Source organism: Anopheles coustani, chromosome X, assembly GCF_943734705.1.
Source record: "Anopheles coustani chromosome X, idAnoCousDA_361_x.2, whole genome shotgun sequence".
Taxonomy (NCBI): Eukaryota; Metazoa; Arthropoda; class Insecta; order Diptera; family Culicidae; genus Anopheles; species Anopheles coustani.
The window spans coordinates 14,044,720-14,115,810 of NC_071290.1; the positions used below are offsets into that span (position 1 = coordinate 14,044,720).

General features: G+C 42.7%; 5 protein-coding genes across 7 annotated transcripts; 3 read left to right on the forward strand and 2 right to left on the reverse strand.

Moving 5' to 3' along the window:
- Positions 1-7,937: 7,937 nt before the first annotated feature.
- On the forward strand, positions 7,938-8,729 carry LOC131268652 (succinate dehydrogenase [ubiquinone] cytochrome b small subunit, mitochondrial-like). Its single transcript, XM_058270889.1, has 3 exons — positions 7,938-8,105; positions 8,178-8,466; positions 8,531-8,729. Exons 1-3 carry the CDS (start codon positions 8,066-8,068, stop codon positions 8,718-8,720), a joined length of 519 nt encoding a protein of 172 aa, XP_058126872.1. The 5' UTR covers positions 7,938-8,065; the 3' UTR covers positions 8,721-8,729.
- Positions 8,730-9,082: 353 nt separating this feature from the next.
- On the reverse strand, positions 9,083-10,314 carry LOC131268650 (phosphatidylglycerophosphatase and protein-tyrosine phosphatase 1). Of its 2 annotated transcripts, XM_058270886.1 has the most exons (4): positions 10,083-10,314; positions 9,838-9,849; positions 9,292-9,753; positions 9,083-9,218 (listed from the first exon to the last, which is right to left on the reverse strand). In XM_058270886.1, the coding sequence occupies exons 1-4, from the start codon at positions 10,086-10,088 to the stop codon at positions 9,093-9,095; spliced, it is 606 nt and encodes a 201-aa protein (XP_058126869.1). In that variant the 5' UTR covers positions 10,089-10,314; the 3' UTR covers positions 9,083-9,092. The 2 variants fall into 2 exon arrangements, with proteins under 2 accessions (XP_058126869.1, XP_058126870.1); XM_058270887.1 differs by lacking the exon at positions 9,838-9,849.
- Positions 10,315-10,641: 327 nt separating this feature from the next.
- Positions 10,642-12,164, forward strand: LOC131268643 (26S proteasome regulatory subunit 6A-B). Its single transcript, XM_058270879.1, has one exon. The coding sequence runs from the start codon at positions 10,802-10,804 to the stop codon at positions 12,086-12,088; it is 1,287 nt and encodes a 428-aa protein (XP_058126862.1). The 5' UTR covers positions 10,642-10,801; the 3' UTR covers positions 12,089-12,164.
- On the reverse strand, positions 12,151-15,805 carry LOC131268639 (protein sel-1 homolog 1). Its single transcript, XM_058270873.1, has 4 exons — positions 13,939-15,805; positions 13,244-13,727; positions 12,969-13,173; positions 12,151-12,900 (listed from the first exon to the last, which is right to left on the reverse strand). The coding sequence occupies exons 1-4, from the start codon at positions 15,341-15,343 to the stop codon at positions 12,601-12,603; spliced, it is 2,394 nt and encodes a 797-aa protein (XP_058126856.1). The 5' UTR covers positions 15,344-15,805; the 3' UTR covers positions 12,151-12,600.
- A 1,927-nt stretch (positions 15,806-17,732) lies between these two features.
- Positions 17,733-23,501, forward strand: LOC131268640 (ras-GEF domain-containing family member 1B-like). Of its 2 annotated transcripts, none has more exons than XM_058270875.1 (4): positions 17,733-18,863; positions 19,018-19,908; positions 21,475-21,878; positions 21,967-23,501. In XM_058270875.1, the coding sequence occupies exons 1-4, from the start codon at positions 18,210-18,212 to the stop codon at positions 22,343-22,345; spliced, it is 2,328 nt and encodes a 775-aa protein (XP_058126858.1). In that variant the 5' UTR covers positions 17,733-18,209; the 3' UTR covers positions 22,346-23,501. The 2 variants fall into 2 exon arrangements, with proteins under 2 accessions (XP_058126858.1, XP_058126859.1); XM_058270876.1 differs by having other exon boundaries at positions 17,733-18,860.
- Positions 23,502-71,091: the final 47,590 nt, after the last annotated feature.

Consider the following 71,091-nt stretch of genomic DNA (forward strand, 5'->3'; position numbering starts at 1 on the left):
TGGAACGTTGTTTTCTTGCCGTTTTCCTGAATAGATCGGATCCAAAAAGGGTTCGTTGGTTATTGTTAAGCTATTATCCATGAGGTTACTCCCAGGTGTCTCTACTTTGGCACCCGGGCTAAGGCTAATTTGAAGTAAATTTATATAAAGTTTAAGTTTTCAAACGAATGAAATCGCCGATTGAATGAAAACACGTTTGCTACATTCTTAAATCAAACTGCTTGAAATTAAAAGCCCAAGCTGAAAAAGAAAAGCTTGACACTTGAAACAATCCGTGATCGACTTCCAATCGTTCCAAGATACTCCATGTAGAGTAAGCAAACTATGCAGCTACTTGTACTTTGTGTAAAAATTTTCTTAAAGTTTAACGTTTAATAAATTATTTTTATATTCTGCCAAAAAAGTATCCTGTTTTATCAAATGCTTATTGATTTTACTAGCGAATAAAAGTAAATTATGAGTGTTAAAATGTGAGAATCATGCAACTAAACTATATGAAATGAGTTTTCACGAAGAAATTATTACCAAAAGTCCTCTTATCGATTTCTGTTTTGTTAAAATAAAAAAAAATGCACTATTGTATATAAAAGAGATTAGTTCGATTTTTTTTTATAAAGAAGAACAAATTCTCGGAATAGTTTGAGGATAATGGACGTAATACAAATATAATATAGAAGTAATGTTTAAAATTTCATAAGCGTTTCCCTTTTCCAACATTGTGCAGAAAAGGCCTACAGTTAACAGATACATTTTTTGTCAATTTTAACTCTCGAAAGTTATAGCTTGAAGAAACTTTTATGAAATAAGGCAAATAACAAAATTTTCAATGGAATTTATGGTTTAATTAAAATTGTAATGTTAAAAATTTAATTAAAATTTATTGGTGGTTCCTTGGGACCCCTAAAAGACTTTATCTGCCTCTGTTTACTACAACTTTCCTTTATTTTGTTAGATGAAATCAATCACACAAAACAATTCCGCACAATCGCTACAAAGGTGTTGATGTTCGACTGTAGAAAAACAAATTCATCTAAGGCCGGCGCACAAAACGCACAATGGTAAGTAGTGAAGCATGTACGGGAGGCTCGCGCAAATACGTTTAAAATCAAAGTGTTGTTAATCGTTTTTTTACAGGCTGCGGTTAGTGGCCCGGGCTACCTCTCACAAATATGTCCTCGTAGCGCACGGGACCTTTTAACGGGCCCTTCCTGGGATCGAACCATTTTGTTTGCGAGTGGAGGAAAGAATAAAACAACGAAACACAGGGAAGAAGGACGCAAACCCCATCCACACATGAATCGTCATTAAAATAAATAACAAACAGTTTATTCGATTTCCACTTGAATGAAGAAAAAAAAACCCAGGGTGGAAAATCCAAGGGGAAAAAAGGGAAGGGGGAAGGGACGGTGCACACAAGATGAAACGCAACCAAAGGCGCTTCAATTACTGCTATTATTACCTGTCCCATTGTGCCCATTGTGTCGGTAACATATTTCACTTCCATTCTCCTCGAGAAAAACTTATGCCACGCAGGATGTGTCCCTCCAGTGTGTGTGTGTGTTTGTTCTCGAATAAATGTTTTATAGTTTCCGAATTCCGGGGCCATTGGCATTATACGTGTGTGTGTGTCTGGTGTATTTTTTTTTTCACTCCACTTATCCAGCGAAAGTGGACAATTAAAACAACATTTAGCCGGAGCATTGAAAAGGGCTGTCAGCGAAGGCCGACCCCCGTTGGCGTTGCGGTCGATTGGCGTGTATTTGGAACGAGCAAGGGAAGAAAAAGGATAACGAGCAAAGGGACCAGCAAATGCGAAAAGAAACGGCGCTGCTGCTGCTGCTGTGCGCTTCTATTTCCACCACCGGCTTGGCCTCGCTCAAATTCCGGGCAATTCTTATTCCATTACTTTTCCTTCGCGCCGAGCCGGGCAGGAAAAACTGTAGCTACCGCCCTTCGCCCGCGGCCGTGGCAAGGAAACAATGGCCAAACGAAACGTTTTATTGCAGCGTCGGGGCAGCATAATGTATGTATCTCGCGCATAAGCGCATATGTTTTGAGGCTGCGGAAGAAGAAGCGGAAGGACCTTCTCGGTAGGTGGAGTTAAGAGCGCGCGCTCGGCGGGAGGCCGGCGTTGCTATGTGCGCCAGAGGTATATGTACGTCCGCTGTATGTAAGGATATAGCTACAGTATACGCTGCTACTCTGTGGAGCTTCGGTGGAGCCACTTGGCAGAGTAAGAAAATGTATTTAAAACACAATCCAATGATCCGTCCGATATTATTTTCTATTCCACCATGTTTGTATCGATGCACAAAACTCGGCTTTACACACAAAATGTTTTTAAGTAAACAAGTTATATTCTCACTAGTCAGTTAGTAGTTAAAAAAAAATATTTAAAAACATCATGTGATCCACAACGTCTTAAGCTCTTCGAATGGCTAAAAAGAAATAAAGATTATCAAAAATCTAGTAAAAATGGTGGCAAATTCATAGAAAGATCTCTCCAAGAGACCATCAAACGAGAGATCAGTTAGTAGAGCGAGTATTTGTCCAGTTTTAATGTACAGTTCATAAAAAGTGGGCAGCAAAGACAAAGGCTCCAAATCTAGCTTATAGTCAACGAACCGGGTCCCTGTAAAATACTGTTAACAAAGTTAAATTTTCGTTTGATTTACATACGTTTATCAAATTCAATGTTATTTAATGCTTTTTACAATACAATCAATGACTTTTGATTGATCGATCGGATGATCGATGTTTGATGATTTAACCATCTTGTCCAACATGAAATGTTAAAAATACTTATTTACTGTACTTTCCACATTAAGTCCCTTACAAAGTGCTCGCTTAAACACGTTACACGTCTTAAAACGTATTTTCTATCTAAAACGTTTCAATTTTGAATGGAAAACTTTTTTTTAATGTACGGCAAATCCTGTTTGATATGCGAATGAAGATCGTTATTTCTTTTCGATTTTCTTTCGAAGTGTTGATGAGAAGCAACTGTTTAGGTTTTTCATCCTTAAACGCATTCTTTTACTCCTAGGCTTGATATATTACAGTTATAAAATACGCGCCTGTTTCCAATCGATTCACTAAACAATTTTGTTTACCGTTTTTATGCTTTGGATTTGCTTTTCGTTTCCAATAAAAACATGTCTTTTGACTCTTATAAAAATTATTCCTAATTTGAAAGAAATTGTCACACGGATTATATACGACACGATCCTACATTATTTCATTATCGATGGATGATAACGACAGGTATTTAGAACGCAAAAATATTTATAAAAAAATCAACTAGTACTCATGACTGATATACTGGTTGTGCAAACCTGGAAAAAATTGTTGCATTATTGTACGACTGACCCAATTTATGTCAGATTTCAAGACAAGGCAGAGAATCGGTAAGAGTTTGAACATGTTGATTAAACTTGTGTGAATAGATTCGATGTGAGTTTAACATTCATTCATAATACTGGCATATTTTTTGTTTTTATTCAATGCTCGTTGGTCGCAAAAGAATGTTGATAAATTAAAAAAAAGAATAGCATGAAGGAAGAATTTAGTAGAATGATCAAAGCCTTCGTGGAAAAAATAAAACATTTCAACAAGATAATGGTACGATTCATACCAGCAAAGAAGAAAGCTGATATCCAGCTTCTTCGCCGAATCGAAATCAAATAGAAAACCTTTTTAGGATTGTAATATAATGCATTTACAAAGAAGAATAGCAAAACTTCAACGTAAGTGGACTCAAAAGTGTTATTTCTGTTTTGCTATTTCCTGGAACAACATTCAAAACTAGCTCAAATACTTACTAGTAGTGCTCCAAATCGAATAATTCAAACTGTAAACAGTGTAACTGATCAATATGTTTTTCGCAAACAATCTCTGCAAAGCTAATCAAATGGTAAGTGGTTGTGTAGAAAGTAGAGCGCATTTTGATTAAATTAATATCACAGATACAACTGTAAACAGTTGAGTTTCATTAAACACAGATTACATTACAGAGCACAGTTGGTTTAGTTTCGATAAAAACTGCAATTCACCGCAGCAAATAGTTTTCTAGCTTCCAATTCGTTGCAAACCCTCCTGCTACGAAACAGGGACTCTTGGGGGGCAAACGGATAATCAGACCTTATGCAATTACTTTCCAGGCATTGCATTAAAACAAGCAACCAAATGAGTTGTTAGGATGCATTCTTACTGCCAAAATGGGCATTTAAATTTTCTTAAACTGCCGTGCGTGTTGCGTGGCTCATGGACTGTTTTTTGGACAAGTTTTTCCTATGCAATAAGATTCCTGTTGTTGCTCCAAGAAGGGGAGAGTTGCAAACGATTCGTTTGATGGCGAAAGAATGTTGGATTCATCGTTGATGATAGCTTCTTTTACAGAGTGCTGGAAAATACAGACAAAATGGTGCAAGAAAAGGAAAGATTTTGACCTACAAAACGCATATCACTAATTTGTACATGAAACATTTGAAAGTGTATTGGGTATATAGTTGCTAACGTCACATTATACTCTTCATGTACGTAAAACGTTGGTCGATTTCGAAACTAAATATTATAAAATTCTTGTAAATAATCCCTTGATCGGACTACATTATTGTTTAAATTACATATTTATCATATGTATGCATAATTATGAAGTGTTAAGAAATGAAATGAATGGCTTGTGAGATTTTCACATAGAGAAAGAAATTACCTAGCTTGAAATATAATTACATTAAACCTCAAAGGACACAAATAAGAACGTGAATTACAATTGCAGATGTTGCCTAGAAATACTGCAACGCTTAACAACGGTTCGCTACGATTGCACGCATGTTACATATCTATTTTCCCCGTAGTGGAAAACAGAAACGGACAAAAGCTACAGAAACCCCGGTGGTTACACGATCGAATCCTTGTGGAGTGACGGTACATAGAGCGACTGAAGTTTGTATAACATTCCATTCTGTGCCGCGTGGTTTTTTGGTTTTGTTTTCCCATTGCTTCTTCCATGATTTGTAAAACATTGCTTCCTTCCACGGCCCCAAAGAGGCGGAATTCTGCGTCAAAGTAGAATAACCGCCACGTTTTTCCGCTTCCCTGCTGCCTGATACATAGGCGCCGGGCCGGAAAATGTTTGCCCGGCCGCTGGAAAGCATGGACACGCCTACCATTCGTGCGCACTCCAGGGGCACAACGGTTTAAATTGTTATTTTTTAACTTTACTCCACCGAGCGACATTTTACTACGCTGCGGCAGACATGGATATACTGTTATTTTTATTTCATAATACGCGTATGTATGCTTTTAAGCTGTTACGTACCGATAAATAATACTTACGCCCGAGTGTCGGAAACCGATCCCGATGCCGTGTAGGTACATATAATTAAGTAATCCTTCTGAAGTAAAATGGGTTTTGTTTGCACAGTGAAAATAGGAAAAAAATAAATTAGAAGCATATCATATATTTTATAAAGCAAACGAATATTTCAACAGTTCCAAGCAGTCAAATTCGAACGTTTGACAATCTACTTCAATAAAAACTTTATGTTTTGTTATCTGTTTCACCGAAGCAGATAATGTTTTTTTAACTATAAAGAAGACTATTATTGTAATTTATTTCTTTCTGAAAACCAATGTTACTTCGAATCGTTTTATCCATGGAAATAATGAGAAAAATTTAATAATATAGCAATATAGTATGTTTTTCAATTGAAACTTTTGTTTGAAACAAGTTCAGAATATACAAAAAAGATACAAACAAATGAATGATAACTTAAATAATACCAATTATTAAAACAGTGATATAGGAAAGAGTAATAAGTTACCTTTTTAAATGAATTAAGTAATTTAACGAAAAATTAACTCAATGCTGTACGTATTCTGCATCCACAATTCACACATGATTAATTATCGATGTTTCATATCGAAATATATATAGGCAAAATTTATTCCAACAAAACTAATTTTAATTTGGCGTTTTAAAGCATATTTCACAAAATTTGTTGACATAGTCTACCTTGTGTTGTAATTGTATATACTAAAGGAAATAGTCTCGATAAACATCTCTAATTAAATCTGTATTGACGGAATGCATGCTACTCCACTATTTGGACTATTTTGCCTCACCATTTGAACGCGTGGTGAAAACAATCTGGGTTTTAATATTAATCTGAGAGTATTGATCTCGCTTTATTTTTTCGGTAATAGAAGAAAGGGAAAAGAATCGATCTGTCGAGGTTTGGATTATTTTTCTTCTATTGCCAGAAATAAAAGTTCTCCGCTTGAGGATGGCACATTGCCTCACTTTAGCTTACTTTAAATGCTTTGCAACCAAAACTTGTTTGGTATCTGTTACGCGTATTCGTTCGGAGGACAGGTAAGAGAAAGCAATTGAGCCGATAACTTAACGTAAAGTAACAAAATTATTCTATTTTTAAGCTTATGATATTGATTGCCTATCCTTTTCTATAAGCTTTAGTGACCTATGATTAAATTAACGAACCGAAGATTAGTAATATGATTAGATTCCTACTTATGAATGTATTTTCAGTTGTGCTATTTTGTTCATTGAGTATAATCTCCTGAATTTTTAAAAATGTCCTTTTTTATTGGAAAAAAATGGAAGTTTGGTATAGTTTGTGTTTGTTTATGTTTCAACAATAAAAGGGCATTCTTCCGCGAGCAAAACAAAAATAAATGAATATTAATATGGTTTAGATAGATATAGGCTATTTCGATGTTCCCTTTTGCATATTTCCTGCTCTTGAAAGATTCTGTCATGAGGCAAGGCAGAACTATTTCATTTTGTGTTGCGAAAAACAATGTGAAGATGATGATTGCAAGCATTTTTTGTTTTGTTCCAAGTCATGTGCTAAAACTTGACCTTACAATGTCGGAGAACCATAGACAAATATATTATGAAACAAAACTTTGCGAGTACAAACACCGTATGTAACAATTAAACGAAGTAATTAGGAATTTCAAATATGTTTTTATAATCCCCGATAAAAGCTACCGACGCCGTTTCATCGGAGTTCTAATTTCCAAAAGAAATGAATGACACTCCAAATGAAATAATGTTGATCTGTCGAAGAAAATTAACGAATTTTTCTGCGAGTAAGTAGGCGACGCTTTTTGACGGTTGACAGTTCAACAATTCGATACATTCAGTAGCATTCGAGTAGGCGAGCAAGATGGAAGGACAACCACCGATAATTCGATATACGATCGAGGAGCTAAAACAATATCAAATCGACATGTACAATTGGATGGCGCGGCAACCTCAGCCAATGCCACCGCCGGTCAGTAGCGCTCGTAATCCACGTGAAACTCAGCCGCCGCCGGCCAACAGCTCACCGGACCCCACTGAAACTATGCCGATGCCACTGGCCAGCAGCAATCCGACTCCAACTGAAACTCTGCAAGACAACGCAGAGTGGCAAGTTGTGGAGAAGAAGAAGAAAAAAAAGAAGAAGAAGAAGGGAAAAACTCCAAAAAATTAAAACTATTCTACTCTCTGGGTAAGTTGACCAAACCATACCGTGGAGAACCCCTTATCCTGCAACCCTATAGCGAAAGAGAGGTTATGGCGTAGCCGGCTTTAATGGAGCCGACAGCGCATTTCAAAAGTTGATTTATATAGGCAGCTTCTCGCTGCCGTAAAACGCGTGTTTTATTTGTTTCAGTGTCCAAATAGATTATTTTTTCTGCGAGAAGTGTACAATTTCCGTAACCTATTAACTTTCATTTCTCTTTCGTTTCAGTTGTACTCCGCTAATATTTAAAAAAAAACGATGACGTCTCGAAATACAATCTAGACGAAAATGTATGAGTATATAAAAATGGAACAGCACCAGAATGAATGAACTACAAAAACACTGTACCCAGTTTCCCAGCAGCGCGCAAGGCAAGAAACGTCAAACCTTTCGTCTGGTAAAAAAACAGTGATAGGTCGCGCCAGGTTTTAGCAAACGAAAGTGTCGTATCGACTAACGAGCATTTGTTTTTCTTTAGATCGCAGCATTGTTTTTTACCTAAGACCGTCGAACACCTGCCGAACAGCGCCATGGCCAACTGCATCCTTCGTCGTGCGTGTAACAAACCAGGTAGGCCGTGAAATAGGTTGTGATAAATCATATTTCCAACTAATCACATGCATTATGTAATTATATTTTTAGCCTTGGTTTTCGCGAGATCGCTCGTCGTAGGAAACGCAACTACAAAGTCTGCACTATTCTCCGGCTCACTGCTAGCTCCGTCGCACAAACAGCAAATATTAACATCCGCAGTGCGTCAGTTCGCCGTGTCACCGGTGCGAAATTCGAGCGGCGGAAGTCATGTTACCCTCTGGAACGTGGAGCGAGCCCTTTCGCTAGCTTTGCTCGGTGTCGTTCCAGTGGGCCTCATGTTCCCCTCGCAAGTCGGTGATACACTGATGGCCGTGAGCATTGTTATGCATCAGCACTGGTAAGCAACAGCAAGCACTGCCGAAGAGAAACCCAGCATTCATGTTCGTTTTCTGCCTTCCTAGGGGCCTCGAAGCGATCGTGACGGACTACGTTAGGCCAATTCTGTTCGGCACCACGGTTCCCAAGCTGGCACACGGTCTACTGCTCGTCGTTTCCGCTGCCACCCTCGGTGGCCTTTTCTACTTTAACTACAACGATATCGGAATCGCCGGCTGCGTGCGGAAAATCTGGACAACCAAGGCGAAAGAGTAAGAAATCGAACGGGTGAGAGGTGCTGGAAAAATATGAATTTGGTTAGCCGACAACCGCTATTCCATCAGCGTGAGCCTCTTTTTGTAGGCATTCTAGACGTCACGATGTTGTCCATATGAGTACAACCAGAGGTAGAGTTATTATTGAATCAATATTTATTTAAAACAATTTCATTAAACTGCGGATGTATCAAAAATACCCGGCGAATTCGAGGCACACACCTTGTAATAAATTAAATTTTGATGCCATCAAGCGCAATGCTAGCACCTTACAATTTACTATCGAAAAGATGACAATGTAAATACCGTTACACCACAACCGTAAAGATTCCAGACTTCGTCAAAGTAAATAATGTATCATGAAACACGCGGTCTAGGAGGAAGAACATTTCGTTGTATGGAATATCCTAAGTGCTTCCCATTGTTTGCTTCGCAATAGCACGTGTGGACGGCATTGGCGCATATGTTCCACTGCTTGCTCTGGACTCCAACCGTTTTTCTACCGGAAAAGAGAATGTAACAATAATTTATTTAAGGTAAAGTTTGCCCTACTGATTTCAGCTTAACGTTACCATTATCAAGTAGCATCCCACGAGAGTAGCACTTCTCGTTCTGCCAGCCTTGCAGTGAACATACACCGTGCCATGCTGACCAGAAGGACCGCTCGTTGCTGAGAGCTGCGCTATTTTGTCGGTTGGAGGTAGAAATCTATTCATAAAATTAACCCCTTGCCATAGCTTTTCCTGGCAGGGTGATTCGAAGATATCGGTCGTGGCCAGCTGCAGGAATTCGACCCCTAAGGTCGCCCATCGGGCCTTATTGTTGGAAAATGCCCATAGTTCGTAGTCTTCGTTCATCGATACCACCGCCTTGATGTTTTCCTTTTGCACCATTTCCTGCGCCATCGAACGGAACGGCAAAGCGCCAAGGATCACGTTTTCATCTATACGGTCGTACCAGTTTCTTGCCGTTATTTTTTCCATCACCACATTGTAGAACAACGAGGGATAGAAGGTGATTCGCGCGAACATTGCCTGTAGGAAAGAAATAATATGGAAATATTTATTATACATTCATACATAGCTAACCGTTCGAACATATTAACAACGACAGCCTACCTGGCCTTGCTGCTGCTTTTTGTTAACATGCAACGTAAACAATATCTCGTTAATATTCTATTGGGACAAAACTGACTAACCGATCTACAAGCAAAACATTCACACACGCAGGCACAAAAGCTAATGGAAAATATTATATTGGACGGTATTGCAAACACATTAAACATAAAACTAGCACACAAAAATACATAACACGCGGCACCATGCAGCTTAGAAAATTAGAGAAAGTATCATCTTTACGGTACCGTCATCCTTAAGCGAGAGAGATGGCTTGTGATATGTTATAACTGCACCCTTAGTTTTTTCTTGCAACTTTACCGCTGATTTCCCGTTCGTAGGTCGTTTAAATAATGCCAAATGATAAACTAAAGATTGCAGTTCTTATTTTCTCCTGCACAACTACCGCTTCATTTTATGGGCAGGGAATTAAATGAAGAAAATGAGTAACGTGAACACCAAACGCACGACGAACCAAAAATTATGCGGCACGAAGTAATCAACGTCACTTGGTTTACACGTTTACACTTGGAGGTTGAGATGAATTATGGATGATTTTAAACTAACGTTCCTAAGCCATGGAGGTAGTTTTAAGATGTTTTTTTTTTTAAAAGTATGAGTGAAAACATGATGAATGCATGTTTAAAGTTTTGCTTTGAATGGTCCAGGGTATTTAAGCTGAACAAGTAACGAAGCACCACGTAAAAACTGCGCCCCACTGTTTTTAACTATTGGTTTATCGATAGCATATCTTCGCCTATGCTGGGCAGCCGCGTCCATGTAAACAGTCTCGGTTTAACGTTTATGCTCTGTCAAACGGCAGAACCTGCATTTATGCTGGTTGGCAGCGTCCAAAAATCATAATAACATTCCTCATTTGGTGCCGGAATAAACAAGAATCCGGGAGCGGTTCTTATTAAAATTGATTCGCTGATTGTTTGTGTCGTTTGTGTATTGTCCAGCAACGATGGCAGGGACGCTGGAGGACCGTGAAATTTGGGACGAATCGGAGGCTCCACTCGGTGAAGAAGTGCTACGAATGCCTACGGACGAGCTCGTCTCGCGGACCCGGCTGATGGACAACGAGATAAAAATCATGAAGAGCGAGGTCGTACGCATCAACCACGAGCTGCAGACGCAGAACGAGAAAATTAAGGACAACACGGAGAAGATCAAGGTCAACAAAACGCTGCCCTACCTGGTGTCGAACGTGATCGAGTTGCTGGATGTGGACCCGCAGGAGGAAGAAGAGGATGGGGCCGTACTGGTACTCGATGCGCAGCACAAGGGTAAATGCGCCGTCATCAAAACCTCCACCCGGCAGACGTACTTTCTACCCGTGATCGGGCTGGTCGATTCGGACACGCTCAAGCCGGGAGACCTCGTCGGGGTGAACAAGGACTCGTACCTGATCCTCGAGACACTGCCGGCAGAGTACGATGCACGCGTCAAAGCGATGGAGGTGGACGAACGACCAACGGAGCAGTACTCGGACATTGGCGGGCTGGACAAACAAATCCAGGAGCTGATCGAAGCAGTCGTCCTACCGATGACGCACAAGGAAAAATTCAAAAATCTTGGTATTCATCCTCCCAAAGGCGTGCTATTGTATGGGCCACCCGGAACGGGGAAAACGCTGCTAGCTCGCGCCTGTGCGGCACAAACGAAATCCACGTTCCTGAAGCTTGCCGGTCCGCAGCTGGTGCAGATGTTCATCGGCGACGGTGCAAAGCTAGTGCGGGATGCGTTCGCGCTCGCCAAGGAAAAGTCTCCCGCCATCATATTCATCGACGAGCTCGATGCCATCGGCACGAAGCGGTTCGATTCGGAAAAGGCGGGCGATCGTGAGGTGCAGCGGACGATGCTGGAGCTGCTGAATCAGCTTGATGGCTTCAGCTCGACCGCCGACATCAAGGTGATTGCTGCGACGAACCGCGTGGACATTCTCGACCCGGCGTTGCTGCGCTCAGGCCGCCTGGATAGGAAGATTGAGTTTCCCCACCCGAACGAGGAGGCTCGGGCACGAATTATGCAAATCCATTCCCGCAAAATGAACGTCAGCCCGGACGTAAACTTCGAGGAGCTTGCACGATCCACGGACGATTTTAATGGCGCACAGTGCAAGGCAGTGTGCGTGGAGGCGGGCATGATTGCTCTGCGCCGTTCCGCCGTTGCCGTCACCCATGAAGACTTTATGGACGCAATCATGGAGGTGCAGTCGAAAAAGAAAGCCAACTTGAACTATTTCGCATAAACGGTGCGCTCTTCTCATCTCAATACACGGTGTTCGATTATTGTACAACAAACGGGTTGAACTACTAGCTACGAAAGTACTCTTACTTTATTTGTAACGCTTATTTAGAGAAGATAACTCATTTTCAATCCCTACTAATAAATAACATAGAACATTTGATCGCCCCCCTTGTCGCAAAACCAGTATCGTATGCCGATTCGTAATGTCTCCATGCTATTATTTAACGCCAAGCCAATCTTCTTTCGTTCCGCGCACACACACACGGTTGATACAATTTTTCACTTATGATAAACGCGCAACGTGGATATATTTTACACGACGTTGTGATAGCATTTTTCCAAACGAAAGATAATATCACATTTATTTACAATTATTTCGGGCCTTCGCGTACTTTTTACTTTAACGACCGTCACCGGCCGTGTCTGCCCATGAATTTTGACTTACTAGGCTATTTCGCCTTTTGCAATGGATAGTCAGTCGTCTTCCGTACAGGGAAGGTCCTCTTAGCGTACCTAGTCTCCGTTTCCGTTTAACGCCGGCTCCGCATTCTGCTCATCGTTTGCGTTGGCACGTGCATGAGGATTCTCGGCCGCATTCACCTCCGGCGCATCTTCGTGGTAGTCGGCTGCAATCACCGGATCGTTATTCATCTCAGGCTGTCGGGGATGGCCACCTGGAGGTGGGGGGGCGGGTGCGACCGGTCTTCTAAAGTACAGCGCAGCGCCGAAAAGGATCGTGATGACGGTGATGAGATACAGATCCCAATTGGATGCGATGTTCTCATCTAGGTTGAAAATTATTTTCAATGGTGTCTGAAAAACCGTAAAGTAAAAAACATTGTAGCTCAAATCCGTTACAACGACTTGCGTCTGGCTGGTACCTCTTTTAAGGATTCTAGCTTGAATAATAGCTGCAGCTTGATGAGTGCTAGCGTAACCGGCACCTTAGCGTCGACGCTCGAGTCCGCCGCCAGGTCGTAGCACCGCTTGGCAAGATGGATGTCTTTCTTCATGCCCAAACCTTGCTCGTGCATGTAGCCGAGATTAAACATGGCCTGCGCGTTGTTTTGCTGCTCCGATGCCATTCTGTGGTATCACATAAACATATAATTAAAAAATCTGCAAGTCTTTTCTTGTTAGGACATTGTTTACGTGCCTGTAGTGCGACGCCGCCATCTCATAGTCGATCAACGTGCCCATGCCGTAGTAGTGATAATCGCCCAGCTTGACTTGCGCCGCCGAATAACCCTGTGCAGCCGCCCGGCCCCAGTACTGCAATGCGCGCACCAACTCTTCGCCGCGGTTCTTAAACAGATTCACCTCTTCCCGATCGAGCAGGAATCCGGCATTGCTTTGCGCTACCTCGTAACCCATTTCCGAAAGCAGCGCATACTGCATGAACGATTCCTCGAAGCGGTACGACCGATAGTCCTGGTATCCCGACATCAACCGATCGGCCCACTTGCCCCGCTCGGCCACGTTTTTGAACAGCTCCACCGCTGTCGGGCAGGACCGGATCATGCCGAGCCCGATTGCGTGCATCTGTCCGAGGTTGTAGAACGCGAGCACGTGGCCGGACTGGGAGGCGAGACTAAAGTATTTAATCGCAAGTTTAAAATCACGTTGCACACCGATACCGCCTGCAAAAAGAAAGGAGGATCCATTTAATTTGAGCTCAATGTACACAAGGAAACAAGCAACATGCGGATAGTAAGCTTAGAATTTAAAAAAACAACCATGTCCTATTTTGCAAATGTTTTTAGATTCGTGTCAATATTCTAATTGTTTTACAATCATAAGGCCCACGATTATATACCTGCATAATATATAGTGTGATGTTAAGCTACTTACTGTAGTACATATTGCCAAGCTGGAGCTGCCCATCGACCCAGCCCTGATCGGCCGCCTTGGCGAAATACTTGAGCGCCTTCAAAGTGTCCTTGCGAACGCCCTTTCCGTGCAGATACATAATACCCAGGCCGCTTTGGCCTACAGGATTGCCAAGGTCAGCCGCTTTTTTGAAGAACTTAAATGCCGTCTCGTTATCCGCCTTTATGTTGTCGCTTCCCTCCAGATAGATTTTACCGAGAAAGGCCATCGCCACTGCGTTCCCTGCGTTCGCCGCCTGGCTAAAGTACTGCAGGGCCCGCTGGTGATCGAGTGGTATACCTCGACCACCCTGATAGTACAGCTGGCCCAGGCCCACCTGCGCCTGGACATCACCCTTGTCGGCGAGCAGCTGGTAGTAGTCGATCAGATCGTTGTCCAATATGCCCGAGCTTGGGCCGGAGTTATCGACCTCGTCCAGCAGCCGTATCCGGTGTACGGCCGATCCTCCCGAGAAGGTCACCTGCGAGGCCACCTTCGTGGCTACCTTGCGATAGTAATCGAGTGCCATTTCGCAACTGTTCGGTACACCGACGCCGGCCCAATACCGATAACCGAGGGCCATCTGGGCCCATGAATTTTCGCCCGAGGCTGCCATGGTGTAGTAGACGAGTGCTTTCGCCTGGCTTACGTTGAAGCCAATGCCGGCCGCATACATGAATCCCAGACCCATCTGCGCATCGGGTAGCCCTTCTTCTGACAGATCAAGAAACGTTTGCTTCGCAGCTTCAATGTCCAGTGGCACCGGATTGCCGAGCAGATGCGCCCACGCTACGTGGCTTCTGGCCAACGAGTTTCCCTTTGCGGCCGCTTCTACCATCAGCTTGTGGCCCAGAATACGATCGACTTTCGTTTTATTCAGCACTCCCATCGCACGCTCGTAGATTTGGTAAGCCTCACTCGCCTCCTCTCCCCTGCCGCCCAGCTCCGTATCGCCGGTTTGCTCCTGCTCCTGGTTGCTTTCGATTTCTCCAATTTCATTCACTATTTTCTGGATCATACGTTTTTGATTTTCGAGAATGTCGTACAGTACATCCGGCACCTTCTTGCTATCCTTTTCCTTGCTGAAATCTGTTATTTGTACCAGCTTAATCGTATCGAAATCAATCTTCTCCGTGACGACATCGTGGTCGGAGTTGCTGTGCTTGTAGTTAACATCGTCTTTCTCCGGTATTTCTATCAGCCCCTCGGCCGACTTCCTCTGGTAGGTCGGGGTGTGCTCGGGCCGTTCCTGGTACTTCTCGCTCTCAGTGTCTTTTTTATTTTGTGCCTGCTTTTTACTACCATCTAGTGCAGCGTCCAAATCTGCAGAAGCAGCGTTGGCGATGAACAGGCACAAGAGCGTAAAATATTTCCAATTTACCCGCATCTTGTTTGAAGAATATTTCAATATTTCAATGCTGCCACTGTATGCTGCCTTTATCCCGAGAGGAATTGGATCAATATATTTTTGTATGACATGCGACGTGGATTTGGTTGATTGGAGGGATTGCACGAAAATTAAACTAGTCTTGCACTAGTAAAGCAAGCACTTCTTGTAAATTGATTTTTTGGACTAGCTGATTTGGTCGAAACCTCTATGCATTTTCATCACAGCGAAATGTCACTCCAAAAGAAGAATGACGTGTCTGTGCGGGGGCCTGTTATTTGGTCAAAATAATATCAACAACAACATGCGTATGTTTGCCAATACGATGCAATAGAAGAATTACATGATTTCACTCACTGAAAATTGCAACGAAACTATTTAACGTACAACTAGGAAAAGTTTATGAGTTTTTTAAAGTCTTATTTCTAATTTAAAATGTATGTAGAATAAGAAAATATTGGGCGAATGTATTTCGCAGCTGTGTATACATCAGCTGAGACGTCAACACGAACGACTGCTCTAGGCCAAGGTTGTTATAGTCTATATTTTGACTGTTCGGGAAATGTTACTTAGCAACCTTGGTAGCTTTCTTGCCAAATTGCGATTTATCTCATTTTTAGACTGAGTTCATTTAAAATTAAAGGTAATTTTTCAGATAAAATCTATTTGAAAAGTGAATAAAAGCAATTCCCGATAATAGCACAAATAACATTGCTAAAATGTAACTAATAAGGCATACAAAATCGATGATATCAACTTCTAAGCAACGCAGTGGAAGTGAACAAAATTTAAAAGTGAAATAGTACTGGTAGGCATGTATGATCCGATGTTTAGAACGCTACTGAAATGCGTACATAATAATCTTGTTTCTTCCGATAAAACATTGCCTATTCAAGCGCTAGCCTTTCAGACATGAAGCATTTCCCCTACACATCATGCATCTTCAGCGTTTGCGCACTAGCTTGGAGGCTTCAATGTAACTTGTCGAACAAAATATAGCAATTTTTCGACTCATATTGCAATCACGAACATAAGAAGAAGACAAACTTTTATAATTATACATTAACAATCTTGTGAACGATTATATTGCAAGTTATCTTATGAAGTAGTTTACTTACACTAACAGCTTTGCTAAGATAGAGAAAGGATAGAATACTCCAATCGTGAAATGTGTGTACTCAATAAGTCATGGCTTCGCCTTTACCGTACAGGACCTAGGGCTTACATAGTAATTTAAAAATTATATTTAAAGTGATTTTAAGCGAGTGTTTCCGTTGCTGGTGGTCTTCTCTTTGGCAACGCCATGAATACCACAACCGTGCCGGCGAATGTGTCCTCTAACACATCAGTTCATCCCAAGAAACCACCCGTTCCCACAAAGCCTCGTACGATACCTCCACCCACGAATCCTTGCTTGGCGTCGGCATCGATTAGCACACCCAAAGGCAACATCAGAACATCCCTGCTAGCGCAACGCCTGGAGGAAACGTTGCGTTTGGGAATTGAGCTCGATGCCGCACCACCAACACGTACAGCAAAAACGAATTGCCAAACCGAGGAGACCGGTAAAACGGTTCCTGGAGAACGAGACTGCAAAGCAAAGAAACAATCATCTGATGAGCACAATTTACAAGCTGCACTTCAAGCAGAAATGCGACGCCAATGTGGTAGTATTAAGGCAAGGTTTTTGTTGGAAAGGAGACTACCTCAGAATGGAAGTGTTGCGAAAGAAAAGGAGCTAATTAATCACGTAAGTTCAACCGTGCCTTTCTTGTGCTGATTAAAAATCATTTGAATATTTCCTAGTTGTCGTTGACAGTGGTAAATTGAATCATTGCTAAACCGTGCTCTTCTGTTTAAATCAAGGGAAGTTGACAAATCTCTACTGCGTAGTATAGTGTTAAGGTATTTACGAAAGCATTATCAGAAAGCATTTTGTATACTAAGGCCATCTTTTTGTAGTCAGATGTTACGGAACATTTCCAAAATGCGATTCAAACACTGTATACTTTTTGCGTTGGTTGCCGTCTGTCAAATTGCCACTGCTGTCATTGCCGAATGTAGAAATGGTATACATTGGTCTACACGGGGAGCATACAAAATGAAATTGTCTACCGTCTATTGGTTTAATATGATAGAAGGAACGATTCATTTCAAATAAATTTGGAATTTGGGTGTAAGAGACTTCTTTGCATTCAATTGGAGTATATTGGCAAGTTTAATAATTTGTGCGTGTTTTACAAACCTCGTAATCATATTTGACAGATAGGGTACAGCAACAGTAGCTCAACATTTGCTTGACCCAACCTTCCCTCCAGGGACCTTTTTGCCAGAGCTGTCAAATAAAAAAAGCAAGAATACATCAGAAAGTAAAAAATAAAACATAATACATGACGCTATCCCTCCAATACAGTTGCTCAACGGGATGGCTTAAAATTTTCGTTTTTCATAATTTATAGTGAAAAGTGAACGCATTTAAAACCATGGGTACCTTCAATACGAAGATACACCGCTCAACGGCTAGAGTATAATGTGCTTCTGATGGTTTACAAAGTATTCTCCAGCAGCCCTGGCTGCTAGATTGTTTTCCATGGCGATCGTGCGAAATAGTGGGTATTGTTAGCATTTAGGCAGAAAGAGAGAGCTTCGAGCAACATAAAAAGTGAAGAGTTTGTTTTGTACAAGCATCAAGTAAAATGCGGACATGTTAGTGGGTGGCATATTTGAGGCTCACAACTAGATGTGTTACAACTGAGACGCACTCAGGCAAGTGCAACAGCGACCAATAACCGGATCGTCCGCCCAGTGGTAGCCAGCGGCCTCGAGGAGATGAGGGAAACTTTTTAATGCGCTACTTACTTCAAACATGTCCAACACAGTCGAAGACGATGGCGTCCAAGGGCAGAACATGTTGGATCGAATAAGCTCACTGCTCAATGGTGGCCCATCGTCCGTGTCGCCATCGGTGACGGGAGCGACGAAAACTTCGCTGGTGCTCGAGGATGTGTCGCAAACCCGCACCGTGCACGAGGAGGAAATTTTGCTCATCAACGGTATACCTGTGCGGCTGCCGGCAGAAAGCTCCGAGCACGGCAGCACCAACCGTGACGGAACGGACGACGATGCCATCTCGATACGGGACGCATTGCGTGCCGGCGAGATACCGTCCATCGCAGTATTAAACCGTATTATAGAGAAGCTGCACAAGACCAATGCCTGCGCCGGGATTGTGGCGGCCGTGGAGACCTCGCTCACCGTCACGAACTGTCGCAAGACGACGGAAAAGTGCGTCGTGCAGCCGGTGGCGAGCGGTACGGATGTCGGTCCGTTCGCGGATCCGTGGGAGGTGACGGAGGAGCGCATGGAGAAGCAGCTGTACAGCAGCCGGACGGTCGAGATGACGGAGGGTTACCGGGCCAATCGAGCGCTGCCCAGTCAGAAGCACTACTGGCCGAGTGGTAGCGTCGACTCGGGCCAATGGACTGAGACAGATGTACATGAGTCAAAGGATCATGCCGTGGTAATGCTCTGAAACAGATTCTCATCCACTAACAAGAAACACTAACATAGTATGGTTTACACATTCTCGTTTCGTTGCGCCATCTAACCGAACAGGCTATCCGCTATTCAACATCACTCAACAACAACTGTACCGATTGTTTGTTTTATTCCAGGAATCCACCACCTACGCAAAAGCAGACGATCTCCTATTGCATTACACCGAGGGAAACCTAATCTCCGGTTCGCTGGACGGATTATTGACGCACTTCACGCCCACCGTTTCGTACATTCCGGACAGATCGTTCATCTTCACCTTCCTGCTCGCTTCGCGCCAGTTCATGCGCCCAGACGAGATCTTGGAGAAGATCATGAAGTCGGCGCTGGCGAACGGAGGCATCGCTAACATGCCGCACCTGCTGGCGGCCTGGATGAACGACTTTCCGTACGATTTTCGAGACGAGCACATGATGCGGCTGGTGCGCAGCTTCACCGAGCAGCAAACCTCCTCGTCGTCACTGTCCGAGAGCGACCGTAAGGGTGCCTCGCGTGAACGCTGCACACTTTCCCGGGCCCTGCGGCGCCTTGCGAACCGGCTGGCGAAGCTGGAAAAGTACGAGGTGGAGAAGAATGCACTGCAGCACCTCAAGTACGACGCGGATGAGTGGAGAACGGCACCGTCGCTGGTGGAGCTGGCCAGCGGTTCACCGGTGCTGATGGCCAACACGCTAACCGCCATCGAAGCGGAACGCTTCTCCTTCATCGGGCTGGAGGAATTTTTCCCCGCATCCTACAGCAGCGGTAGTGGCAGCAGCAGCAGCTCGTCGTCGGGCTCGTGCTGCCGAGCCGGTGGCAGCAATCTGCTCGCCTACGTGCAATGGTACAACCGGCTGACGTACGTCGTCGCCACGGACATTCTGCGCTCGCCGAGAAAACGCCACCGGGCCCGTGCGGTCGAGTTTTGGATCGAAACCGGTCGGGAGTGCTTCAATCGCGGCAACTTCAACAGCCTCATGGCCATCATTGCAACACTGACCGGCGGACCGATTGGGCGACTAAAGAAAACGGTGAGTACGAGCAGCATCTTCGTTAGTAAAAGAACGTTGATCTTTTACAATCATTGTGTTTTTATATCAACTCAAATGAACATAATATTTAGTTGACATTCTAGCAATGGTGATTCAAATTTGCGTAGAGTGTTAAACCATAAGAAACTAGTAGAATAAACGCTTTTAAATGTTCTAATCTAGGGACTACATAATACAGTCAAAGTTTAAGAATGCTTTGACAATCAATAATCTTAAACTTATTATATATCATAAAATTTTTCAATCAATTAAATTGAACATAATTTTTTACTTACCCAGTTACAAACGTATAGAGAAATTATCCATTGTTGAGATTCTTGCAATTGTTTAGAGTGTTTTACTGAATAATAATAGTCTTATAATAAACTATTAGTTTCGATGGTTTTAAATATTATCAACTAACAGCTAAACAATACAGCCAAAGTGAGAATGCAATAATAAATGTAAAATGAGTCTTATCACAATGAACTTAACATTTCACTTGGTTCAAAATATTTACAGCTTCTAAACTAAATACTTCGTATGTTCAAAGTTAAAGTAGTAGTAGTAATAGTAGCAGTAGTTGTAGAAACAGAATATTAGCGTGTAATTTATTTTGTACATAATAAATGTATATGGTTTTTATTTAAACGGGTTGGATCTCATCTTCCCTCATTATTTGTTAATAACATTCGAGCTAGACGATTCCAAATTGACATTACCTTGGTGGCGTTTCAATGGAATTCATTGGGCAAGTTTTGCAATTAAAGAAACCCACATCACGAGCAAAAAACAAACAGTAAAATTAATTATGTCTAGGTTGAATTTTAATATATATCTTAAATCCATCTGATCTGATTTGGATCATGATCGGAGTTAATGTTATTAGCTTTTGTTTGCGAGTATTTTAAATAGGTAATTAAAGATCGAGGAGGGAATGTAAAGATGGAATGTGGGGGTGTTGTTATGTTTTCAGTCATGTGATAAGTTTAAGTTCATAAGATTCCTATTATTATAGTTGGATGAGGATTGGAGTTGTTATTTGTGTTGCTCCTGCGAACTAGATGAGTTCGGTGTCACGAAAGAACATTTAATATCGCCTTTAGATGTTTGTTTCGACTGGTTTGTAGTTTATTTTGTGTGATATTATACACATTATCCAAACAGTGGAGGCATACGTTAAAATTGGTCTGATTAGTCAAGTATAGATATATATATATATATATGATATTGATATGTTGGCCTTTTATCTAGTGTTAATCATTGATGTTTGATATTTTCCCTTCCGTGGAATAAGTGTTGCCAATTTGCAGCTGAATGTGTGGGATTTGATTTAATTTTGTAAAGCGTGTATAAAAATTGCTACACATTTCTCGCGGGAAATAATTTTAATTATATTTTTAATAAAAGAAAAGTAAATGGTTGCAAATAAGCCATTTAATGTTTTATTCAATAATTCTACGCTTTCTTCATTTGATATTTAATTTCAAACAAATAAAATACAAAATGTTTCCATTCATGAGAAGGTAGCTAATGGCATTCTTGGCTTTTTCTTTCTTTCCCTAGTGGACCAAGGTGACCTCATCGTCTTCGTCGCTGCTTTCGGGTATGACATCCTCGAGCATGATCTCCAGTGCCAGCGGGATTGGCAATAGCTCGTCCAGCTGCAGCAGCGCCGCCGGCGGTGGACGCCAACAGCTTGCCATCCTCGAGCACCAGGCCGATCCGACCAACAACTTTGCCACGTACAGGGCGACGCTACAGGCGGCCGCCTGGCGTAGCTGCCCGTCGAGCTCCAGATCGTCGTCGACGTCGTCGTCGAAATCGTCGCAGCAGAACTCGTCCTGCTCGTCCGACGACGGGCAAGGCTCGACCAGCACCCGGAAGGGTTCGGCCGTCGCGGTCCTGCCGTTCTTCAGCTTGCTGCTCAAGGATCTGCACTTTCTCAACGAAACGAGCGGCAGCTCGATGTAGGTCTTTCATCTTCTCATTTGCTGCTCATCAACTTAACCGACCTTTTATTTGTCTTTTTCTCGCTCTTTCATCGGCCCCAAAAAGTCTCGCTAATGGGCACATCAACTTTGACAAATGGCGCCAGCTGGGTGAGCGATTGCTGGAGGTGCGCCGTTGGCAGCGGCAGAGCAGCCTGCAGCGTCGCTGTCGGCTCGGCCGGCGACACAAGTCGACGAGCACGGTGGAGGCGACGGCACTGAGGGACGCAATCGAGCGCGGGCCAACCATCGGCGGGAAGGAGTCGGCCGGTTCGGTGGACTCGTCCAAAGCGGGTTCCGGTCGGGATCAGGTGGACTCGTCGGGCGGGGCGGACGATGGGGAGCGCGGTGCCGCGGCGCTGTCCAAAGTGAGCTACGAGCGGGAGGCAGCGGAGGGTGCGGTCGAGAAGGCACACTGGAAAACACTGCAACAGTATCACGCTTAAGGGTTTAGTTACGTTTCGTTGGTAAGGGAACAAAGAGCAGTATAAGCAGATTAGCGCGTAAGTTGTGTACTATTTATTATTGTTTTCATGATGATTTTTTTGCATTATTTTTATTTATGTTGCAACGCCTGAATATGTGTATTATTTCTTTTCGAAACGAGAGTCACTTAATGATTGTGATTTTAAAGCTTTGGATTTGTTTTTAAACCGATAGGAACTACTTGTTACGAATAATTCATAATTGTACATTTTACAATACGTCCACAATGTCAGCATCTTCTTAACTACTGAAACAACCAGTATCAAAACAACCCGTATAGTCCTCATTGCCAACACAACTGCATTCCGTAGACGAAAAGGGTGGACAGCAAAACCGAACGAACCGATGTTTAGTATTGTAATAAGGGTAATAACTTCCGGCGCAGCGGGCCAAACGGTGTTTCACACCTTTTGCCGCTTGCACAAGTGCATTTTAAGTTAACAAACACCCTTTCTCTCTCTCTCTTTTTCGCTCACACAAACAAACACAAACAGTATCGTGCAAATCTCACTAGGTATTAGGGACGGTTAGTTTTGTTTTTTAACGAGCCAGCACAACCACTACAGCGCGGTTGGGTGGGTTATATTGTTTTAATTTAATTTCTATTTGCAACATTGCCACCGTTTCTTTCACCCCCACTCCCTCCCCGCTCCGTTAGCCGGTGCTTTCAACTAGGCATGTTTTTTTCTTAGGGCAGCGGTTTATGTTTTTTTATAATTCTGTAAGAACGTATTGACACTTACTTTTGCACACGCGAGCCGTATTCATCATCTTTACAAGCTGGTATACTAGAGTAGAGCACAAAGTAAAAAAGGAAAAAACGAAAACCAACAGAGGAAGCAAACCGAATAATCAGATTTCAACATTACTTTAACCGCACATAGCGGAACACAGACTCACACACACACACACACACACACACGTTTTTTACGCATCCTTAAACGAGCATATGTATATCCCCGGATGGAAAAAGGAAGGTGTAGGCGCGCAAAATCGCGATTGCGATTCACTCGACTCATAATGACATAATCATAACAATTAATTTCAAGCCATTCAATATTCTTATGTACGGCGACGTTCAATAAAATAGCGGAAAAAGCTTAAACTAACACTCTACTGCTCGGCTTGTCGTTTTTGTTTCTTGCCTAGTCCCGGGGGGAGTGGAGCATACACCCGTTTGAAGCGTTTTCCCTCATCTGGCCACCACACATGAATGCAATCGTCCATCTCTTCTTACGAAATCTTAATGGGAAAGCTAGAGTTCGGGCTTTCAAATCGTCAAACCGACCGGAGGTGGCGGTGGGGTCGTCGGCGGCCGCAACCCTATGTTGAATTTTAATGAAGGTATCGTGGATTTTGGGCTCCCGCTTATCCTGCTCGGTGTGAGGTTTTCGCCGCTGCTACTGCTGCTGTTGCTGATTAATTATGCGAAAATGTTCGCCAGGTTGTGCGGGCCTTTCGGATGGAACATTCTGGGCCTCGATGGCCGTCTCGAAGCGCCCGGCCTTCGCCGGTGGGTGTGTGCAGCTACGTATTAGGAATGTAGATGAGATGAGATGGCACTCGGTTTTGCTGCCCGAACTTTTGCCCGGGGTGTGGGAGGCCCACCGATAAAAGCGCTTCGGGTGCAAAAGCGATGAAAGCAGAGCAGAAATCATTATTCATAATTAAGTGAGACGCCACCTTGACCGCACGGCGCGCTTGAAAGTGCTAACACGTAACGTTAATAATAAAAACGGAACCCGGTGGGGGAGGGGCCGGGCGTGTGGCGTACGAAAAGGCGTGGAAATATGTGTGGGTTTGCCGACACGGGTACGAGCTATTATTGATGAGTTGCTGCTGCCAGGAGCTTCGCTTTGGTCGATACAAGCCTAGTTCGGTCGATTATGGGATCTCGATGAAGATGATGACGACGATGATGGGAATCGGTACCGATAATAAAGATATTTCCCACCCGTTTGGGGGTGAGATCAAAGCGTGCACCATTTAAATCATCAAATTTACCACCGGATCATCTGCTTCGGGACAGTCCATTTCAGTGATAAACACGGGACAGTTAAGGGTGAATCTTAATCAATGATTTAGATGACAACTTCACTCTACTTCTTCTCTTTTCTTATTCCATCAAACATTCCCTAAAGTGATGCAGGTCGAATGGTAGATCTAGTGGATTTCTGTACCAAAATCAATCAACGATGTTGAATGTAGAATTTTGGATACAGTTTCCTACCCTCCAATGTTGTGTTATTTCTTTCTCAGCTTCAAATCTGCATCGATGAACTTCGGTAGGTGTGTGAAACATTCTAGCTTCAACATAAATTTGTGGTTTAGCAATTATTTTCACTTTTTTATTGCTTCTACCACAAACGGAGCTGGTATTTTATCCTTTTTTTTGCGATAACATCGACAGTCTGTCCTTGCATTTGAAAATCGAACAAATCGTATTGAACTTTTCGCTTTGTTTATCGTTTCGATTGACCAGATGCGTATTTCATTTCTGCCATCCCCATTGCCAGATCGATAATATGTTTTTGCTGCGGGTTTTATCTTTTCACTCCATGTTTTATTCAATACGCATATCGCGTTGACAGAGGGAGCCAGGAATCAATTTTTCAAACCTGAACTATGATGTAATTAAAGTAAATTGATCTATGATGAAATCTACCATAAATCTGTACCATTTTCGCTTTGTAATCATCATTCAACTATTGGATAAATAACCACATTTCAGCTTACACTGCGTTTCCACTTACTGTACTGTGCTGAATCGAGAAGTTACGGATGTTTGTAGAGGCGGTCCTTGATGATGAGATGAGTTTCATTTTAACAGCATTAACGTTTAAATGTAATTAATAACAATGTAACTCACTTTTGTTTCATTCAAATGTTTTTTATTTGACTTATTTCATGTACTATCATCATTATTGAAGAAAATCCATGATATCATTCTATTAAGAAATTGAAGAAATAGAAAATGCATTCTATTAAGAAAATTAACAAGTGATTATTTTTTAAACTTTTTTATAAAAAAACTTTTTAGTCGTTTTACAACTGGAAAGTTCTTCTAAATGAAATGTTAAACAAGAAAATGGTTCATACATTTTCAAGCATTATTTCTATGTTTTGAAGTGTGCAGAATACTACTTTTGCTTATCCACGTATGTCTATTATGCTTATGAGAAGGTGACGTTTTCTTCATCACAACTTAATTCTGATAATTTAGATGCATTATTCTCACATTCTTTATATCCTTTCTTTTCAAAGTAAATCCACAAACTCGTCAAACATTTTAGGAAACATGTTACTTTTCGGCAAAATAATTCCAGCATTGATATAAAAAAAAAAGTGTAATGGGTCCTCTAGAGGTTGCTTAATTTGCTTACCCTATGATCATTATTATTTTTCTGTTGAAATTTTATAGGAATTTTAGTTTTTTTATTCATATGATTACCTTGGCTTACAGGCTTTACACTGTAATCATAGTAGATTAGGAATCACAGCAGTTTAATTGCGAACTTTACTTTCGCTTTGGCATTCTAATAGTTAAGCACGTCGTGCCGACATAGCCTGGTTATCGTTTGCTCTGAGGGGTACTCGACCTATGGTTGCAGCTCCTCCAGCTCGTGGTGCATTTTGTGCTCCTCTTGGTAGGATTAGCTTGTGATCCGCCTCGCACAAATGCCAGACTCGTGTATGTCTTCAAAAATAAACTGAACGGAGTATAGATAGCCGAACGAGATAGTACTCTCCGTGAGTAGAGTATAGTATTCACGCCTGTAGAGGACAACTGGATTACCAAGCGCTTTTTTGACCTCCGGAGTTCGTGGAGAGGGTTAGACTCCTCTGAATTTGTACGGATTTTGTAGCTTACGCTGATGTTCCGAAGTGCCGAACAAGGCGAGGAAGCAGAGCTCTTCAACTACCTCAAGTTCGTCGTCCTTGAATGATACACTAGTTAAAATCGGAGTTTCAACGTGAACTACACTACAGGTAGAAGAATATATCTTCAATATTTACTTGCATAAAACCTTCGCTATGGCGTTACCATTGGGTCTTGTCTATAATGTCATCTTTAAGTCGCTGAAGATCCTCAAAACTTCTGGTGTATCTCTCGCGGCGTCGGTGATGTGTGTAATTCTCTAACAAACCTATGTTTGATACCTTCAGCCAACGCCAGTAGTAAGAGGTACCTGCAGAAGAATCGTAGGTGTGCAAAATTAAAAAAAAAAACAAACCAAAATGGCCCCCATTCCTCTATAGCTGGGAGGAAGCATGAAAAAGTGGCCTAAGGCGGCACGAATTCGGGTGTCGCCAGCTGTTACCGGCCCGTGGGAACACTTGTGGCCGTTAAGTGCCAGCGTCGTTAGCCAGTTGGTCCGCCGAAGGACACTTTTGTCCAGCAAGAAAAATAGAAATGACGCAGCAGAGAGAGGGTAGGAGAGAGTATCGAGTTCCCAGAAAACGAGAAGTTGACCAACCGAAGTCCAAAAAAAGAAGGTGCTATTTTATGAATCGTTTGAGTAGGTTTTCTTCCCGAGCACAGATTGCTTGGGGAACGTTTTTTGCGTGCGTTCAGCTTGGATCGCTTCATTGAAACCAATGTGGGCTGATGATAATGTTTTGGAGAAAGCTTGACTTTTTTAGTCCCAAGTCCTCGGAATATTGATGGAGCTGAGAGCTGCTGCAGCAGCCGGTGCACTGTCTTCGATCTGGAACCGTTTGTTCGAACACTCTTTTTTCGATTTTGCCCACTCGGGAGTTCAATTCGAGAGCTCTGGGTTTGATCGCCACGCTGGGCGCTAGGGAACTGTCGGAATATTCTGCTTACGCTGGTACTTTCAAGGAGTTGGCGGTGCCGAGGTTGTGCGCTTAAGCGCTTGCCACGCCAAACGCCAATTAGCTGGGTTGCGGTGGTGTAATGCGAACCCCAGCGGGTACCGGGCGGTATTTTATAAGTGTTTCGTTACGATTTGTTGCTCAACCAGGGCGCCGCGGTGTGGGCGTGGGAAGTTTTCTTTTTCCCCCACCCCCCTTTTTTCCTCCCGATTTGTCCGACGAAGGCCAGCCTTGCGGAGCCCTTTTTTGCCGTTCCGGTGTGCGTTTATCGCATGCAGCTTCCTCGGTCGAGTTGGTCGACCACCGTGGCGTAGCGGGGAAAACTTCTCCCCAAGCATGAATGGAGAGAGAGAGAAAGAGGAAAACCCTGGACGAAGAAGGAACAGGAAATAAATAAATAAGAAGCGGCTGGCTGTAGCGGAGGGGAAAATTATCTCGCTGCTTTGCGTGCGACGGATGGCCGCGATCTTTCCTTCACTTCCGCCCGCCTTCCATTAGCTCTTTCTCTTCCTCAGCTCTTTAACAACCCTCTCTACCTCGTCCACTTCGGTTAGCGTTTAGCGAGGCAAAAGGATTTACGGCAATTAGTAAAGTTAATTTAACTCACTCAATTTCTTCACCCTCTCAAAGAGGTTCTAATGGGGGAAGGGGGGGAGGCTCCTCCTGTGTCCAGTCCGTGCCACCCCCGCGCTGGCGTGTCGTTGAAGTTGAAACCCAACGAAGCTCGGCTCGGAGCCAGCAAACCGCAAGTCCCGAAAACCAGCCGGAAAACCACGGCACTCGCGTTGACCGTGGCTCGGAAGTTTTCCCCTCCAACCGGCTCGCCCGCCTTTCCCCCTCTTTTCCCCGGCACGGCCGAACAAATTTGCAAACTTCTTCACGTCAAAAACCCGGCAAATTGAAGCCGGGGCCCTCCCCCCGGGTAATTAACCGCCGGGGTTTGGGAGGGGCGAGGAAAAATTAGGACCGAAAACACACCGCGAAGAAAATTGTACACAGCGAAAGAAAATGAAAACCAAACTGCTCCCCCCTCCCTCACGAATTAAGTTCTACAACCCCGTCCCTTTCGAAGTGCGTACTGATTGGGAAATAATTGAATAATTAATTATCACAATAATGTGCGCTCAAGCGCGTTCGGTTTGTGGTCGTTCCGCTAGCAAATCAAGCGGCACCGGAAGCCGCATTCGTAGGGGGGGTTGGAATACAGCTGGAGATACCTGTCCGGCCAGCACAACGGGTCGTGGTTATGGTCCGGTGGGCTTTCCCGTTCGATTCCCTGTCTAATTTTCTTCCCCAAACAAGTGTTTGCAAATCACTTTACAGCTCGCGACGGCTGGCTAACGAGAGTTTATTGATTTGACGAACGAAACGGTTCGGTTCAATTCCTTGCTATTCCGGCACTTGAATACTTTTGTGTTTTATAACGTTTGAAATTTATTTTAACTATCATTTCCATTTTCCATTTTGTAAAATAGAAGGACAACATTAAAAAGGTGGACTGACGACGTCTAAAGGATCCTTATTTGTATCAACTTATTTGTAACAACTATCATTTTCCATAACATCATAGCAAAGTTTTCATAGGTAAAAGCCGGATTTGCAAAGCCTTATTTCTTCATGCGAATGGACCAATAACTTTTCAAGAGAATCATTTTCGACGAAAATTATAAAAACCAAACTAACAAGTAATTAATTTGTTACTTTTTAATTGTCTAGTTTCTTAGGCGATTTAAAATTTACAATTGTGAAATGTTTGACCAATAATGCTAAACTAAATTCCTATGTTTGAAAATATGCAGGGCATTACTTTTTTTCCATGTTCATTGTTCTTAAACTATTCTGATAATTTGTTCGCTTCTTTAATCAATTCTTTGCTCTGATCTATTTAATTTGCGTAACTGCATCAATCACATATTCAAACCAAAAAACCACGGCACCTGTTCTAAATCAGAACACAATTCAGATAAGTTGGATCGTTTCTGACATTTTCATATCCTTGATTTACTTTCATTCAAAAGTAAACTCAGAACAACGTCACACATTTGATAAAGCAAGCAACTTCGATGCAAAATAATAAAAATAATTCCAACATGAAAATTAGAAAAAAAATCGAACCAAATGATGGGTCACTCGAAAGCTCACCATGTAGGCATTCCAAAATTATGATGGAGGCGCCTAGTCGATGGTAAACCCGTGTTCGCGGGAAAACAGATCATACGCTTCCGGGGAATTATACAGGAAATTTATTGTAAATGATTGTGTGGTTGTTTTTAAGATTTAAACACAGCTGAAACAACACAATACATGATGATTTAAGAATAGAAACAACTGATGGAACGTTTTAAAGCTATTTCTCATAAGTTCTTTAGCCAAACTTTTGTTGATTAAATTCACGTCACGTGTTATTTGTTGTTTGAAACTAGAGCTGGTAAGTGTGTCATTGTTATTACTTTGAGCAAGAAATGCTGCTCATTTATTATGTCATGTTGAGAACAAAAGCCCTTTACCTACTTTTGAACTATCCCACAACAAATGATATGGAGAAAGAAGAGCGTTTTCTGCATTCCAAAATAAATAAAAACTATGTTCATACTTCGGTATGCACTTTTCACCAATACCAGCTCCGCTACGAATGTGATGAGTGTTTTTATTTTATAATGCGGGAAACTGTTCCCGTTGAGTGGGGTGTGCGAGCTAGTGTATGTGTGTATATGTTTTCGACATAAATCCTGCTTGTTGGTAATTATTAAACTTTCCCTTTTTTGCCTTTTTAATTTTGTAACGCCCTGGTTGTTTCCATCGGAAAAAACGCTACTGTTTTTGTGATCAGCCAACTTCACCGTGTGGAGTGTTTGTTGGAGAACGGGGGTTGGGGAGGTGGGGGGATGTTCGTAATGTAGTGAATATTTATGGCCACCCGATGAATGTTGCAAAATTGGCTTAATCCCGTGTCACTGAACCTGACCTCAACATTAATCAACGATCAGCGAAAAGTGTGCGGCGTCCGAAACGGGGGCGGGCGAGGGGGGGGGGGGGGGGGAAAACAGCCAGCGGAATGAAGAAAACAAGAAAAATAAGTGTGAGAAAACAAAAGCAAACGGAACAATGAAAACCATCCCGCCCCCCTCCCCCCACGGAATGTCCTGCTTCGGGGTTCGTCATGTTTGCGTCCGTCCGGGTATGATGGTGCCGTTCGCACGCAAACCAGGAACCCCATTACCGTCTCCCCCCCTCCCCCCCCCCCCCCCCCCCGCCCGGTGCGTCCCTACCGCCCGGCGAACGTTAATGCATTCGGTTCGGTAATGAATCTTTGATGGGGCTCAACAGATGGGTCCCCGGGAGCTGATTGATGCTTTAATAGAATTTGTGTTTCATAATTAAAGCACGCGACATGGCGCAGAAAACGCAGTCGAAAACTAAATTGACTGACGGAAGCCGAAAGCGAACGGGGTTGGCTGGGCGCGAGCTGAGGATTGGACGATCTACAGTCGCTCCACCAAGTGTGCGTACACTCCCGGTGGTGAGCGTTTGTTCGTTGTTTGTTACGTCAAATTCTTGTTGCTGTAAATTTTGAAAACATTTCTAGAGGTAGACTTTGTAGTGAATAATTCAATTGTAATTTTAGCAAATTACTAGAAAGGATCCGTCTATTTGTTCCGACTTTCCGACCCCTGTGTTAGATGATGAGGGTTTTTTGCCCTTTAAATAATTCTTTGACTTTGTAGTGAAATAAAATAAAATGTAGCATTAAAGCTAGCTAACTCAATTCCTTGATCAAGCAATGTATACCTTCAAAGAAGAAATCAATGTATTAACAAACAAAACGAAATTGCTGGATTGTTTACAATTGAGTAGACCAGGGGTCGGCAAATCCAGCCCGCCAACTGATTTTATCCGGCCCGTTCTAACATTTTAGTGCCTCATCTCAATTCTTACCGAATTTATTAACGATGTCAAGTTTGGTTTTTTTTTCTCTAAATGTAGACTAAAATTGTTAGAAGTGTTGTTAAAGGAGTTATTCAATACCTGGTAACTTTTTCTTATTTTTTTAGTTAGACTTTTTCTATCGTATTTGTACAATTTAAAAAAGCAATATTCATCAAAACAAAAGTTATATGTCGATTATGACTTAACGAAAATAAGTATGAAAATGTTTTAATAAGTTTAAGGATAAAATTTTAAATATGGCTTTTTGTGTAACTTTACCATTTAGAAAGTTGATATTAGTATTACTTTGTAAACATTTAATCATCGTTTAAGGTATATAGTCCACTCTTTTGGAATCTTTTTAATCATCTGGCCCTTAATTGGAATTTTAAGAGTTACTATTGAAGTATTCTAACTATGTGTGATGTTATATGAAAGGTACTAATACATGTAGTTACTCATTTTATTTCGAAACAAACAATATTTGTTTTGGTTTTGGGTTATTTTGGAGTTTAGGAAAAAGAACCCATTTTTTATATTTTTTTAGCATGTCTGTCCTGTGTGTTATTTTGCGGGAACTTTTTAGCATAATATATTTTAGCCGTTTAAGAAAATGAGTGCTCTAATCTTAACTTCATAAACGGGAAGAACCTAATTAGAAAGAGTACAACCTCCACCGAAACATTACCAGGAAAAACAGAATTCAAAAATAAAATAAGCGTAAATTGTTCAATGCACCCGTCTGTACAAACACTTTACTGCGCCACTGTAAATATAAGTTTTTTTACCCTCCAGTTGTTGTATTTCAATTTAAAATTTCACTTCGGATGCGATTGGCAAATCTATTTTGCAAAATTGAACTCAGCGGCACTCATTAGCGCGGGCGTGGAAAACAAGGGGGAGTGGTGGCAGGGTGGATAATTAGAAGGCGCACACGCGTTTTTTTCTGTTCCCGCGGCCCAATTTTAATCGCTCGCTCACGTTTCCGAGTGAAAAGCGGGAGGTTTTCACCGAGCGACGAATAAAATTGATCGGGAAAATTTAAAATCAAAGCCGAGATAAAACTCGCACATCGACACATTCGAAGGAGGGGGAGTGGGGACAATTTTCCAACGGGGGACATTTTGCTTTTTTCCTTTATTTTTTTTGGTTCGATGTGCATCGAGCGTCCAGACAAACTCGGACCCAAACTGCTGTTCACGCTCTAGATAACAGTGTCAGTTTGTTGAAATGTCGGAAACGCTCGGAACTTACGCAAGTGAAAGTTTATTATTTTCCATTGCACGGATGTGCCTGGGATGTCGCTTTATGTGTATGTATGTGTGTATGTGAGGAAATCTCACCGGGTGGTGGGATGGGTTGAAGTTCGAAATAAGCTGCCCAGATGCGATAGAGAGAGAGAGAGTGCCCAAGACGGTTGCGACCCGAGAAAAAGGCGAGGTGCACTTTTCCAAGATCCCCTCAACCCCCCCAAGGGGGTGCAAGAGACGTGGGATTAGTGGTGATTTTTCATCCGCATGGTGAAAAGTTCCAAATACCCCGTTCCACCTCGGTGGACTGTGACCGAAAGTGTTCGATTGCATTAGTTTAGTTGGGGTGTACTACTTTTTCCCGTTTCTGTTTTTTTTTTCCAAGTGCCGCAATTTCGATCGCAATTTCTAGCTTGACCTTAGGAAGGAGGAGGAGGCAAGGCGGGGTACAGGGACGAGAACGAGAGGTTATTTTTTATCCTCACTGATTTAGATAGCATGCAGCTTGCTAGGAGTATGTTTTATGATATCGCTTATTTCATGTACGTCTATAGATGTGGCAAATGCACAGTAGGCCTTATACCTACACACATCTCGGCAAAATAAAATAGCACTTTCCCATTTTCTCTAGCGCGGTGTGTATTAGTGTACTCAAGTGCGAATTGTTTTTCTTATAGAAAATATAAATGCGAGTGGATGTCATATTTTGAAAGATAATGCTAGAATTAATCGGGGAAGTTTTCCTCGGACAATAGGAAAGCCTTTAATTTTAAAATGTTCACTTCAAAATATTTGTTTGGCCTGTTGTTGTAGCATGGTATACTGTAAAGGATAAAAGTTAGGCAAAAAGCACCGGAATGACACAAAAACAGGAATGGATTTAAGAAACAAAGGTAGATTCATAGGTGTAAAATAAATATTAAAAAAAGCAAAATATTTTCACTAAGTTCCTGTAGTGAGTGAGGTATTGCACGTTTAATTATAAATGTGTGTTTCGTTTACCATGAAATTTAATACAATGATTTAGCAGCAACGTTGCGTACGCAGTGCATTTGGTCTAAAATTGCATTTAAATGATTCAAAAAACAAAAAAAAAACCAAACATGCCACACAATACATATGTTTGTAAATCGTATATGAACTTGAAATATTCGTACTTCTATGCAATATGATTGGATCCTAAATGAAGCTAGCATAATGCCTATACGTAAAAATGTGGAGGCGCTAACCGTATAGTGTTCAAAATGTATCTGTTTAGTCGTATATTTTTCTAATTCGGCATCATATACAACTTACGATTCAATTCATACATCTTTATATGACTTCGTGTTGTGGGGGATGGGATGTGTGCAGATTGCAAAAGTTTAGTTAACTAATTAAATAAATAACTAACAAAATTTTGCTTGAATTAATTTTTGCTACCCCAATTTCTCCTACTGCCAACTTTGTTGTTTTTTTAAAGTAGAAGAACGAGTTAAACGACGGTGTTGTTTGTTTATGCTAGAAGAACGAGTTAAAACTAGAAGAACGTGTTTTAAACTAGAAAAACAGCACAGAAGAAGACAAGGGTTGGATATGAGCTTTGCAACGGAAGAAATCAACAGATAGAGTTTCGGAGTATACTTTTCACAATCAAAACAAACGATCGCAATGATGCGAAATAGAGAGAAAACTGGTTTATCGTTTCTAGGGTTTCTTTTTCCAGTTTGGTGAAAGTTGGTTCAGATGAAGCTAGAAGGCCGAGAGGAAAGGCAGTCTGTGGGTCTCATAAGTTTTCTTTGGATTTATCCTACCATGGAGCCCAACGTGCACGTGAGGCCGCAGGGAGATGAAGCTGGGTATCGAAATTTAATCAAAAGAAGTCAACATTGAATCTTTCATCTTTCACCGAACTTGGTTGCATCGGATCCGTCGCCCTACTTCTCCGCAGTCTCCCTTTTTCCCGCCCATCCGCCTGGAAAACTCTTGGTGTACCGCTCGCCTACGTGGTGGGGGAAAATTTCCCGACCCGAAATTGGCGAAACCGGCACCCAGCGCTTGCTTTCCTTAGCGTTCTGGTGGTGGTAGTGGTTGCTGAGTGGCACACACACACTGATACACCGCTTGGATCAATCGTAGGCAAACTGAATTAGTGCAAAATCATAAACTTGTCCTCGCATCCGTGTCCTTGGTGGCTACTGTTCGCAGCGGAGATAATTCGTTTCATGTGGAATTTGTGCACCGATTTGTGCGATGGTGGAAATACCGAAAATTTAGTTCACGGTTTGCTTTCTCCCTTCCCCTTTTGCGAAGGAAAACTTTTTCCGACACTCGAGCCGTTAAAAGGCATCCACTCTCTGGCGCCACTGCACCAAATTGACTGACGAAACTATGGCAAGTGCAGCGTCCAGTCAATGCTCATGTTTTTCCCATTCTTACCCCTCCCTTCCTCCCCCGCGTTGGTTTTTTTTTCTATTTCTCCTTTCCCCCAGCGAATGTCATAATTGTTTGTTTGCCGAACACTAGCTTGAAGGGGCAAACTCCGGAAAAGCCAGTGGATTGATGATCGCACGGTGTGTGTGTGTGTATGTGTGTGGGGTTTGGAAAAATCGGTGACTGCTGGCAGTGATGTAGTGGGCACTATGGATTTACCCCCTCCCCTCACCGTCACATCGTCAATCGGATTTTTCTTTCACCGAACAACTCATCATGAAGCTTTTCTTACTTCGTTTTAGGCAAAAGGACGCTTTTAGGGGAGAGAAATGGGAGAAAGGGAGAGGAAAAGGATAAACGAAAAGAGAAGGATGGACCATACTGGCCTGAGGGGAAGGCATGGCAAGCCGAGGCTGCAAAGAACTATCATAAAATGTAAGCATTTAATTGAAATGTCGAAACTTTTTTATCAGCCCTTCTTCTGCGGCGCCCCTTCCCCCGTTTTCCCACTTGCTCTATCCAATTCACACAGACACCCACTTAGACACACACACACACACACACACACATAGACTATTTTTCATCCCTTATCTCGTACAATTGGGTGCGTCGGTAAACGTTCATCTTCGTTCCTGTCGGAGCACTGTCGCTTTGTGTGTGTGTGCCTTTACATTTTCCGTCCCATTTTCACCCCATGTACTTCCCTCTCCCCCATTTCTCCCACCCACCCGGAGGGGTAACAGTTTGGAATGTGCTGGATATTTTATTCTTCCTCCTTCGGGCAGCAACGAGCATCGGGATCGGACTCTCGTCTCCGCAGGGACGAACAGGGCAGGGGTGGGCGGTTGGCAGGTTGTCCAACAGTTTACTGTTAGCACCACGCGGGTCCGCGGGCTCTTCGGGGCTACCCGGCTCGCATTTGGCTCGCAGCCAAGCGGTTTTACCGTCTTTCCGCTTTTTTCGTTTTTCCGGGTTGCAATCCGAACAAATGGATTGCGGTCTCAAGGCCCCGCGGGGGGGGGAACCGAGGGGGTGGTAGGAAGGGGAAGGAATGGGTCGGGTGATATGATCTGCCCGCCTTGTGGCCACGCGGGCGATCATCGCCGGGCCGCGTCGGATGAAGACAGATAAATTGATTGCATTAGATGCTAATTGCTTGGCCATGATCTTCGCCATGCGGACTCCATTTCGGGTACAATGTTTTCCCGGAAAACCCATCCCGCCGTCCTCGTCGGTTTGTCCGTTAGGTGTGTGTGTGGTTTTTGTTTTCGTACTGGAAACACACAGATTGATACGGTTTGGCTTAAACATTGTTGCACCACGGGGTTTATTTCGGAACGATCGAACTTTCGCGTCTTCTGTCCTCAGACAGAAACTCTTGCTCCCATAAAAGGTTCTATAAAAAGTTGTTTTATATCATCTGTTTTGATATTGTAGACCCTTGAAGCAATAGAATATTTGAAAATGAGTTTTACACATAAAACATAACAACATCGAAACATAAAATACTGGAAATTTATAAAATCTCACAGAAACACACCACTTCAGCATCCAAGCAGAACACAATATTAAAGTAAGGAAGACCTTTAAACTACTAATATATTTGCTATATTAATTACTTTCAATCGTTAGTAAAAATTCAGTGCTATATCATAAGCAAAACTACTCATTAAAAAATAATTAATAATTCTACGATGAAATCATCTTGATGTTCCGCATTTCTCAGTATTCCAAAACTCTTAATGACTTGAGTGTTTTCAAGTTGCATAACAGACTGGATTATAGTGATTGCCTTTTTGTAAGGATTTGCAGAATATGTATGCAAAATCCTTGATGGCATGAAGTTATTTTGAGCCAAACTATGAACGGTAGTGAAAACGAAACAGATCAATCCGGGTTTTGAAAATCAAAATGAAACCTTTGCAGTGAGAATTAATCACGCCACTATAATTAAAGAGCAAACGGAAACAACTGAGGGATGAAAAATGTAAGAAAGAACAGCAAACCGAAACATAAAATACCGAAAATTTACAAAATTGCGCCGAAACACAACGAAACAGAATAATAAAAAATCGAGAAGTCTTTCCCAGAGTATTTAAAAATGGATAGCTTATATTAAAAAAGAGAAGTAAACTATCAATCAATTTGGTAACTTTTAAAAATTGATAAAATTTTAAACACCGAAATAAATTTACTTTTTGATGGAAATTTCATTTCATTTCATTTTCATTTTATTTATTTTTCACAATGTTTGCCACGCGGGCTATAAAAAGTTTCTTAAATCTATAGTTGGCGGGGGATGAGCGGCATCCTTTCTTGTGGATCGGGACAACCCAAGCCGATTTCCACAGCCCAGGAACCTCTCCTTCGTGGAGGCGGCGCGAAAAAAGACGCGCCAGGATGGGAGCTAGGGAAGCCCCTCATCCCGCGTAAAACAGACGCAGGAATGCCGTCAGGGCCAGGAGAGAAGGAATTCTTTAGGCTAGTGCACCACAAACATCACCCTCGCTTAACCTCCACCAGGAAGCAAGTGAGGACGTCAAGGGGGGTATGAGCAAGACCCGTGGTGCCAGGGGCAGCCGGCTGAGCCGGGTCAACGAAAACGCTCGAGAAGTGCTTTGCGAAAAGTTTGCAAACAGCGCTGCGCTCGAAAAACAACGAAGAAGGCAACGAGTCGTCCAGCCAAGTGTCCGTAGCGATGATGACGTCATGCAGCGAGCCGGAGACTGCCAGACAAAAGTCGCAGGATTTGGTGCGTAGCCCTCTCACGTTCTGATAAAATACCTGTAACGATGCGCGAGCCAGCGGATCGGCCGGAGCAGAGGAGGTGAGCAGGACAGCGGCATCGGGCAAGCGCAAGGCATCAAGCGATCGAAATCCAACGATTGACAGGGCGACGGATGAAGGACGGGTGGAAGCAGCAGGTGAGCAGGCGACAGATGGCGATCGGGTGATAGCAGTTGCTTCGAGCGAGCAGGTGTAAACCGGAGCATCAAATGACGAGCTGACAATAGCTGATGATAGGATACCATCCGGCGGGAGGGCGGCAACGGTTGGAGTGCGGAAATTAAGCTACGCGCTTTCGGCCGAAGGTGATACCGGACTATTTGGCAATCGGCAGTCGCTCCGTGTCCGCTTTCTAGGTGAGGCCAGTGTTGATCCGCAGGCGGCGTGGTGAGCGTTATATCTTCCACTGGAGTGGATACCGGAGTAAACTCACGTTGTTCGCGACGCGTCCTATCGTCGATGAATTCACGAAAGATCAGCGTAGGCGGCCAAGTGCTTGGTGATAGGGCGGTACGCTGCATTGATGCAGGCCAGCCCGACTTTGAAGGACACAAAGTTGAGAGTGCTGCAGTTGGTGTCACGCTTTATCGGTTTGCGCACTATATCGTTAACTGCACTCAGTGATAGTCAGCTACACACCATGGCTGAAATGTCATCTTCCGTGACGGACGGCGGGTGATAAAAAACAAGAACATTTGCACGTTCAGTGGAACACTTTTAGGATCATGCGCATCCGAGGCTCCAGTGCCGCGACGGAGGGGAGGCGGTGATGGGGGAGCTGAACGCCGGTAGGTTTGGTGATGTTTACATGTGCCAGTGAGCTGCGATTTGAGGCATCATTGCTCGCGTGAGTATTTGAGAAAGCGCGAGACATGAGTTGTGAGGGCGCATCAGTGAGAACGCGACCCAAAGTGAGAGAGCTTACGTCCTTACGCGTATCGGCAACCGAGAGCGCCGGTTTGTTTATGGCGTCCTCCACCATTTCGAGGCGGCTGGATGCGGGATATTTTTCCTGGCCCAACCGATCCTTTAATGATGGCATCGTTTTTAGCTAACTGCGTTAACACAGCGTTCGAAAGACCCGTACATTTACGGTGAAAGTTCCCCTCACAGCGCCCCAGCGCACACACCACAGGGCTGTTGTCAATCTCCAAAGCGCACCAAAAGCACAGGACAGCAAAATCGCGTTCGGACGGAAAAACGGCACGTCGACTCGTGGAGTGTAACGTGAATATCGCGAAATCGCACCGAGAACAGTGAAGGACCGAGCCAGGAAAGAAGTGGCTTAAGTGACCCGCGCAGTAAGGAGCGTCCGACCGTCTTGACAGCGAGCTGTTGACTGCTCGAAGAAATACCAGAGTTTGTTCGTCGATTAAAATTAGAAGGCAAGTACACTGTAAATATTCATATTACGACATATTCATATTGTTTCTCGTTTGGTTTTTACTGTTTTATATTTTGGTTTGCTCCTTTGGTGGAAGTGAGAAAACTTCCTCACAACTACACTGCGTGTTTAGAAAAACATGATGTACGAACGTACTTAATTTTTCACAACTTGTAACTGTTTCAATTGTCGAAAAGTTGACAAGGGTTTCCCTTGGTGCTGGAAAGCGGTCACGGGAGGGGGTGAATTTCCATACACCAGCCGAACGATTAGCCTGTCGGTCTATCGACAGTCGCTTCTTCGACTTCGACGCGGCGGCACCATTTATCATCTCTATCGACGCCCCGTATTTTCCATCGCATTTTTCCGACGACCGTGTTGCACGGCCTCACGCCGAGTACGGAGTAACGAATGGTGGGGGGTTTTCCCGCTCATAAATCAATGCGCACTCGCAATCGACTCATTGGCGGGCAATTTTTGTGCTTCCACCCGAGAAAAGTCGAAGATTTCGAGCGCGCGCGGTCGAAAATTGGCATTTTGCGCTTCGGGTGGGGAGATTTATCGCAGCTACCTACGCGAAGGTGGAGATTTTCGGCATGGGGGTCGTGGGCTTCCCCCTAGGCACCAGGTGTGGCAATGGGGTCGGGGGAAAACAAATTGTCAAAAAGAAAATAATAGCAGATTTCGAGAAGGAAAGGTACGAAGGAACGGCTCAACCGACTCTCGCCCGGGAATTGATTTCTATTCGATTCCGAAAGCCGAAGACAGACGGGCTCTAAATGGGGTCCCACGGTTGGCCTCTCCCCCCTCTTCCTCCCCCATCTACTCTCCCTTGCCTGAGAGAGCGGTGTAATGTGACAGAAACAGTGAAATGCTCCTCGGACAGATGCTACCGATGTCGGCTGTCGAATAAATGAGGTCGGCGATAAATCTTTCATCGCTGGCGCTGCCACAATTCATCTACCATCCCTCTCCCCCGACCTGACAAGGGTCGGAAAGGTTTAGAGGCGAGTTTATCATTTCGCTTCCCCCTCCCGCCGACTGCGGCCGATTTTCAAATGATTTTTCATCGGAATTTTCGGGCAACCTTCGCAAAAGGTAAGGCGCGCGTTTTTTTTTCGGTTGTTTGTTTGATTTCCCCCTCCCTCCCCCCCTCCCTTGTGTGTGTTTTTTCTTCTTTCGCTTTCCTCCCAGGGCAGGGCTTCGCAGGTTTGGATTTGGATTTTCGGAACCCGGGTATGGGAAATGATTGATAGAGTCTCCGACGTTCGTTCGCCCTCCGTAAACCAGATTTTCTTTTTTTTCTTTTTTTTCTATTCCCGCACCGAATTATGAACATCTATTTCGGCCCGTTGCGATGGATGTGAGTTTTCCTTTTGCGAGACCCGAGCATTTTCCTTAAGATTCGGTGGGACGCATCTGTGCGCTCGCAAACGGTGTGGGCGAGGGTGTGGGGGAAATATTAACCCCCCACCCTCCCACCCCCGGGCCATTTTCCAGCACGCTCTGGAAACTTCTCTCGAAATCACGAAATCTCAAGCTCGAGTTGATAGTAATAGTGGCTGTAGCGCGGCATTAAATGTAACCCGTTTTCACACAGTGCATCGAGAGGGGAAAGAAGGAGGGGGGCAGGTGGTGGAAAATCGCGCACAACTGGCGCTTGATGGGTATGGTGAAGTGGAATATCACCGACGGGCGCATTCTGCATTCCGGTTCCGTTCGATTTCGGGTTGATTTCAGCAGCGCGTTCGGTTACATTGCGCCCCATTTTCCGGTGTGCTTTTCCCACTGTGGGGGGTAGGGGTGATGGGAGGAAGGTGTGGACGAGCCTTTCGGCTGCAATAAAATTCACCATCAATCATGGTTTACTTGCAGTCGGGTTTTGCCCGGAAAACTCCTATTTCCTGCCCAAACGCGCGCGGCGGGCGGAAAATAGAACACGGGGGAGGGGTTGGTGGAGATGGTGTTACTTTTACAACGCTCTGCAGCGTTTTCCCAGCTGCAGCGGGAGCTGCTTAGCGCCAAAAGGTTGTCGTGAATGATTCGTTCGTCACACAAGACTCGCGCGAAATGTGTATTAAAGGCAGCTTCACGAGAAAGACGGACTGGCTGTGTGTGTGTGTGAATAAGTACCGGAAATCCAAGAACGAAAATGGAATAATCTAGTGCATTTCCATCGTGTCGGAAGCTGCAATGCAGTTGCGAATTCGTCCGGGGAAAAAGGGGAAAAAATTGGCAGAATCGATGATCAAATTCTGGTTACGTTTTTTCTAAAGGTTTTCCCCGCAACCACCCCGCCCCTCCCTCTCCTAATATTTTTTAACCACCCTTAATTTTTAAGGCCCCTCCTCCTCGAGCTGAAAAGTCTCGTTCTGGGGGATGCATTCCGCCAGGAAGGAAGGCGGGAAATAAAATAGTTTCCTTCGACGATCGACTTTTGTTATTTCCTTTCGTGGAAAACCCGGTAAGGGAAGGAGCATCATAGCCATTCGTTCCGTTACACACGCGTTACAGAGGGAAAGGATTGGCATTCCTCATTCGGGAACGACTGGAAAAAAGCGGGAGAAGTGGGAGCCTGGAGGTTGCATCGTTGCAACCTGAAAATGGAATTTGCGACAGCTTCACACGAGCGCTCATTAAGGTGTGTTAGTGGGGTTTGGTTTTTATTTTCCTTATTCTCCTCCGTGCGGTTCGGTTTATTGGCTTACTGAACATTAATGGACGAAGCTTGGAAGCCAGGTTGCAAAATCACACTCCTGACTGTGAACTTTTTAAAAAAGCTATGCTTCACTCTGTTTTCCTCGTCACGAAAAAAAGGAAAAAGTTAACTACTGGCAATATTCATTATTTAACCAGTGCACTACGATTAGAAATACAAGAATAGAATTACGGAAATCTTCTAAAAATGTATTACATTATTCTCCATAGCTGGAAAACTTGAGGTTTTTGGACAGCTACCACTTGCAAATGGAAGAATCAACATCGGATAATCAATTGATTCTTTATTTCTTTATCTTTAAATGGATATTTTACAAGTATTTTGTCACACGTTTTCTAAACAAATCTCAAAACGGAAGCAATGTGTTTCCAAAGAGAAATAACCATAAGAGTTGATTAAATTAACAATTGGGTTAAACAAATGAAAGTTAACAACGAAAGGAAGAACGAAAGTATGTAACAAACGGCAAACTTGAACGATATACATGAGAAAGATTAATTTGCACACTTTGCTAAATGTAACTTGCTCAAAAAACACCTTTTCGGTTGTGCTACGAAAAGCTTACCTTTATGGTGGCAGCTAGAGAGACACCATGCGTCTCCATCATGAATATTTTAGTCCTTTCATTGGCTGGTCATTGTTTTTATACTTGAATACTTCTTATTCACTTTTTCTACCATTTACGAGTGTTCAATTACCGCGTTTAAAACATTGGAAACTTATTTTAAACCGGTATTTATTTACTTCATCCCGCTGTTTGTTTTATCACGCTATTTATTGCCCAATGTGTAGTGTAGCGACAATTGCATACTTTACGGCAGAAAATCGAAACTTACGTCAATGGCGTGTTCCTTTTTTTATCGCTCTTTTTGTAATTTTGTTGTCGAATGTTGATCGAAATTTATTCGAATCGAAAATCACACAACAAACACACACCACCCATACACACACACACATATAGAACGAGCAACGTCTTCGTGTTTACTGACCATCCTTTGAGTTGAACGACAATTCGGTTTTAGAAGTTTCTGTACGCTCTATAAAAGCTATTCCCGTTCGCACCAAACACCTCAGCCGAGTACCGCCATATGACAGTATGACATAAACAGTTTCAAGGTGTGTGTGTGTGTGTGCCTTGTGGAACCGGCGTGGCACTTAACTATACATTTTTGATGAACTCTTCGACTAGCTGCCTGATGGAAAAGAGGTTAAAGTTAAATTGATGCTGCTCGAGCAAAGGGTTAGCGATGGATGTACGTGTTTTTTTCCCGGATACGTGTGTGTGTGTGAGACAAAGAGGGAAGGACAGGGAGATCTATTGTGGCTACCAGCGTTCGAAAAGGCTTGTAATGGCTAGTGGATGTTAATAAGGGCGCCAAAGTTTAACTATAAACGACTCGGACTTCTCCAAAGGGTTTAGTTTTTCCATTTTCCGCAACGCGCCACCTGAAGGGTAGCGAGAGCGAGGCTTTTCTCTACGACAGGAGGAACACGAACGCGCGTCACACGCGATTTCGCCCCGCAAGACAGCGTCACGCTCGAGGGAAAGTCGAACACTTTCGCAAAAAGGGAAAAAGGAAAGAAAATTGTGAAAGTGAAACTTTTTCCTCCTAGGGGCCCCCCATTTTCGGACCAAAAGCTGATGATGCGGTGAATAATGGCGCGTGAGAAAATGCCGGCGAAAACAACACCCCACATGAAGGAGGTTGACGCCATACGCCAACTTTAAGCACAACGGGGTGGGAAAAATAAAATGCCGGCGTGTGTGGAAAATGTCTGCGCGAGAACTTGCCCAACAACCTTGGGTGGTGGGAAAATTTTGATAACACGATTGTCATTACCGTTTTCATTACGCTAACGCCCAGCGTTTTCCCATCCATCATCAGGAACCCGTTAAAAATATCCCGTGACCCGCCTTTTCGCACCTCGCACGTCACACTGTTCGGCAGGTGGGAGGTTGTTTTTCTCTTCCTCCCCCCCTCCCCTTGATCCAGACCCGGCCACGCTGCCCATTTCCCAACGGAGCCAGGTGAACGTGCGAAGAAGCGCTGGGAGAAAAACAATATCGTGTCAAAACAGACCTACAGACGACGGAGGAACCTGGTAGGGGTTTTCCGGACGCACGGGAGGGCACGGGAAACGTAATATCCTTATTGGGATGTGCCGTCGGTCTGAGGACACACCGGTGGAACCTTCCGCCCGAAAATGGCACCCAGCATTTGGGATATTTCGGGCGTGACTTCGGTCTTTTTGTCACCGGAACGTGCGAGCGGCTCGGATTATCTGTGCGTACCCTGCCAACATTATGCAAATGCCATGAGTGTGTGTGTGTGTTGTGGTGGAGAATGTGCGGTGCCGGTCCTTGCGGCACTCTTTACTCGGGTGCCCTCCAAGGACCTCTTTGAAGATGTGCATGATTTTAACGATTTCGAGGCGTTGACTTTCGGAAGTTTTCGATGCGTGACGTAAACGATAGTTTCGTTTTCCGTTCTACTTACGATCGTGTCATCTTCTTCGGCGCTCAGGGGATATTTAGGTTAGAGAAATGTTTTTTTCCCTTTTTTTCTGACGATGGGGTAGTTAAACTACGGGTTGAGTATTATTTTTATACAAAAGGGTGAAGGATTTCGAACAAGTTGTTTGTTTCCACATGACTAGTTATTTTAATTAATGATTTGAACACATGGTACATCATGTTTTTCTCACAATCTTTTAAGATTTGAAATGTGCATCAGGCTCAATCGTTCATAAGGTTCACACGAATTTATTGCAATAACATGTTCGCTCTGGTCGTTGTTTAAAAAGTTAAATATTTGCATTTATTATGAATAAATTATTTCGAAGCCCAGAAAGTTATCAGAAGTTTATAGTAATATTGATTGAGCAGAAAGTTCATAATAATATTAATCAAAATCTTTATTGTTTTCTTTACACTTAAATCGCAGAGAGTTTTTTGTGAATTTATTATTTTTCGCATAAAAAAAAAATGAAATGGAAAGGTATTTTATCAAACAAGGTTTGATTGTTTTTATTAAACGATAAGAGATGTGTGCATATTTTCATTTATTTAATCTAAAAATACAAATTTATCTAGTCTTCTTTTTTGTCTCTCTTTTTTTTAAATTAACCAACATATTTGTATTTTAAAATTTTCGCTTCAAATCGCTTGTTCTAAAAAGATCTCAGTCTAACTAGTATCAATTCATTTGATGCTGCGTTGGAACACATGAAAAAGGGTTGAAAACCTTTTTAACATTTATTCAATATGTTTGTAGTTTTAACTTTATATGTATAAATGTGAGTTTTATGGGTAGCGGACTTTTACTACCCCTATTTAGTGCTGTTACACTAGTCTTTATTCATTGAACATAAAAATACATATGTTTTGAGTCTTTTCCTCAAAATCAACTAACTTATTTGAAATTTAAAATTCTCGGTTCAAATTACTTGTTTTTAGAAGTTCCCAATTTAACTTTCGTTGATTGATTTAATTGATTTGAAACATGTTTTTATGTCTATGTTATTAATTTTACTTTTTGTTTTGTGTTTGTTGTTACCGTTTCAGTAGCGTACTTTTACTATCACTGTTTAGTGCTGTGTTTTTCACAGCGTCTTATATTTGTTATCACTTTGTATCGTCATATTTTTCAGTTGATTTACTCCTCCTAAAATCATAGGCTGATCGTGATTCTCTTTTATTAGTGATTAGTCTTTTTAGTGTATTTTATTTATGGTTGTATCTAACTCTTAACTCTTCTTTGAATTGCCGTAAATGTAGCTTAAGCTGTCAATTCGTAATCAATTTTTCCCTAGGTACCTTGTGATGCAAATGATGTCCTGCTATCTTCTGGTGGCCTGGTGGTTGGATTTCTATTTCCCTGTGCACTTTTGCGAACAATTACATCTGAAGAAGGCGAGGTCGTTATAGATTTTCTCTGATCTTGCTTAAATACAGCATGCAGAAGGCATTCATCATCGTTCGTCCAAAAGGGGTTCCCTTGCACTTCCACCGGCACACTCGTGGAGAACATGTCATGGAGCGTGTCGGAGGTCCTTCGTGTCTGCTGGGTGCGAGGGTCGGGAAATGAAGGAAAATGGCGACGACCGACGGTGAAGGCGCACCGGGAGCATATTTACATATTTCACCAACCGCAGAGTAAAACCTTCCGAAGCCGGGTTCATATGTTTCATGTCATGTTCCGGCAACGAGATGGGTTTGGTGTTCATCTCCCCACCCTTCCACCGCCCTCCCCCTCCCCTTCCCCCGCGTTGAACCACCTCGGCACCGCAAAACGGGGCTATTTGAAGCGAACGGTTCGTCGTACGGGACGAACTACTAGAGGCTGCTGTTTGCTTAGGTTGCTAACATGAAAAATGAAGGCATTTTAAATTTCCCCCTCCCACCCCTCCCCCACCCTTTTCCTACCTCTTTCTTCTCTTGCCGGGTACTTTGATGCTGACCTTCCCGGTATTGAGTTTCACTGTTCGCTACTTTGTTTTGCACCCTTCTTCGTGTGAATGTGTGTATGTGTGTGTGTGTGTGTGCCATGTTTACAAAATATTCACCACTGATAACGGCGCAGCATCCGAGGCCTCCGAGCCTGCGCTGCCGTTGATAAGCGTAGGAACCTTCCAACAGTTGTCCTTCACTCGCTCAAACAAATGCGTTGTATTAGAAAGTTACCGCCAGGCGAACGCCGTGCACCTTATTCTTCCTTTTACAACGAGCTTCCCAGTTCGCCTGGCTTCACGAAATCGGACGATTTATGGTCTCGCGAGAGCTCCTTCTGGCGTCCGAGGCGCGAATTGCACATCTGGAAGATTGATCGTTGTTGGCTGCCGCTGCCCTCGGAAGACTCGGTGTGTCCTCCATTTATTTGCTCCCTCGGTGAAGGCCAATCCTTCTAAATTTAGTTCCAAGTCGGTTCGAAGGAAACCTTCAAGCCTTCCAGTTTTGCAGCCGGCGAGTTCAAAAAAGACCCAGTCGGTAGTCTGTTTTTACGCAACATGGTGTAAGTGCGGTTGTGACATATTTCAGCAGGTGAAAACCATAATAAATAACGTAGGAATTAGAATTAAGGAATGGTGTTAAACCACACGCAAAACTGAAATATTATAGAGACCAATTATGTTAAATGTGTCTGTTAATTAAGTTACTCAGGTACTCATAAAATAGGTACGTGCTTAAATGTTCTAATATTTTCTCTGTTGATGAGGCAGGGCTACTATATTTACATTCAATATGAAAACAAGTAAATTAATACATATAGTTTAGCTTAAAATATGCAGGTGTAATTGATAGCACTCTTTCCTCTAAAAAAACTAAATTCAAAAAATAAAAATTAATGTCTAATAATAACCAAACATAACTTTACATGTGGATATCATTTTAGAAAATAAAAAACTTAAATAATAAAACTTATTAGCTTACAACTATAAACATAAAGATGCATTTAAATTTAAACAGAATAGAACATAAATTTCATGAAAAGACTTAAAGTCTAAAAAGAATATACTATAAAATACAAACAAGTTTGAAATAACAGGACGAAAATTTGTGTTTCGATAAATTTATACATTAAAAAGCTGAAATAGTTATGAAGTCTTCTCTTTGTTTCACATATCAAAGGACTGCATTTTTCAAAAACAAATCATATATTTTAGACTTCAGAAGCAGTTGTGATAATATAGAGCGCGGCACAAATGAGAAATGATGATCTTCGAAACACTCAAAAATTATGGAAAATCTCTCACGCTAAAGTACAAATTAACCCCTTTACATTGTAGTGTTTTGTAGAACGCAACAAACCAACGACAAGCAAATCGAAGAGTAACAGTATCATCTCAAAGTACAAATTCATAGAATATCTATAGTATACATTTACATTTTTGTGCACCTGGGCTAACTGAAAACAATTGAATTATTTTTATTTCAAAAGTTTTGATAAGTGATTTGAGATGATATGCTTTCAATAATATTTCACTGTTTGTTTCCGTCCTGTGGTTTGCTCCATTATTCCGTACGCGTTTGTTTTGATGTGTTACTATGTCAGTTTACGGCGTCATTTGTAATCACAAAAATAAATTAGATTTTCTAAAAGATGTCTTAATGTATTTGATTTATAGCGCACATTTTTTTTTAGTTTATTTCATTAATTTCAAAGATATAAAAGTTGAAAGATCTCAAATTCTCTCTTTTTTGCCTTTACCTAGGTATGATGGAGATGAGCATACAGAAATAAAAAAAACACTAAAACATTGTAAAGAAATATAATAAAAACAAGTCATTGGCAGATTAGAAAAATCTTCTTAAATATAAACGTTATAGATACTTAAAAAGAGTGGTCAAAATGACCGCTGAAAAGTAATATGGGAGTCCTCAAATTTGTGTTTCAAATAGCTTTGAATTTAAAGAAAAGTCTCAGCTTTTGGAAAAACATTTAACTATTTCAAAAATATTAGAACCGTTAATTAATCACGTAAAAGAGTTTAGAACATCTATCGGTTTATACACAAACTAATGGACTTAAATTGCTTTGTTACATTTTTCTTTCTCTCTGTTTGCCCTCTCATTTGATCCGTGTTGATCTTTGGCTGCGGGAAAACAAGTGTGAAATATGTTTACCTGTTCCTTTGCTTTGAACTTACCGGATACCACACCCTTTTCGTGGACGAAAAATATAAAGAAAAAAATCGTCTTAACAAATGGAAGGAAATAAAGCTGGCTTCTCGAAATTTCGTAATAAGACGTACTCGACGTGCGACGCTTCAAGTGCCAACATCCTCCGGTTTGTGGAGTCATGTGGAGCGAAAAGGCGGGGCCCCGGCATTAATCATGTTTTACGAGCCAAGTCAAGTTGCTGTAATCTGCTTTTCATTGCACCCCGAGGATCGTACATTCCCGCACCACTCCGGGGACTCCGGAGTCGGGCTGTGGAGCTCGAGAAAAACCGCCAGATTGAATCCGGGCGTCATCGCGACGCGCGCGCGAGAGCAGCGATTAACCTTCGTAATTAAATTTCTCCCATAATCTTATTGCCTGGCGGACGCGCGCGCGCGCGCGCTTTTCCCCATGAAAGGGGCAACGACAGAAGTGAAAACAACGGGACGAAAAACACAAAAACCAAAAAAAATAAAAAATGGAGCGACACAGGGTATCAGCGCACGGAACAGATAATGGAGCGAAGAAAAGGTAGCAAACAGCCAACTCCGCGGCCAACGTTGACGTGGATGTATGATGTGTTCTGCGCCGCGGGACGCTCGGAAGGTGTCTGGAGTAAAGCAGTCCCGGGACGAAACCACGGGAAAACAGACGGTAGGGAGGGGAGGGGGACAGCTTTCAAAGTGACCATAAATCTTCCCGCTTTACAACGGCTGGAGCATCGGCATAGGGAGCACGCTCGGGTCGGGCCAATGATGCAGCCGCTTTTCACTTCTCGGCTTCACGCTTTTGATTGCGCGATGCGAAAATATGTCTCGCCGGAATGGAAAATCATCCGCGGCGGGGCGGGGGGCGAGGGACGATGCGAAAAAAGGGGTGCCAAATTATACTATTATCCTCTCGGCCTCGTGCAACCCTAAGGATGGCGACGTTCTGCCGTAGCGTATCATTATTTCCCACTAACTTAATCGCGCAATCACGAGCGAAATGGCGATTGGTTCACTTCCCGCAAGGAAAAGTGGCACTTCCCCGGTGCGAAAGGATTTTCCGCCCTCAAAAGGGCAGAGATGATTGAAGATCTGAGGGACGTTCCGAACAGAGTGCTATCAGCCAATAATGTGAGAAAAATGGTGTGATAATTTGTTTTATAAGTTGTACTTAATGGGACGCCCTGAACAGTGAGTGACGAAGCTCCATACAAAACCCGGTCGCGGTTGTTCGCCTAATTGTTTGATTGTTTTTTTATTGATAAATTACTTGCCTCTTGGGATATCACAACACAGCTTAAAACCATCACAATTATAATAAAAATAAGGCAGATTGTTGAAATAGTCGGAACGGAGTCAAGTAGTTTTGATCGGATCAACCAACTCATGACCGAGATTGGGAAGGAACTCAGTAGTACCTGAAAGCAATCCAACTATGGACCGAGCCTGAGCATTCTAAAGCAGAATGTGGATATTCATAACAGATTATTGAGGTCATCTTGATTGTTGACGCGAAAACGTCGGGACCTGTCAGTTTTCTGCATGCTGTCCCATACAAAAGGTAAACAACACTTTGGAAATCCTACAAGTTGCCAGGATCTGGCAACTTATCCCATTGGAGTGGAAGAAGCATGTCCGAGTTGCTTACTTTGGCAGTATCCTGGCAATCCAGGTAACCTCATTTAGTCTTCACACTACTCCACTACTTCAACACACATTTTTTAAAGATTAGATATCTATCAGCTCTTCACGGAGACGAAGGACAAACCCCAAAGGTCGAGTTTATCAACTGCTCGAGTTGTTTGTGCAAAAGAAGTCTAGATTTCAAGTTGTCGCCTAAGTCCCGAACTTCAGACATACTTTGAACGGCATGGCCGTTGAGAGTGTACTGTTGCATATGAGAGAGAGCATCGTTGCATATAGGACGAAGATTAGAAGAGCATTAAGCAGTGAAGTTTTTAAGGATAGATTGGAGAGAATGACAGTCCGTGAGACTGAAAATAAAAAGAAGAAATTTAAGACCAACATCAACCATTAGAGTTAGTCTACATCTGCAATCCTTCTATATGTAGGTCTACTTTCGCCCTTCTCTTTGTTGGGACAATCCTAAGACACGGTTGTGATCGAGTTAGTGTCTCTCATCTGTTTTGAAAGGTATCTCGATTGGAAGAGGGTATCAGATGTGTGTGGTTGGCTACCAAACGGTACTAGCAGAATATGCTTTGATGTGATTATAGTGCATAAGAAGAAGTTCTTCGTAGTAGATTCACAGTTCTTCATCAGGTTCTTCAGTGACGTAAAGTAGAAAGTTCGGAGTCCCGGAGGACTCTCTCTAGGTTGAAGAGTATGCATCCCCTCGCATCTGTCTTTCAGTATAGGGGCTTGAGAGTTATAGATCTACTCTTGCTATGAGGTCTACCCTTGCTACTTGGATATGTGACATGAGCTATACTATCTAATCGGTCATTCTATATAGATATACGTCAGGTGTCTTTACAGTCTGGAAGACAATCAAGGCACGGTTTGTGTTCGTGTGGCGCTAGGGATTCCATTGATTGCCACATGCTGGAGATCTGAATCATTGTTGCTTCCCTGATTGAGCATCGGTGACTCGCCCCCGTATCATCAATAGTTAAAGTTCAGAATAAATTTAGGCCTCAGTGTAGGTTCCTGCGACTCGTGTTGTCTGTAAGCTCCTCATCAAACTCTCAGAGAGAGTTACTCAAGAATTCACAATCGCTGAGGTATCCACTATGGTCTACTGTTTACCCTTTTTGGACTCCACCCGTACGGCTTCATACTCCCAGTCTGGGACGTCATGTACACGGTCTGCGGATTTTTCACTGCTCGTAGGCATTCTTGAAGCTTGTGGTTTTTCGTGTCCGAATTTACAGACCATCGATTTAATTCTCCCGCTTTCAGACTCCTGATTCCATTACTTTGCTTAGTATATCTCATAGCGTCCGTAGGTCTTTAACAATTATTGTCTTTCAAGGATGCACCATACATCTGAAGTTGTTGACTGGGTAGACGTTCTGAGGTTTTGCAAAGTTGACGATAGGACGCCTAAGTCTGATGTTGTATTGCTTTAAGAAATGCATCAGACCTGTACCACGTAGCTCCACCCAAATGTCTCCTCAAAATAGCGTATCAAACAGTTGGTTTTCTGTCTTCTCATCAAGAGAAAGTGGAAAAATGAATCAGAGAACAAAAGCTCAGAGTAGAATCGCGATCCGCAGTGTCCATCACGGTTTGATGAGCTACTAAAAGGAAAATTTAGAAGTAAAACCAAACTTTCGCCGCCGGTCTCGGAACAATAGCGGAAAATGTCGTTTCGGCTGGGAAAGCCGCCCTTAAACTTGGCTGCAGGAACGGAGGCAACGAGTGAAGGGATATTGTTGTCATCAGCCACCCTAAATCTTCCTAGGGTTCCCCCCGTTCCTACTTAGCCTCCTTCAATGCCGGCTACGGAAAATGGACTTTTGTCGGTTTTTAATGGAGTCGATAGAGAAGTTTCGCGCTTTCGCCCCTCAAAATCCACTGCGGAATCTCCGCACCGGGCTGCGGTTTAGCAATGGTGCCGAGAAGCTCGCGGTAACAGGGTCGCCCCCCCCCCCCCCCCTACCCCAGTACACAGACGCACCCTGTTCTCGGTTGCTAAATTTCAGTGATAGTATCTTCGGCGGTTCGGAGGCGCTCGTAAAATGCGGTGGTAGAAAAGTGTGCAGAGAAAACCCGCTCAAAGTTAGCGCTCCGGCGAGAATGTTGGGCCCCGTCGGCGGAGGCGCATCAATCGATGCTCGGGGCTGTAAATAGGGGCCGGCTACAGTTGCTGCAGCACCGCAAACTATGCGCAGGTTCTTAAGGAAGCCGTGGTAGTAGGTTTGCGGCTCCTAAAATTCCATCAACCTACATGCTCGAATGTTTTACCCTGCCATAGGGTACAGCTTCTGAAGCTACTGGTAGGAAGGCCATAGTAAGCTTCAACGTTTGGTCTTTGTAGCTAGAAAATTACGAATATCGCTCTGGGTTTACAGATGGGACAAAAAGATTGGATTGTCTCCAGTTCTCTGAGGCTTTGAAAGCATAGGAAAAGAAAGAACAATATTGCGTGAGTTCCAATTGATATAATCATAATAAGAAAACATCCCAAATCTGGATCCATATTGAACAAAATGTCTCCCAATTCACGATATATTGAGTCCCTACAAGGAACACGAGATGTCTTATACTTCGGAAGGTATTTTAAATCAAATAAAAAAGGGAAAACATGTGATCAACATTGCAAATTACGAGAATGACTAAACGGATACTTTGAGGGATACTTACAAGATAATAAAAATATCAAATGAGTGAATCTTTATTTAGATCGGGTTGGAGGTACGTTTGAAGTCAATTTCGGTTGAAATCAAATCGGTTCTACTTCATCATCAAAATGTTTGTGTTTTGTTTTGTATTTTTATTTTATTTTTTTTCATTTGTGACCCGCATTAAAATTAAACTTTAAATTAAATTAGCTCTAATTGTTTCTTTCTTGTATGATAAAGTTATTGTAGTCACATGTTTTTGTTTGTTTTGTTTTGGTTTGATCTTTTCGTATGTTTGAATAAACAATAAAAGTGTGTAATATAACACATGCAAATTATTTTCCTTATCACAGCCGCAAGGTAATAATAAAAGAGCCATTTCAAATATATTGTGTAACCACGAAAGCTTAAACGGTTAATTTTTATATGAAAATTCCTCTATCAAAAATTGATTCTATTTGAACTTAGAAATATTGTAAAATCAAATATGAATCGAAATTCAAGCAGAAACAGTAAAATAAATCAAAGCGGCGACAAAATGAATCGTTATTGCAAGATCTTTTTTCTAATAATTCTCATGTTGATGTTTTAGCATTCTTCATAAGATTGGTAAAGGGGTAATAACAACCGAAAACTGTGTGTTAAAAAAGACTCTGGCTGAGCCACTGTGGAAGGGAATTTCGAAAATTCAGCAATTAACTTCGAAGGCCAAAGTTAGACACAATGCCTCTTTGTTTATGAACAAACCTCTGCAAAAATGACTTCGCAACAGGCGCCAGACGGTCGGTAATCTTCGCCATCGGTAGGGACGGAAAAAGATGTTGTCAATAAATTGCGCCGCACGCGGATAAACCGTACCGATTATTGTTGCTCCGCTATTGAACTGTGTTCGGTGCACCGGAGAAGGTGTTTGCATCGCCAGCGGAATGTTAATTAACGGGCGGAGAAAATATCCCCCCCACCCGCCAAAAGCAGCCGTACGGGGAGGGTGCTGCATGTTACTAGAATACATTGCTTTGGAATCTTGCTTGCGAATGCTTTTTAGGAGTCTTTTTGACTCTTGTTTTTAAAGCTCAATAACTTCACTTTTGTTGATGATTTTTAGAATCTGTAAACAGTTACATTTTGGTATATTTGTTGACTATCTTTTGGCGTTTTTATTATTTTTTGATGTACCTCTTGATCATTCTGCTCGCTCGATGGAAAGCAAAAATGATCGATGTGAATCAAAAATTAATCCTTTTCAACGTTTAGCTTTTAAAAATGTATCATGTAATAAAGCTTATATATTAGGCCACCTTTTAAAAAATAATTTCATATTTTTAAGAAAAAAATTGGCTCGAAGGTGTGGATTTTAAAATTTTCAATAGGTTGTTCCCGTCCTGTTGTTGCTTTCTGTTGTTTCGTACGCGAGTATTGCAAAGTGTTATGCGGGAATAGAAATTGGCGTTATTTTCGATCTTTGATGATAAATTTATGACGTCATTAGTGATTGCAAAAACATGATTTTATTTTTGAAAATGTCCTCAACGTACAACTTTACAGCGCACATTTTTTTTTGCATTTAGGTTAGAGATTTTGAATAAATAAAAGCTGTAAAAAACTCGATTTCGACAGCTTTTGCTTTACATCAAGCTAGCGGAATGATGAAGAAATGCATCGAAATAGCAAAACCGTCAAAAGATAGTCAACAAATATACTAAAAAGTCATAGTTTATGGATATGAAAAATCTTCAAAAATAGTGAAGTTATAGCGAATTGAAAACAGGAGTCAAAATGACCCCGTAAAAGCATTCTAATGATAGTAAAGTTGGTTCTCGGAACTGGTTGAACAGAAAAGCGTGAAATTTTTGTTCTAGATGTAGCTTTGGATTTTGAAGAATGAAAAATGGTGTTGAGGTCAAAATGACCCCTGTTTGGATTCTAGTGTTAACGGACGGAGAAAATATCCCGAACGGTGAGGGTGCTGCATGTTTAACGTGGCGTGATCGAGTACCTGCTCCACCGCACGGTGGATTGCCGTGTCTCAGCACAGTGTTTCTTTTCTTTTTTTTTACAGTTTATCGAGGTTCGAGAGCGTTGCCACAAATCTCGGGCGGCTGGGATTTGCCCGACCGCTGCTTGCGTGACGTGAAGGAAACGCTGCGGAACGTGCGAACGCCCGGCGGCACGAAAACCCCATTCGGTGTGCCAACAACTCGGTCCCGGGCCACATTGGCACGATCCGACGATTTACTTGCATTTGCGATAAAAGCGTTACCGATCGGTTTGTGTGTGTGTGTGTGTGTACACTCCGGTTCACCGCAGGAGGCACCTCATGAGGTTCGCTTAGCTCCCTCGATAGTGCAGGTTGCAGTTTTCTCGCCCCCTCGGAAAATGGTTCCCATTTAGACGCCCACCCCCCACAAAGCCCCCACTTTCCAACCCCTTTCCCAACCCGCTCCACTCGATCAATCAATTCCGGGACCGGGCTAGCGGAAAGGTTAAGCGAAGTCAACCTGAACGGTTTCGCACACATAATCCGGGCTCGAGGATTATGGCAAAGATCTTCCCCCCTTCCTCGCTCCCCACCCTTTTCATTCCACCACCCACTTCCAAGCGTGGAAATCGTTGACTAAACGCTTCCGAAACCTTTATCTCGCTCGAAAAATCGTTCATATCCGCCTCCGAAAACTCCGGCGGGGTGAGAGGGAGGTGGGAGGCGTGTGTGGACGAGTGTGGCGCTATGAAACGCACACTCCGGTTGTTGCGAGCTGGTGTGCGCCTGGGAAAAGTCGATGCAAGCCCGCCGGCACCGACTGCCAGCGGGATAGTTCTGGGTGAAGTGAAGCACTTACTGCAAATTGAATAAGTTAACATGGCCACCGGTACGGTGTGCGATGTAGGGTGACCGAGGGTACTACAGACTACCGAGTTATGGCCTCTCATAAAAATAGGTTATAGGGGAAAACTTTGAAACAGTCAGAACATTTTATGATCTTACGTTTTCAAAAAAAAAAACAAGCTTTAAAATGTTCATAATAAAACTTATAAAATTTACGATTGCTAACTGTAAAATTCAAAATTCAACTTAAAGTTTCTTACCACTGCTTCTTTATACACGGCACATAACTTTGTTAAGCAGGATAATAGCATATGTCCCTGATTTAACTCAAACTCACTTAAAGGTAATTAAATTCAATAAATTATGGTGGAAAAATATGAAAACAAAACAAAACTGTTAATTTTCGTGAGAATTACAAATGAATAACATCACATCTGAATCTGTCAAAACGAAAAATTAGCAAAGCGCAATGCTAGAACTAACAAAGTTGGGATGTTAAGTGCAATACAAAATGAAATCTCTTTCGTTTATTTTGTCGTATCGGGATGAAAGTTTAAGAATGCCTAGAAAAACTCATTTCCTATAGTTTTGCAGAGAAAGAAATTTAAATTAAAGAAATTTTACATAATTTTTTTCCATTTTTCGGTTGATTCTAATGAGTCGCTCTCAAAACAATTCCCAAAATAAAAAGGCCAAAATAATTCTAACTAAAATGCGAAAATAAGCACACTTCCATTATACATTGTATAATGTATGGTCTAAACTGGTAAGTGGTTTGTGTCTGAGGTACAGGAAAACGGAATCTCACATTGGTGGCACAGGTTATGGTTAAAGCCAATGTTAAATGATAGCAATGTTCTTCGATTGATAACTTTCCACCATTTTAGATACACTGGACTAAAAGTTTCTTAGCAGTGTTTTTCAATACTGTAACTTTCTGAAGCAAGCAGCCTAATTTCTCTTAAATTAACTAAAAAATACTATAAGGTAATCAAATACAATCGTATTTGTAGGTAAACCATGATAAGAACTCGGCACAAAAGCAAAAGAATAAGTATGAATAACATGCTTTATGAAGCGGTATGAACTGACGGCGAACTGTCCTTACTAGACACAACGAACAATAAATTGGATATACTCATAAGATTTTTATATTCTCTTAGCAACAGAAAATCAAAGCTCAAATTCTAAAAACAAATTACTAATATATAAAACAATAATACTTCCAATAATACTTCATGCATCTCCAGTATGGTCGCAGTCTTAAATCTTCTTTGGAGGACCCCTACAAATCGTGTTCTGGAGGTCGCTGGAGTGGAACGAATCAACATTCAGTTGACCAACACAAATATATCAACAAGATCTCTCCTATCGATACATTAATTGATTCGTAACTTAGTGTCTGAAGTAAATAAACTAGTTTAAGATTAATATAAGTAGGAATAAATTAGTATGTACAGTGTTTCAAGCTTTCAAGCAACAACCAGTTCATTAAACAATCTTTAATCAGCTCTTTAAGAGATGTAAGTTAATTCTTAGTAGCTGCCATCCGGTTAATCTCTACATATGTAAATATTTTTATCATAATAAAGCTTCATTTTCCTTAAAAAAAATTAAATGTACATAATCGTTCTCTGTTTCTAAAGGGAAGATCCTCGAAAGGTTTGCAGTTTTCTGTAGCTCTGTTTCGATGTCACGCAATGAGCCGTAGATCGCTTTTAAAAGTTGTAAACTAAGTTTGTCATAATTTTACATTGCAAAGGAAGGCTTGCATTACAGCGCATACGAACAAATTTCTTTTACGACCCTCCGTTGCCCTTTTTCCGAGCGCTCGTGCACCGGACTGAGCCTTCGCTTTATACGGGATGTAATAAATTTTGCATACATCCACTCCGAGGCGGGAGGCCATCTCCAAACTTTCATTCGGACTTATCAAACTCGATTTAGAACTCGAGCGCCGGTCGCCGCCCCGTGGCGTGGCCAGTAGGATTAGTTTTTCGTTGCTGAAGTAGGGTCCCCTTTGACTCCGTTACCCACCCCCACCACCACCACCCTGGTTCCGAGATTATCAAAGGCCAGCGCGGGAATAACAAAATAATAGTAATGAGTCGAAAGAAAAAGGGAAATGACATGCAAACGCACCTCGAAGGAAGAAGTGAATAATCGGTTTCCCGCCTTCCGGGGGCAGCGGGGGCACGACACCGTTCCGGTTTTGGTTTCGTTTTCGCCCCGCGCTTTTTCCCTTCATCTCTATGTTTTTTTTTTATGTTGCATCCCTCTCGAGGCGATTTGGCGTGCGGTCGTAAAGACGAGAAAAAAAGGACACAGTCTGCACTTTGCAGTGCAATACGGTTTTTAACGGGGTGGGGAGGCGGGTAGAGGCGACGGATGAGCGAAGGGCGGAAAAAGCTACTCGGGAAATAAAATAAAATGGAACTGCCCTGGGGTTACAATCAGCGATGCGTCCATCCGACATGCAACCCCATTGCCGGACGGGGTTTTTTCTTTTCGGTCCGAGCTCGGAAAAACCGCACACGCCCGAAGGGCAGCAGGTGCAACCACGTCAGCCGGCGACCGGCGGTTGGAAACGTTAAGCGACGGGCTAGCATTTTTTTTTTTTCAGTGTGTTCATGAACATCCAACACTCGTGCACTCCTTTTCTCTCTGCTATTTTCACCCTCCCCGGGGCCATTGCTGTACCACAGTGCAGCTGGTTTTAATCGAGTCCGAAACATGTCCGGACGCTGCTGAAAACCCCAAATAAACGCATCGCTGAACCCCGCTTGACGTTATGCGTTGGAGCATGTGTGTGTGTGTGTGTGTGTGCTGCGTGCTTGTTTGTTGCTTCGCCACCGCACATGCACATGTTATGATTTGTTTTCAATCGACCGACCGACTAACCGATGCACAGTGGAACCTGCGGCGAGGAAACGGGCGTCCATTTTGGTTTGGTTTTCAAATCGCATTGGTTTTCTTCTTCTTCTTGGCATAACGACCTCTTGGTCATGCCTGCCCGTTAAGGGCTTACGAGACTTGTTTCCTGTTGTACGTGGATAGTCAGTCCTCTCGTACAGGGGAGGGTCCAGTCTCGGTTGGGATTCGAACCCACGCATTGGTTTTAGTGATGTCATACAACATTATTGAGCATTTTACAAACAAAGAAAATACATAAAAAAAAGTGCTTTTTGTGGAAAAAATTTACTCCAACGATTGATGATATTACATTGTTTTAAATTCATTTTATTTTATAAACCGTGTTGGTCTTAGTTTTTATGGAAAAACTATTTTTTTATCTATTGGATTGATGAGACTACCACATTGTTTTAGATAATTTTTTTTTTCAAAATGGCTTTTGGTATTTCGACATTCTCGCTTTTTCGGGGTGCTAGGATAAAGAACTTTTCGTAATTTTTCTGACATCTGGCTTTTGGTTAATGTCATGATGTTAAATGTGTGATGTTAAAGCGTATTAGTTTATAACACGGATTGTAAATTTACATTTTTCTGCTAACCTCTTCACAGTCCTGCTAGGTCGAGAAAATGGCTCAAAAATTGTCACACTTTTTTTAATTTATTGTATAGTTTTTGGTCAAAAATCGAAAAAAAACTTATGCTTTCCTGAACTTTTAGCGATTTCATTGATTAAACGATGATCAGTTTACGAGCAACTATACAAGTATTTTGTTCTACCTTATCTGTTATTTGTGATTGTAGTCTACAAAATATTTTGGAATAATAATCAATAATTTGTTCCAATCAACTAAGAATTTGGACAAATAAGCAGGTGTACTCGAAATAAACGCAGCACAACAAAAGAAAGAGATAATACGCCAAAAAATGGCATAGCAGAGCAAATTCTATCCGCTTGGGCAAAACTGTGATGGGGTTTTTAAATGATTAAACATTACACAAAACTTAAATAAAATACAAATCTAGTTTCATTTTCTCATTCATCTTCTCGTTTACTAACTTTTTGATGACTCCGAGTGCTTTGTTCCGAAAACATCTGCGCATCATCACAACTGTGCGATGCGGAATAAAAAAAAAACACATTCCCCCTTCGTTCTGGCCGAGGCTTTCGCGTAAACTAGTTTCGGTACATTAATTACAACCATCGGGCGGCTTTGAGGTCGATGTCTGTGTTGTTTGTGCCGCGCGCCGCAAACGCAATGCAAAAATTAACAAAAAAAAAACAAAACCTCTAAAATCTAGATGCCGCCGGGTGAAAGGATCAGTTTTCCGTAAATTAGCTACCGACCAACCAAACGCCCTCCGGGCAAACCATGTTTATAAAATATTAGATCATTTCGATGGGATATCGATACCGCCTGTTTATGGTGGATCCGGTGCGATAAGCGTTTTGTAAGCGGTTTGATTACAGCAGAGGCGCTGCAATGGACGATGATTGTGTGTTTTTCAATCGTGTGCGTGTTGATTGGTGAAAGTGGTTGTAAATAGTGGGTGATTTTTTAGCAAACTTTCGATGAAAGGTCTGTTTTCCTATGAAAACATTCTATTTTATCTCCTACCCATCGTTGGATTTGTTAAACCTGTAATTTATTTGGTAGGTACTAACAAATTATATGATAAATAGCTTTTCTTTAGTATAGCAATAGCAAAAAAAAAATTCTCTCAGTTATTTAAAAAATTACACTTCAAGGAGTTTTGAGTATTTTGAACCATTTTTTGCTCCGTATTTGTGCAAAGTGGTGGATTCCTTGAAGTATAGTTATTGTGGAAGCAAAGCCAATATGTTATTTTGCCACTGGATTTTCAACGAGGCTTGCGAAACTGGATAATTTTAGAACGATTAATTGTAAAATGCGATCGAAAAAATTAAACAAAAGTGTACGGGTTAGTCACTTGGTATCAAACATCACATTTGACAGTTTCAGGAGACATTTTTGGGAAGAACCAAAGTGTAATATCTGTAAGCATTAAGAGGGATATGAAGGACAGACAGATGTACAGAGAACGAAAAAGAAAGGCAAGTAAGATGTAAGAATGAGCGTTGTAGAAATAATAAAGGGTCAGTTGAGTTAGAACTGTCAGCCGCGTCACATGTAACATGAGGGTACGACATTTGGAACTAATTCCGACATGACAAACGAATTCCATCGCCCCGGTCCCATCAATATCGTATACAAATACGATAAGAATACACTTAGTTTTAGTTTGTTTGTTGTTCTAATTTTTTTTTACTGATTTTACTGCTTTGAGCTTTGACTAGATTAACTGCTAGCTCTGCTCACTCTATTGAAATTTACTGTTTGATAAACTACACCAAACGTCGTTGTCTATCATGGTGTGTAAAAATAAAAACACAACAAATTGAACTGGTTTTCAAATAAATCTCTCATATTTTTCACATAAAATATGAACTCAAATCTAAAAGACGTGAGAAATGTGATTAGTAACCTAAAGCCAAAGTTTGTACCAGCAATAATTTTGGCTTAGATTGTTTATATGCATTGTAGCAGTGGAAGACATTTATCAGAATATGTTTTAACACGTTGACTGACAGCATTGCAATTTTTGACAGCCAACTGTCATTAGTTCTAAAAAGTTTTCACTCCATAAATAAATGAAAATGGAACATAAAAACTATAATACTATTTTTAAAAAATTCTTCGGAAGGCGCTTAGTCTCTGTTTTGCTTACAAAACACCGTCAGTCTGATAAATGTTATAGTTAAATTTTATCAAAAAAGATTTTACTAAAAACAGTGTGCTGAAAACACTTGGCAGTCAACGTGTTAAAGTTAGTCTTGACAAGTTTTGTGTGCGTTCCGTGTAATCAACCTTGCAGGCCCTACTGAAAAAGAATTTAAGTCTATGCGAGTAGAGGAACCACAACGTTGAAGTGAAGAATTAAGTATAAGAAATAGTTATTCCGAAAGTTTTCCCCGATGGTTATGGTTGCGAGAATGGTGAAACTTGGCTGTCAGAGAGGACGTTTTGCTAGCTGCTACGAACGCACGAGATCTTCGTGCAACGGTGTGTTCAAATTAATTTAGCTCAAGACCGTGAGCACGCTCTTCCACGGCCGTCTTAAAGGGGTTAGGCGCGTCCTAAGGCGACACAACGGGGCCAGCGTAAGCAGCCGGAAAAGCCAAACAAGAGCCGGTGCATCGGCCCACACACACACACATCGGTGTGTCTCCCGCAGCAGGTGACGACGCCTGTCATTTGGGAGGCGGAAGTTTCAAGGTGCCCACCGGGGGGGGGGGGGGGGGGGGGGGGGGGGGGGGGGGGGCGTTCCGGGCGCCATCGTTGGCGACGTGACGGAAACGCGTCGCACGCACGCTACGACACATGACACTGGCAGGGATGGGCTGTCAGAGCTCATTAAGGGGGAGTAGACCGGTAGCTTCCGCCAGGGTGACGACATCACTAAGAGGAATAGGGGAAGCGAGCGGGGCGACGTAGACGAACCGAGATGAGATTGCAAACCGTGTACACACCTTTTCCGTGCTTGGAACACCGGGTTTTTGATGCTGATGTTGTTTCGGGTTGGGTCGGGTCCTGGGGAACTACATTATCTTTTACCGTGCCGTTGTTTAAATGTTTAAAACAACGATTGAATAAATTATCGGATTTCATCATAAGTACGTTACGCTACGTTACGCCCTGCCTTTGCCACCTGCCTGTCCCGTAAACGCCCGTAAAGACGTCGACCTGGCGCGGCGCGATAGTATCTCTCGCTGAGATCATCATCCCAGTCGCACCAAAAACCGCTCCTGGAAGCGGTAGTTCAGCTCAAAGAAAATTAAACTACACCAAACACTCCTTCTGTGTGTTGGTTTAGTGGAGCTGACGGTGTGGAAAGGTGTGACCGGATCGCTTCTAACACCGTGTCCGAAGACATAATAAGCTTCCCACCCGTGAGGAAGGAGTCGTGTCGTTGCCGTTGGTGGAAAGCTGTTGTGTAAGCGCTGGGCGGGCAATTTAGCGAGCGAGAGGAACAAATTAAACGAAAACAACACGGAAAATAGCGTTGCGAAAGGGAAACCATCGAAACCGAAAACGAACGCCAGCAATGGATACGGGGGAATATATAATTCGATAAGATAATGAACGGGAATTAGAGGATCATTATGAACCTTTGGTACGCCGCGGGCTCTGGGAGGTGCGTGCTCAGGGTGAGGAGATACGAAGGAGGCGGCAGCTGACTTTTGTTATCAAAGTGACGCACCGACAGAAGGGAGCTCAGCGAAAGAATGGAGCGTTTTCGGAAATCAACGCCAAGATAAGCCCGCGTGAGTCCGCCGTTAGAGATTGCGGAAAATTGAATCCCGGAAAGCGCGTCTCCGACGTAAATACAGTCCAACGCGCTGTCAGGTTTCGCATTCTCCAAAAGAAATCCACCCCGGAGCTAATGAACGGGGTGGTATTGGGTGGCTCGGTGGGCCAGGGCACACTTATCTCCGGGTTGTGCGAGCCTGTAACATCTTGATCGTTGAGTGCCCAGCGTTCGGTACCAACTCCTCCACCCGGTGTGGATCCGGATTTCATCATTACCGATAAGTTTTGGGCCGAGGAGCTGGGGGGGCAGAGAGATGCGGTGGCAGAGTGCTCTCTGGTGAAAATTTGCATATGTACCTACCGAACAGGCACCACCTTTGTGCGCCTTTCAACAGGTATGCCCGAGTACCTGGTGAAGTCGCAGACGATGGCGCAATTAATTATTCATCAGCCGGAGAGCACACTGGAGAGTGTCCCCGACCGATACGGATAGATACGGGTCGCCCGAACAATGATAATGATGATGGGAATAATATCCTAAGCTGCCCGGGGGTTCCCCCGGATACCGGTCCCCCGGACCTGAAACTGCTGATTAACTGCCGCACAGTGGACCGCACCGGCGGGCGAGCGTCGCAGGTGGGCAGGTGACGCGGTAGGGACAATTTATAATTCACTAAAGGTTATTGTAGCGCTTACCTGGTGCGCCGACCGTACGGCATTACGACGTACCGGAGATCGCAACCGATATGATGGACCGATGCCAAACAGCTACTTCGATGAGCATCTTTACGACACGCTTGGACTCGAGCTGGAGCTTACGCTTTCTGTTGTCTTTTGATAGTTTCATCGCACGCCAGCTGGAAACACGATTTGCTACGGGGGCGACTTCTGGTACTACGACCATTTAGAAACCGATGGAGTTTGGGAGAAATCAATATCTGAAGTCGTTGTACTTGCATTCGATACCTCGTTTCTACTGGCATATTGGTTTTTGACAAGGTATTTACCGTAGGAAAGAATGGACCACTTCTCTTTCGTACAGTGTGTAAAATTCCTATAATAGCACCTCCATATTTTTTGAGATTATAATATAGGAACTTTTAAAAGAATGGAGCTTAAGGGAACCTTTTTGATCCCAATAGCTGACAATGTACCAAACGATAATGGTGATTTTCAATAGGATCAGGAGATCAGGAGCTCATAGCGACCATTAGTCTAAAATGGCGCGAAATACCCTTGGCCATTCTACAAAACATGATGTCGAATCATTATTTAAATAGAGTTCTAAAAAATGTCATACATATTCAGCCCTTGTTGAAGATTTTATAGGAGATTACAATGTTGACTGGTATTGGAATGATTGGAATTTCCATCTTTATTAATGATAATATCTTAAAGTAAATAGTAAAGAGCTTCTATCATTTACATTAAGTTTAGAACTTGAAGGAATGGGGGTGGGTTTATACGAATTTCGCGCACTGTATGAAGATCGTTTTGAGTTTGAGGTGGCTACGTCTGTGTAAATGCTCTTCATACAACTTTGTATACACCTTGCACATACTCATCTTGTAGATTAAGTTTGTCATTTCTGTTAGAATAAAACTTACTTTGATCTTCTAATTCTTCGGATTGTGGTTGCTTCGAGAAGCTTCGAGAACAAATTTTGGATACTTAGGTTCATCTGTTCTCTATTGGTCTTGTTCTTCACCACAGAGTATCCTAGATGTTGTAAATTATTCCCGCAGTATCTATGTACTGTTGATATGTCCAAGGATAAGGTAATGCTAACCTTTCTGAGGACTGGATTCTATCTGGAGTAATGCCAGGGGTTCCTGGTCTTTCGGTATCAGGAACAAAATCCCTGAAAGTAATTGAAGAACTTACCTTATTTCCAGAGTAGGCCCTAAAGTATGGGTTGTAGAGGGTTAAAATGTTGTGGAGATGTTGATGGGAGTAAAGGTTTACAAGGAGACAAGCCCTTCATGACACAACCGAGATCTCAAGAGACATTGAGGCAATTATGTCAACGCTATCCACGACGGAGCTTTAGAGAAGACAACTGCGCCTTCAAAATCAACAACAAACTCTGGTGAGCCAACCAGTGTGACGTTGATAGTCATCTATGATCCGAATGGCTGTTACTACTTACTGATTGAAATCTCTAGCTCTAAACAGAGCCTCAGATATCTTCAGTCATTTGTAGATAGATGAAAGATAGTGCCTGGCGTAGAAATAGTGAATCGATGACTTGCTCTGCCTGTCTTCTTAGAATCCTTAATTAAATCCTTACCGATAGATACCTCTTCAAAGGAGTGAATAGATGATATTGCTCTACGTACTTTACACGTAAAATACATATTATACTACAACGCCTTCTCTCATTGTATTGGGTATTTAACTGTACTACGGATTTTTTTAGTAACAACTGGAAAGAATCTTTCGGGAACTAGAAGCTATCAGTTCGAGACCACCTGACGTGTGGTCGTCTATCAAATATACTCGGAGAGTTTGAGGAGTGCTGTTGAAGTGCTATGGCCAGCTAAATCTCTTCAGGGTATTGTCTTCTCTATATGATTCGTCACACCCTAAACGATTTAAGCATTGAGCTTGAAATTCTGAACATTCTGACCATACGAAGCAGAAAAGATTGCAGGTTTTTGACAGCTCCGATAACGAGGTTCGATCCCACACCCTCCTTTGCGACAGTGTGTTGCTTTGCCCAACAACAAAAGGCTGTTCACTTAAAACATGTACACCTATCTGACTTAAGGCAGAAATTCACCACTTCCGCGTATTAGGGTTTGAGTAGGTCGGCATGGTGGTGCTAGCTGAGATCATTAATCACTTCAGGACGCGTCAACAGTCAACCTTCGTGTCGGGGGAACTAATCGAACCTAATGCGGTGAATCCGAGCCGGTTCCGTTTAAGTTCTCAGCGTATCTTAGCGGTCTAAGCCAGTCATTGCTGGGTGAGCACTGTACCTCCAACCTTATCAGACGTTCATTTTTTTACAGATAAAGCCTCACACACAGCGTGCAGCTCGACGACGACACTCAGCTATGTTCGCACGTTCGACGCACCCTTTTTTTTAATACCACCGGGACGGATTCCGGGTTAGAAAATCGTCAAGCATCCCAGTTCCGCATTCTAAAATCTTCTCACGGACGGACGGACGACCGGACTTCGGTCTGCGTGTCTGGCCCGACACAGGATATTGCGTCCATCGTCTCGATGCGGCCGAATTGTTTCGCTTTGCTTTCCTTTTGCGAAGGCCTGGAACTGCCGTAAATTATGTTCATTTATCCTTAAATAATCCTTGGCTGGCGCCGGTTTGCTGGAACCCGGGACCGTTGGAGTCGGATGGTTTTTTGTATGCATCCCGACACCCGCCGGAGTGGATTCGGTTCGATTTTTCCGGGTGTTTTTTTTCCCGACCCCCGATTTTCGGGAGTGACTTTCACTAGGAAGGCTCACGGCTGGGTAAAGGTGCGCTCGCCGGGCTTGCTTCTGAAGGTGACGGCCGAGTGTATCCCCAACTCGACTGGCTTTTCCAACGGGAGAGGCACGGAAGGGGGTTCCCGAGGGTTGCCGTTTGGGTTGCACACGAACACATTAAGCTGGGGGGGGCCCCCGAAATGGGCCCGAAATGAAGACAAACGACCCACGGGGCCCGGCGCGAAAGAGCTGAAGAGCTTTCCAATAGCGCGGGGGAAGTTGTAACAGGATGCCGTGCGGGGGGTGATGCTCCGTATCGAGTGTTTTCCGTTTCCGTGGTGGCGGGAAAAATGGGCATGTAACGAGTGTTTTTCTTTTCCCGAGACAGGAAAGACAGGCCCGACCATGCTTGTGTGTGAGTGTGCGGGGGTGGGGGTTTTTTTTTCGAACGTGCTCCGCGGCTCAAGCTACTGCATGCGTGTTGACATTCCAAGGAGCCATTCAGCCTCAGGTTGTCTTACACGCGGAGGGATTTTGTGGATTTTCCACGAGGCTCATGGGGTTCCTTTTCGAAATTCGGTTAACCTTAAGCTGCTGAGATGATGATGAAAGATGTGTTCGTCGAGTACGGGCTGCGTTGGTGTGAGTGTGTGTGTGTGTGTGTGCTTTGACAGTCACTTGAGTGCCCGAGCTCGGAGCTGTAGCTGTACAATGACTTTCGCTCGGTACAATGGCGTTGGCTTCCTAAATGTTTAAAACTACTATTTCAATGGGGAACTTGTATGGAACTAGAGGACATTATTATCTTTAACGAGAATCGGTGGACATTCCGCAATGTTTTGTTATTGTTTGCATATGTCTTAAGTAAAGCCAACATTCTAACACTTTTACAGGCTTTTACCATCGATTAATAATTAATTATCCGATTCTTTATCATATTTTAGCGCCTGAAAATATGCAATGTATAGTACACACGGGTTTGTGACGAAAATATTTGTGATTCTCGTTCGAATGATAACTTGTGATTTTCTGAGATTTTTATAAAATCAAATTAATCATGTGTGTAACATAACATACAAATCACATTCATTAAATGCCTTCAATTTCTTTGGTCATTCCAGCTCATTTCAATATCATATTAAAAAGCTTGATTAAATTCATGAACAGTTTACATATTTTCATTTTCATTGTCCGTTATGGAACGCAACGATAGCAGGAATGAAGCATAATTTGATTGTTAGAATATTTTCAATCGCGATCAACATTGTTGCTTTCGTTAGCGTTTAGCGAATTCCATTGATATGGGCCTACAAAACCGATTACTCTGTGTACCACTGTTAAACCAAACCGCATTCTACTTATTATTACATTCAACAATATTATATTGTAGCTGGGAAAGTGTTGCTATGAAAACTTTATTGTCGTGCATTCTTTTTGCGCCATTTTTCTTGTCAATTCAATCAGTTCTTCTAAACTGTAATTGCTCTTCTTCTAAACTGTTTAGAACACTTCTTCTAAGCTGTGATTGTTCAATTTAGTTTATTCTAGGGAGTTTCTGAGGGTTGCAATGTTGACAGGTATGATAAGTGCGTGATTGCATGGTAGGTTAAAGACTTAGACTCTCGATTAGTTTTCAATGTGTTTTCGCTCCGCTTGGTAGAAGTTTTTGTTGCACTGGCTGTCACTTTCGCCTGAAGTGTCATATTTTGTTTCATGCCATTGAAAGATTTTTAAAGTAAATCTTACGTCTGGAAACCCTCCGCTTTTTTAATTAATTTTATGTTGTTTTTAATATAAATTACAATTTTTTATCGCCATTCATTAGTTTGTTTGTTAACATTCAGCAATAACATATGAAGTGTAATCTCAATTCGCAAGTATTAACGGTCCTTTCCAGCCTTTTCCCAGAGCATTTCGTATAATTCGTTTCTTTTGAATTCTTTTGAATAACTTTTGAATAAAAAGAAAAATAGTTATTGTTTTATGTTTCTAATCATTTGGTACCAGTATTGGTTTAGTTTTGTTATCTTTGACACATGAGTGAATGGAAACGTCGAACCATAAACATGCAAACATCAAAGAGTTATAATTAAAAAATAAAACATAGGCTAGATTCGATATCATATATTCTTATTGATCCAGTTTGCAACTCCAACGAGCTGTTTGTTATCCGACAGAGTTTTTCAACTCTTTGATTTTTACAGAGCAAGGCACCTATAGAAGAAACAATAAAAAAGTGTAGTTAAAACCAAATATTTTCAACAGTTGTATGTCGTTTCAAAAATATTCAACCGAGGCAGCTAGTTTAATATATAATTGACTTCCCCCTGATTGCGACATCCATTCCGATGTGTCCCTTGGTAAAAAGGGAGGGTACCATAAGTTTTTAGTAACGTGGTACCCCATCATAGTGCGCTCGAATCGGAAAAATCCATTGTCGAGCTCGGGCGCGCTGAAGCGGGATCAATGCGCAACACGTGCAAGATTTTGGCATACCGACTTTTGGGGACAGTTTCCCTTATCCTCCTTCCGTTCCCTCGCCCTCTTCTACCCTCTCGTACGTGTTTCTTAAAAGCAATAACGCAAAATACTCTTACGCTTTTCCGGCTGGGATCGTGCCGGATGGAAACCCACGCATTGTGGCGAACGCTTAAATAACAAGAGAGAGTAAAAAACATGAAAAATTGGTTTGGCGGGAGAGGGGGGGAGGGGGAATGATTCCGACATTTGGGCTTCATTTTTTTTGCATTCGGACCGATTGTGGTTTTGTTTTTTTGCACACTCGCCACAATAATGTTTCTTTTCGTCCGCTTTATAATTACGTGTTTTCTGCGTCCGTCGCAAAGAGGACACGTCTTTCATTTTCCCGCGCAATGCGAAAAATGCAAGCCACCGAGTCGAGTCTTTGAAAACTTTGCCGCGTGTTTATGCTGCTCGGCGGTGGGAAAACTGCCTTCAAATTTCGGCCCGCGGGGGGGAAGTAACAACCGGAGAAGAAAAAGCAATCGGAAAGGATCAGATTGGCAGGAAGGCACGTTTGTCCTCCGATCCTCGGTGGGGGGAGAGGGGGTGGCTGGGAAAATGGTGCAGGGAGGGTGGATGCTTTGCAGGCTAGGCGAGATGGCAGATGGCGCGGCTGAAAGAGCGGGCGGAAAAACCCACCGCGATGCAACAATGGTGACACAAATTTATGCAAATACCTCGATAATTTTTCCATTTTTCTTGCCGAAAGGCGACTCCTGTTTTGCCCGCTTTTCGGTAGGCAAAGGGGGAGGGAGTGCGGTAAGGGGAAGGTTCGACTTCTTCTTGTTTTTCCCCCCTTCTCCCAACCGTGTTCCATTTTGCTTCGGGCTTTCCACTTTCCCGTTTCGGTACGTTGCGAACTGACACAAAGGAATGGTAAAGAAGGCATAAGAAAATAAAATCTACACCCACCTACACACACACACATATACAGCCAGGCAAGATTCAACAGCCTAAGGGGCTTTAAAACGTTTTTAATGTGTGCCCGAAGTTCCTTACGAACGCGCCAAGAAGACACTGGAAAAAGGCGGTGGAAAGCGGGATGGTAGCATTAAAGTGAAGAGAAAATGGTGACACACTCAAACCCACCCCACGGATGGGAGGGAAGCGCGCCCACGAGTATAAGAACACGCCACAGGAAATGTGCGTGTGTACGGGGTCTCGCTTTCTCACACGTTTTTCCTGTTCGTGCGAAAGCGTTTTTTTTTTCTTACTTTGGGTTTCCATTTTGGCACGTTTGGCTTTTATTTCTGATTTTTTTGTTCGGCACACAGTTTTCCCACCGTTGCTCGTTGGGATGGAAATTTGATGGACAATGGTGCACAATACACTTGGGCTTGGGCCTTAATCGGTAAACGATGCCCCGAAAGACACGGCCCGATCAGCGTGGGGAGAGGCCTCGGGAAAGCCCGGACACCGTTGAGAGCTTCTCGAAAGGTTTTTCCTTTTCTTAAAGCTAATAAGCTCACCCGGTGTGTACCCGGTGTGATGCGCCCGGTGCTTGGTGGCGATGTATTCATTAAACACAGACGCATCATTACGTGGATGTTCTAATTGTAGGGCCGACTGCTTGAGTCGACGACTTTTCCCGAATCTGCCCGAGGGCTCCAACAAGCCACCAGCTTTCCTTCACCACTGTGGGAAAAAAAGCGGTGTAGAATCGCAGCGCGAACAGCTTCCTTTTGCATTTGTAACCTCGTGAAGCACGGCTCAGGGGGAGGGTTTTTCCTTTTCACCCAGCCTCCCCATCATTAATGACGCTAACGAGATGACCCAGTTTGCAGCGTGCAGTTTCCGCCTGATGCAGCAGTTTTTCCTCTCGATTGCACCACCGGCGGCGTCTGAATGGACACGCTGGGCGTTCGGTTTTCGGTTAAGCGAACGTCGGTGAATGCATGCACTTTTGCACTCGGTGTTTTCATTCAGCCCACTCTTCTGGTGAGAAATTAGCTAAAAAACAAGGGTTACCGTCTTCGGAGCAAAACTTGTTCCATCCTTACACCCAACCCAGCGTTTGGCAATCTGTTTAATTCAAACCACTCTGCAATCGAAACGATTACCTTTTAAATAATAGTTTGAGCTAATCCACTTTCATTCGAATCGCTTTTCGTTACTTCACTTTTTTTATTGTATTTCATTATGTTGGTGCAAATTATTACCTTTTAAGAAACATTTAAAAAATACTTTTCGTTCATGATCGGTAGTTTCTAGCAGCAGCGGATCATAGGGTAAGCAAACTAAGCACTGACTTGAGGCCAAATTTTCAAACTTTAATGTTAGAATTATTTTGCCAAAAAGTTATATATTAAACTAACGTATATTAAAATGACTAGTTTAAAGATATTATCAATGAACAGATAAATTATCATAATTATTTGGGGATAATGAATATACCTGGATTAGCAGAAGT

Bases quoted from the DNA above. Each gene is read 5' to 3' on its own strand.
- LOC131268640 (XM_058270875.1), top strand. From the start codon at position 18,210: ATGTCCAACACAGTCGAAGACGATGGCGTCCAAGGGCAGAACATGTTG. The intron at 18,864-19,017 runs GTAATGCTCTGA...GTTTTATTCCAG, and splicing joins AGTCAAAGGATCATGCCGTG to GAATCCACCACCTACGCAAA. The intron at 19,909-21,474 runs GTGAGTACGAGC...TTCTTTCCCTAG, and splicing joins TTGGGCGACTAAAGAAAACG to TGGACCAAGGTGACCTCATC.
- LOC131268643 (XM_058270879.1), top strand. From the start codon at position 10,802: ATGGCAGGGACGCTGGAGGACCGTGAAATTTGGGACGAATCGGAGGCT.
- LOC131268652 (XM_058270889.1), top strand. From the start codon at position 8,066: ATGGCCAACTGCATCCTTCGTCGTGCGTGTAACAAACCAG. The intron at 8,106-8,177 runs GTAGGCCGTGAA...TTATATTTTTAG, and splicing joins TCGTGCGTGTAACAAACCAG to CCTTGGTTTTCGCGAGATCG. The intron at 8,467-8,530 runs GTAAGCAACAGC...CTGCCTTCCTAG, and splicing joins ATTGTTATGCATCAGCACTG to GGGCCTCGAAGCGATCGTGA.
- LOC131268639 (XM_058270873.1), bottom strand. From the start codon at position 15,343: ATGCGGGTAAATTGGAAATATTTTACGCTCTTGTGCCTGTTCATCGCC. The intron at 13,728-13,938 runs GTAAGTAGCTTA...TTCTTTTTGCAG, and splicing joins GCTTGGCAATATGTACTACA to GCGGTATCGGTGTGCAACGT. The intron at 13,174-13,243 runs GCACGTAAACAA...GTGATACCACAG, and splicing joins ATGGCGGCGTCGCACTACAG to AATGGCATCGGAGCAGCAAA.
- LOC131268650 (XM_058270886.1), bottom strand. The intron at 9,219-9,291 runs GTAACGTTAAGC...CTTTTCCGGTAG, and splicing joins TGGGATGCTACTTGATAATG to AAAAACGGTTGGAGTCCAGA.